At 29.0% G+C, this 72,059-nt stretch overlaps 1 protein-coding gene and 1 long non-coding RNA gene across 2 annotated transcripts; both read right to left on the reverse strand.

Moving 5' to 3' along the window:
- Positions 1-14,674: 14,674 nt before the first annotated feature.
- LOC107438601 (CCR4-NOT transcription complex subunit 9) lies at positions 14,675-36,825 on the reverse strand. The gene is made up of 9 exons (XM_016050919.4): positions 36,549-36,825; positions 35,388-35,506; positions 31,954-32,074; positions 27,038-27,125; positions 23,911-24,017; positions 22,376-22,471; positions 20,548-20,646; positions 18,506-18,597; positions 14,675-16,835 (listed from the first exon to the last, which is right to left on the reverse strand). The coding sequence occupies exons 1-9, from the start codon at positions 36,570-36,572 to the stop codon at positions 16,670-16,672; spliced, it is 912 nt and encodes a 303-aa protein (XP_015906405.1). The 5' UTR covers positions 36,573-36,825; the 3' UTR covers positions 14,675-16,669.
- Positions 36,826-61,804: 24,979 nt separating this feature from the next.
- LOC147802538 (uncharacterized) lies at positions 61,805-65,055 on the reverse strand. Its single transcript, XR_015429847.1, has 3 exons — positions 64,919-65,055; positions 63,868-64,107; positions 61,805-62,243 (listed from the first exon to the last, which is right to left on the reverse strand). It is a non-coding gene; the product is annotated as an uncharacterized LOC147802538 (long non-coding RNA).
- Positions 65,056-72,059: the final 7,004 nt, after the last annotated feature.

Here is a 72,059-nt window from a genome sequence, read left to right on the forward strand (position 1 = left end):
AATTTCCGAATATTAAAACAGTAATTTATTGTCTAATGGAGTCCACTGTTTTTGTGCTAAGCACACAATCTTTAGTTTTTTATCACAGCTTAAAGAAACGATTTTGCTGTTATTTAAGTCCATATTTTATGCACCGTTGGCGTGGAGGATCTAGTATTTCATTTGCTTAAGATATTTGGATAAGACGAAAAAAAAAAAACTTTTAAGCTCATTTAGTTTAATAAAATGAAGAAGAATATTTATTTTTTGGCAGAAAGGAAACCTCAAGACTCATGCATTTTTATTGTTCGTATTGGCTTTGCGCGCACTATTTTTTTGCATGTTTAATTATGCATATAAGACTAGCTGTTGCCCTTGCGAAAGTACTTTGATTTCAGTTTTAATTGTTTTCAAGAGATATCAGCAATATTGTCAAAGTTCTATATGTATTGAATTTTAGTAATAATTTTAATCTGTCCGGCAGCCATTAAATCATTCAAACCACTATAAGTATGAGTTCGGGATATTTCAGCATTGTTAGCAGAAAAAGTAATAAATTACTTTTTCTGCTAACAATGCTGATATCTTAAAGGATAAAAAATAAATCTAAATAATTACTTAATAATTAAATATGCTTAAGGTGTAGGCGTCTTCGTTCAGTTTTGTTGAAACCCCTCTTCTAGTTATCATGATATTCTTTGTGGTCTTTGCTTTCACCGGCGTCACCTTTGGGTTATCACATATTTTGTTTACCTTTACGTGACTGGTTCTTAGTTTATTTACATATACATTCGTTTATTTGAAAATCACCAAATATGAGAAGAGGCCCAGACTATTACCCTAATTTTGTATTTCTATAAAAATACTGAAAATTTTATGAATAAGTCCTTTAAAATCTTCTTACGAAAATAACTTGAAACAGTGCTGTGTGATAACAATAAAAATCAGAAGCAAAACAACCGCTTTCTCAGTGAATATGTGATATCTTTGACATTTACCGAAGATACTAAGGGCTTTGAAACTTGTTCCAAGTGTTCTTCTGAGCAGGCTTACCCTGATCTTATTCTTGCATAGTGGGGACTCTCCAGGCAAAACCTTTTTAGTCATCCAAGGTTGGTTTTGGATTTCTTTAAGGTGTACAAAATCCTGGACTTGTCTTAAACCTAATAGTCTTTAGTTAGTTAGTTAATTAATTTATAATTCTGGCGAAAGAGCCAAAAGTGGCTATACCGCTAATTTGGTATGATTTACTAATTCCTAGATTTTAGAACTAAGTCCTCTGGTTTACACTAATTTAATCGCCTATACTATATGAAATTATAAAATCCCATGTCTTTCAAGTAGAAGAAAATATTATCATGAGGTTTATCACCAATGAGTACATGTAAAATAAGGTACTAGCAGTGATAATAACGTTGCTTTTATATTTAAATTTTTGGCACTGAGTTAGAATGTTTTTCACAGTTAAAAGCTGATTACAACAAAAGCAGTCTAGTAAAGGTTCCCCTGATAGAAAGTGCCTATGCGCAATACGTGTATGATCAATGAGCAAACGATTCAGTATAACTTCATATTTCCTTGGCAAAAATATTCGCGAAAATTGTTCTACATTTTTGGTTTACGGATGTGCAGTTTGTTGTTTGTTTCACCATTCCAGTTTGTTTGCTATCTTGATTGTTAAGTAAGAGTGATTGTGTTTTTGATATGAGAATAAGTTAATGGTCTATTAGCAAGGTTTTGACTGACTTTAGCATACTCGTCAGCACTTTCGTTACCCAGTATACCAGAGTGACCAGGAATATAAGATAACAAAACAGTAAAACCTAAATTGTGCAGAATTTTATAAATATGAATTATATGCTCATATATATGCTCATATGTGCTGCCATAAAGCTTTTAGAGTCTGAAAAGATATACCGTGTGGTGTGATCATGGAATCACCACAATGTTTACTTTTCCTAATACCTACTGGGCTGTCTCCAACAGGAGCGCCCTCTTCGTTGCCTTTGCAGGATCTCTAGGGCTCGACTTCGAGCTCGTCTTTAGAGATTCTCGCAACCGCTAAGGAGGGGACGCTATCTTATGGAGAGAGACCAGTATTCCCCGTGGATCTCTGGAGTGAGTAGCTTCTTTTTTCGATTAGCGTGTTTGATTTTTTCCCCCTGTGTGCTCCAAGTTAATATTAATTCATCATAGTTTTATTCCTTTTTTAACTTCTTCAATTCTACAGATTGCAAATCATCTATTTCATAAATTGCAAATATGCTAACTACATAAAGTTATAGTTTTACTCCCTGGAGCACACAGGGAGGACTCAACAATCCACGTGTTGGATTTCCTCTTTAAATTTGTGAATCAAGAAGAATTGGAAGTGTATGTTATTTGTTAATTAAACAAATAAATAAAAGAATGAGCAACCTTTTTATGAAATCCTGTGAATTTCTGTTCCAAAAGATCCAGTATTACCTGTCTTCAGCGTTTAGAAAGATGATTTACCGAATGTCTATCAGCAGCTCATCAAATGCTAAACTCCAAAAATAGGTAAAGAACCCAGTTAAATTCATCACTACACCACCTGCCCTAATGATCAACATTATCTCTCTTGTTCGAACCCCACAACGCGATATACCATTTTTAATGTGTTTCAGTGAGAATATATTCCAAAGCCAACAAAATTTCATGAGCTTTACATGTAAAAATTGAACCCGTCATATATTTATAAAACCGACCAGGTGACCGAGTGGTTAGCGTATCTGACTGCGGAGCCATTGGCCGCGGGTTCGAATCCTGCCCAGGGCATGGATGATTCTTTCTTTCTCTGTGTTCTATGTCATTTCCTCTTTGTGTGAATGTGACCCGCTCTATAAACGGGTTTGTGGTTGTGTGACGTGGGCGTCGCTGCTGCACCGCCGTGACTTCGCCACAGGTGCCCACTGGGTAACGAGAAAAGAGTAGTAGTTCTGTCATTTCTGTGGCCAATGGGACAAACCCCAAGTGTCCGCCATATATATATTTATATTAAAAAAAAATCGGATAATAAGACCTATCTATTTTTGTTTAATTTTAAAAAAAAATATCTACAGAAAAAGTTGATCGAAGTAACCCGTATTAGACTTTAACTAAGTAAAAGTACTTTATTATTGCCACTACTTTCATATTAGAGGCCAACATTAGAAGTTAGTAAACTTTAGTTTCTTTACAAAGTAGTTAACAATAGTTTTTAAATCACTTTCAATTCTTTCGAATATTTTTTAACCCGTATTTAAGGAAAAGGTTAAAAAAAAATGTTAAAAAAAATCATAAAGTGATGATAAAAACATTCGTATATAGTTAAAGATATTTTATGCTGAATCATTTTTCAATTTTTATGCCATTCAGAACTTACGCGAAAATATATAAACAGAAAAGTTCTCTGATAAAGAAATATTTTCCCGCTGAAATCAACGAAAAAAGAACATTAAAAAAAAAAACATTAGCAGCTGCCGTTGATAGCATTATTATACCTGCGTGAAAAGAACTTTATCATTTTTCTTGGAATAACAATGGAGGAGAATATTTAATAAAAAAAAAAGTACATTATAGTCAACATCTAACCATAAACAAAGGTCTTTATAATGTCTAGACTTTTTTTTAGCCTATCTTTATGAAAAAATATTTTTAAAAATAAATAAAGCAGTATAACTTCCTGACTTCTTAGATAGATCTTGTACTTCTCAGTTAAAATTAGTTCCAATTTCAAGCTCTGAGCTCAAGTTAAAAAAATATATATATTTTGCAATATCCAAAAAGAAAAAAGACACTTTAGCTACCACAATCATATCTTCATAAATTAAAATAAAGAGGAAAAGTTTTGTGAATTTCTTATTTAAGAAGCTTTTCTTAAATAAATAAAAAAATAAATAAAAGTTTCGATAATGGCGAATGGAAAAAGAATACATTATTACATCTTACATTTAACTTTATAAATTCGTCATCATTCAGCTAGCATAATATTGTTATGTATTTAATATTTAAAAGAATGATTGCAACAGTTAGAATTTAATTAAAAATAATAAAAACTTTCAAGTTACGAAATAACTTATGAGTGAAGTTGCTTTCCTAGCAAATCTTCGTTTTAGACAACACAGCTATTCGAAAACTTTAGCGCCATCTATGAAAGAATCAAGAAACAAGATACTCTTCAGATTAGCATCAAATTCTTAGGATTTAATTATATAAAATTACTTTCCTTAATCATTTTTCAGCGAAAAAATTTTTCTAGGAAAAAATTTCTTTTGTAATTTTTTACATTAAATCCTAAGAGAGTTCCCCCCCCCCCTTATTTTTCTTTTAATTTTTCGTAATGGAAATTGGATATTTATAATGTCTTAAATATCCTTTATTTACTTATTTATATATTTTTATATCATTCTTAACATAAATTAAACGCTTATAATGTATAAAATCCATTCTCTCTTGGAAAAAAAATTGATTTTAATTAAAGACCATTTGTGAGATTATAATATTATAAAATGAAACCTCTTGGCCGAATTTACATACAATCATATCTGGCATACGCACAAATATTTCTCATGAATAATTTGATCCGTTACGCATTAATAGTTTTTTTTAATTTTTTAAAAGTCAATGTTAATATGATGTTGTGTAGAATTTTTTAAGAATTTCGCAAATTAAAAAAAAAGCATTTGTATTTGGAAAGAAAAGCAATTACACTTGTTTGGCAAAAAATCAACAATGAAATGTTTTTAAAAATCTGAAAAAAGTGTGAAACAAAATGTTGGTAATTGCAAAAAAAAACTTGAAATAAACATGATAAAAATTTCTAAAGAACTGGCAGTTTACAGCCAAATCAAAAAATTTTATTTTGCAAATGTTTAAAGATTTTTTTGTTATATTATATAGTTCCATACTTTATCATTTTACCATTTCAGAATGAAAAGGAAGAAAAAAACTAAGTTTTGAAAATTTTTCCACAAACTTCTATTAAATTCCTTTTTGATTAAAAAAATTATAACAATAATTGTTATCTTTTAGAGAAATAGTACGATATAATGTTGGGGAACTCAGCTTTACTTTTCACGAATTATGGATTTTAAATTTTAAATGACATAATTTAAATCAATATAGAATTTTTATACGTTACAAAACAAAATATTTTTAACAATTAAACAATGATAAATAATCCTTAAAGTTATATTTTTGATGAAATTATCTTTGGAAAAAAGAGAGTTACAGTTATGTTCAAAACATTTTTAATTTATTAAACAATTAATGAGATGTCGTTCGAAACACAAATAGTAAAATTAACATAAAGCGATCCAAACTTTCGACCACTTTCCTTTCCAACTAGACACCCTATTTTCCGAATTATCCTCGTGATTTCAGAGTGAAGATTTTAGATGCGTCAAAAGAGAAGGGTACGTTTATTCAGAGAAAATATACTTTTGTGTCAGACTTTGTAACTAAAAATTTAATGCACAAACTAAGTAGCATTATATTTACCCCCTTCAGGTCGAGGTTATTCCTTCGAACCTGCCACGTAGATGAGTGGATGTAAATGGTCTTATATCGAAGCACGAAAATTTAAACAATTTTTTTTAAACACGATATCTCGATACAGCAAACAGCCTAAAAATAATTTACTACAATACAGCTTAAATTTTGAAATGTAACATCTTGTATGCACCACAGAATCATCCCAGAAAGTAAACTATAACACAGTTTAAATTTAGAAATCTGACACCTTGCATCACAGAATCACCGAACGCAACGACACAATGACGTGAAAACTATTAGCAAAACTAAATGCCTTTTATTCTATTACATGCACAATGACGTCACTCACGTAATTTTAAAAAGAAAATATATCTGTTGCCATAGCACGAGCGAAACTTAATTCTGTTAATATAATACGTCATGATTTTTATAATAAAAAATTAGCTTGTAAATTTTTTTTTTCTTATTTGATGATAGTTCTCTACAGAATGCTTTTTTACGTCTGATTAAGAACTATAAGAATAAAAAGAGAAACAATATGGAAGTTTTTTATTTCAATATGAGGAATTTTTAAAATCGTTTTTTTATCCTAAGAATTCTTTATTTTACGTTTTTTAGTTCATAATTTTTTGATAAAAATTGTTGTGAAAATAATTGTTTTGAAAAATTAAATGGTATAAAATTATGTGCTAATGTATACTTCTTGCATATTCTAATGTTTGAAGTAATATGATTCAAAAAAGTATGGAATAAAAATTCGGTACTTACGTAATAACGCCACCGCAACTACAGATTTAGCGGTTTTTAAGTGCCACCAATCTACACCAAAATTTTTGCGACAAATTATAAAATAAAACACTTTATTTAAAATCAAAGTAGTTTATCGGATTTCGGTGGACAATGGGCAAAATATTTCGCTCCTGAAAAAATAAAATTGCATCTTGTTCTATTTTTGGCAAATCCCAAAGACGCATTTTCGTAGCACTAAAAAATGGTAACAAAAATCGAAGAACAAATCATTTTGGAATTCTTCTGATTTATAAAGCAGGTAAGTGTTAATTTTTATAAAATAAAAATTTTTACTTTTAAGTAATTTCTTTCTTATTTGATGATAGTTTTCTTTAGAATGGTTTTCTGCGTCCGATTATGAATCAAAAAAAAAAACATGAAAGTTGTTTATTTTAATGTAAGGAATTTTTAGAATTGGATTTTTCTTTTTTGCTTTGTATCGTAAACATTCGTTATTTTACGTTTTTTAATTTCTAAATAATGATTTTTATTAAAACTTGAAATTTTTTGATAAAAATTGTTGTCAAAAAACCTCTTTTACTAAATTAAATTTCATAAAATTATGAGGCTTATGTATACTTTTGTTCACTTCAATGTTTTAAGTAATATGATTCTTAAAACTATGGAATGTAAAGTTTAGATAGGCCTTTCATGTTATATCATTAAATTTAGTAAAACTATTTTTCGGACATTAGGTTCTAACTCTTATTAGAATATACATATTTTTTTCTGTTTATGTGCAAATATTTTTCCGATGTGTTTTGGATGTTCCTTCTCTAAAAAAAAAGAGATACCATTTTGTTTTCGTTTGCATAAGAAAGGATATTAAACATTTTTCTTTTTTAAATTTAATTATCCACGATAAAAAAAGGAACGTTGCAATGCTACACGCTACATTAAAGACGTCTCTAGAGTAAATGAATGACTGTTCATATAGAAATCGCAGGTATTAGTCTCCTACAACAGCGCCCCTTATAGTTCGTTGCGATCGCGAATTACTATTTTAATAAATTCTATAACTATTTCAAAAATTCTATTACCATTTCAAAAATTCTATTACTATTTCAACAAATTCTTTATTAAGAAACTATTTTAACAACTATCTTAATAAATTCTATAACTAATTTAAAAAAATGTTTGAAAATGGTCGTAAGAAAGTGATTTCTGACAGGGCTGTTGCGTCATCAACAATGCTTACTTAGAACAGAATTTATATCATAAATCAAAATATGTAAATAAAAATATTACTTATTTAATATAAAACCAAAAAAAAAAAAAATTTAAAATAAGCATATTTTTATACACTCTCAATGAATTTCCCCAAAATAAGTAATAAAGGAAGGAATTGATAATTTTTAAACAGGTATCATCACCCGTCAATATAACCTATCTCTGAACTCGTTTCAAACAATAGCTCTTTCAATTCTAATCCGGTAAAACGAATCCACAAGGAGCTCTTAATATCAATATTTCCTTTATGAATTAATCTACACCCAACGATTATTTCAAACTTTTCAAAAGTTTTGTCATCTGAAGTATTCTTCATATTTGAAAACAAAGAGACCTCTCGATAAATTATGCCATCCGTAATTAAAATGCACGTGAGTATCAGATTCAACGATGGAATCAAACTGTTTTTCTCTAGAGCGACAGGTATTTGAAGTACTAATACAATTTTTCTTGGATGCGCCATCTCTTGCGAATAATTTGAATCGAAACAAAGATCTGTAAATGTTCATTTGACATTGAGAGAGAGATGAAGTGACAGAATGGAAGTTAAATACGCTTGGTAGTAACTATTCTTAGCGAGTGAAGACACAATTTAGAGGCATAAAATTAATCATTTTAGAATAATATTTGATTTGATGATTGCATTGAAACATTCCAGTGCATTTTGTAAGAATACCTTCGAGTACTGAAGCTAAGTAAAGCTCTATTAACTCCCGATACAAAAGTATACAGCAAAATTTAATTTCAAAATTTATTTTGATATGTTTAACCCTTTCGCTACTAAGGAAAAAAACGTAAGGATAGCTCAATATTTTAATATTTGAAAGTTTAATTTTGCGCCAAATGTGCAATAAAATAATTACAACGGCGAATAAAAAAAGACATCTAAACAGCTTGCAATTCAAGGTTATTGACATTGACACTAAAGATTAGTTAGTTATTTGTTTTCCTGCGCAAGAGCCAAAAAGACTATACAGAGCCGAGCACTTGGTCAAAATAAAACCATAATTTAAATTAAAAAGAAGTATCCAGTGTCTTTAAGAAAGTCCATAAGACGTGTATGTAGAATTGCACCAAGTAAAGTAGATGAAATAGGGTAATCGCAATTAAAAACATCACAAAATGTCACTTTAAAAATGCTAGAAGTACATTTTTTAGCATTAACAAACTTTACTAATGATTAGAACGTATAAGTAACGTAAAGTAATATGTATAATGAAAACTAACATACTTGCAAACTTGAACGACTATACTTACTTCTACAAGTTCGAGCAATTCGGAATATTTAATAATCCTATTTAATCTCTTTTTTAAATTTAAACAATTCTTAACCTTAATCAACGACATTCTGAATATACGATCAACCGAAGCTAAGATTCACAGTCACGTGACAAGCGTTCATCGAAATCGCATCGATAAACTTCGTCGATTACAATATCGAGTTTTCCATACCTATCCATATCGTTTTCACGGAGCTCTATTTTTTATTTTCACTAATATGAGCAAGTATAAAGAAATTTTACTCATTTTAATCTTTCTAACAATTATTTCGAACTTTAGAACTAAAATATATTTAATATGCAGTGTTATAAGAAAAATACTTTTAAAGTTTCATTGACGGAATTCATTCAATAACTTGCTCACAGTATGTATATTCCTCTGCGTTCAAAATATTGATAGGAACGACCACGATATAAATCGATGTTTCTGTGCTACTTGGGGTAGGTGAGAGCTTACTTAGTATTTCATTAATTGTTCGGATAAACAGGGTAACGCTTATTACGATCCCTCGGGGAACACCTTTTCCCTGCTTGAATTCATCTCAGAGTTCTGAAGAGATTCGGAGAAAGTTCTGTCACTTAAAAATTTTTGAATAAAATAAAACATATTGCTTGTTATATTGCGATTAACAAGATCCCGCAGCATTCCATGCTGCCAAGTTCTATCATAAGCTTTTTCCATATCAAAGAAAATAGTAACTAGTTTTTTTGAGAAATGCCTCTATTGTATCAGTCGCAAGCAGTAATATGTTTTCGATTGTTGAGTAATGGAGTTATCGCATTTTTGATATCTGTGTTGGTAAGTAGGTTGTTTGTTATATTGTTTGTTGGCTTAGCCACGTTATCTGCTGTTTCATTAACCAAAATGCCAGCATGGCCTGATACCCAACAGAAAATTATTTCATATTCTTTTAGTTGTAAATTTCTGTATAGATTTAAAATATTACCTATAATGGAATGTTAATTTAGTTCTTTATTTTGTAAGACAACGACGTAACTTCTTGAATCTGAATATATTAACCAGTTTCTTAAACTTTGAGAGGAAATATACTGGAGAGTCAGATGAATTGCATGGTATGGCATTCCGATGCAAATACGAAGCATTTCGAATGTAATTTCTCAGATATTGTGAAGATATGGGTAACAGCAGCACTTGCAACATGGTCATGTCTTTTAAAGCCATCTGTAAAAATGGAATTAAAGTCACTATATTGTTCTCAGTGTGAACTAAAAATCTGTTGGTAAATGTTAGCAGCAATTTGTGCTTTTGTCAAATTGTTAAAAAATATCAATAGTTTGGAGAGAAATGGCGTCCCACGGAGGTCTTAGTTCATATGCAGGTAAAATAAAATCCTCTAGGTTTAGGTCAGATAGAAGCTTTCTTACTCTCAAACCAAAAGTCGGTATTGCAGAGGGTCTGTTGCTAAATAATATTTCATAAAATGAAGTTATAACATTTGAAAACATGGGATGCATATAATGACCTTTGACATGAAAATAGTATTTCAATGTAAACTTATTTAGTCACTCAGAAAGAGTTGGTTCCATGATATAAAACGTTTAGACTTTTTATAAGTGATGTGCGAAATGCTTCAGTTGCTATACGTATGCTGAAATTATGGATATTTTTAAGATATTTAAAAACAGATTTTCTAGCTGATCCGTAGACAATGCAACCATATATCAGTTTTGATCGATCGGTACACCTGTAAATTTTGAGTATAGCATCTGTATCTGCATCCCAAGAAAAGTTTGTCAAAACTTTAAGTCCACTGGTTTTTCGTAGGTGTTTAATACGAGATGCAAAAGTGAGCTTAGAGTCTAAGATCAGACCAAGAATTTTAGTTCCGTTTTCCCGTCTTAAACGAAAGTTTTTGAGATATAGTTCAAGATCGGGATGGAGCTCTCGTCATCGACAGAAGTCTATACTCGTTGCCTTAGTTGTTGAAAAATTAAAACCATTTAACTCAGCCCATTGGGATAATTTATCAACCCCTTCCTTCTCGCTTCCGTGAAAATAACGGGGTGAGGCTTTGCCCTCTATTTCTCGCTCCCGTGATATTGACGGGCTGGAGTGTTTAGTAGTAACGCGCCAATAAGAATAAAACTAATTCATTTCTTTTGCCCGGAAAACATTTTATTTCTCATTTTACACACCAGATGGCAGTACCAGGATATTTTTAAGGTAATTGTAGATAGTTTATTTTAAATTAGATGTCAACACTAATCAAATACGTAATACAAATATAGAAGCCAAAAAATATGATGACCGTTTTCTTCAAAACTAACCGGTTAATAGCGAGCTGCAATTGTCTTTCTATAGTGTGCATACGAGACACTTTACAGGAGACCCGCAGATCATCAACGAATAACCTGCCGTCCACTGCAGTTGGTAATGTAGTAAAAATATCATTTATTTTCATAAGAAATAAGGTTATATTAATGACACTACCTTGAGGAACACCTTCCTCTTGGTTAAAAGTGTGAGATAGTGTTATTCATACTAACGTGAAATGTCCCGTTTAAAGTTTTTAATAAAATAAAACATATTTCCATTAATGTTATAATTTAAAAGACCCCTTAAAATCCCTTATCTCCATGTTCGATCGTATGCTTTCTCGATATATAAAAAAAAAATCGTCACAAGATGTTGCCCTTTTAAAAATACTTCGCGTATATCAGTTTCTAAAAGCATTAGATTGTCAATAGTTGAATTACATTTGCGAAATCCGTTTTGTTTCTTAGATAAAATACGAGATTCCAATAAATATATCAACCTTGAGTTTATTATTCTCTCTAGAAGTTAGCAAAGACAACTGGTAAGCAGAGCCTGACAAAGACAGGGGCGAGCGGGGAAGTCGCCCCGGGCCCAGCATCGGAGGTGGGGCCCAAATCGCATTGAAAGTTTATTTTAAGTTTCCTATATAAATGAACTTTTGTTTAAACAAAATATCAGTACAGTGTAAATCTATCTTCATTAATCTATCGTATGAACACAAAAAAATTATAATTCGTAAATTCATGTCTTTTTAGAGCGGAATTCAGATAAATTTCCGCAAATACGATGGACAAATGTAGCCAATCAAAATTCTGTATTTTTACATATTGCAAAATGCGATGTGTTTAAGAAAATACAGCCTTCTGATTGGCTTAAGTGAGCCATCATAAATACGAAAATTAATCTGAATTCCACCCTAATGTCAGCAAAGATATGAATTTTTCACAGCTGGATGACAAAGTTATCAATCAGAAAACTGCATTTGGCATGACGGACATAGAATTGTCAGAAAAACAATAAAATGGACTGAACGATATTTCGTCTAACCATTGGAGGGAAGAGGACTTCATAGCAATTTTAGGTTCTAGTCAATTTTCTTGTCATGTTAGTATAGTGAGGCGAAAAATTTAAATATCTCCATAAAATTCAATTCTTTATTACTGAAGTAGTGAAGCAGAGGGGGCCCCAATTAGGATAAGTCAGGCCCTGCTGGTAAGAGCAATTGGTCGGTAATTAGGGTGTGTGGCGTTCTTATCTGGTTTAGGAATGGCAAATAGATATAATTTTCTCCATATTGATGGAAATAGTCTATTCAGCCAAGCTCTATTAAATACTTTTAAAATTATTTCCAAATGGGTATCAGAGAGGTGATTAAACATATTATGGTGAATTTTGTCAGGCCCTGGAGAAGGTTATTTATATTTATTAATAGCAGATTTTAATTCAGTTATTGTTAGAGGGGAATTATAATCATTATGAGGTTCAAGAGGTGGTACATTTTTTTCAGTTTGAGTTTTGTATTTTTGGAAGGTTTGAGAGTAATTTTCTGTACTAGTGGCTCGGGAAAAGTTTTCGGCTATACTATTTCTTTAATTTCTGTTATTTTCTTTCCATGAGCAGCCCGGCACGAGAAATAGAATGCCATGGTGAGAAGCCATCGGAGCACCAAGGAAAAGGAGAGGGAGGTGAAATTTAAAAAAAATTTACAGCATGATGAATAATGTGCGAATGTGTTCGTTGCAGGAATGTCTCGGTATTTATACTTGGGCTTATTTTTGCCACCTATTATTTCAGATCTTACGATCTCAGAATTAAAATCGTAGAATCTCAGAATTAAATCTGAGATCACAGAATTATTACGATCTTATTTCAGAAAAAATTTAATTTTTAACCAGAATTTTTATTTTATGAAGAGCCAAAGAAAAAAGTTACAACTCGAACCAAAACACTGACCAACTCAAACGTGTCGATCCAAGAGGTCGACGAACAGGTGCAAAGGCGACTGGCAAGCTAAGAATTTCAACGTGGCTCCTTAAAAAGGGAAAGTGTACAAATTGCAAATCGACGTCACAATTTGTCTCAATGTATATGAAATAATTTGTGATATATGACGGGTGAAGTATTATGTTGTTGTTCATTTACGTCGTACTAGAGCTGCACAATGGACTACTGGCGACGGTCTGGGAAACATCCCTGGAGGATGATCCGAAGACATGCCATCACAATTTTGATCCTCTACAGAGGGGATGGCACCTCCGCTTCGGTAGCCCGACGACCTGCACGCGAAGTCGAGCACTTTACAGTAGCACAGTTTAACGAGGACCAATACCGCACACCCTCGGTCCCTACGCAGGCTGATCCAAGTGGTCACCCACCCGCACACTGACCGTAGCCAGTGATGCCTGACTTCGGTGATCTGCTGGGAACCGTGTCTTAACGATCAGTCCACTGCGGGACGTGAAGTATTATGCTTTGAACGTTGTTTAAAAACATCAACAACATGCAGAGGAACATAAAACCAGACCAGGTCGGTAATTGTGCAGACTGCAACACATTAAAAATCTTCACTTATTTAAATTTAAAAAAATTTCAATCTCCAAGACTATAGATGTAAGACCATCAAAACTCAAGGTTACTCCTATGATGCAGCACTCAGTCCCTAACAGGATGCTAAGCCTGGCTTACAATCCGGTTGAAAGAGAAGGGGGTCAAATCACCTTCCTCTCGCCTAGAGTGAAACACAGGCAGAAGAGCATGCAGCCTGCCAACTCCGAAATAAAATTGCCCTCTTGAGAGCCACATTCTTATAAAAGGGCAAACTTACTATATAATCCCCTTTTCCATTTTACGAGGAGCAGCACACGGCAAACATGCTGGTCATCAACAGTCAACATTGCTAGTCTGTTACTTTTGAGAAAACCAGTGTCAGGATTCTGATTCCTCTCCCACGCATTTGATTGACCCCTGACCGAAGGGTCAAAGGGTGAGGGACACGAGAAGTGTCGTTTCACTCAGAATGGGGGTGGAGTGAGGAGAAGTGAAGGACATTTTTTTGTGAGAAAAAGGATTTTGTAATGTAGATTGAATGTGGAGACGGGAGAGACTGGATGCAGTTAGGGAGTAGGTAGCAATAGAGTACATGTACTTGTTGTACTTATGTACGCGTTGATATTTAATTGTAAATATTTAAATAATCAAGAATCTTAACCTAAAATAATATATATGAAAAAAATTCCATGTCATCATTAAGAGTGATTTAATAACTGAGCGAACCGAGGTAAAAACATCTCACAAAAGAGAGATGTCACAACCAGTTAGTTTAAATGAAGATTTTTAAAAAAACTAACAAATCAGAAAAATTGTAAAAAGTATTAAACCAACAATAATATGAAAATCTGAAATCTGAAAATTATAATTAGTGTTTATAGCAAATAAAATATTGCTCCCCAAGTCAATGTATTTATTTGGTAGAAAGTCAGAAACTAAAAACAGAAGAACCATCGCAAGAGAGAAGCAGAAAAATCCTTCGGTCTAGCTCGGAGACCCTGGGTGTGCCATAGCCATCACAAAAGTGTGCCCTGGGGTGGTCAAATTTTTGAAGGAAAAAAAAATTCACAACACATAGTAAAACAGAAATTTATTTTTTAAATAAAATAACATTTCAGTTTTATACAATTGCAGTTTATTTTAAATAAAATGCAAAGCATATATTTTCTTCTCAAAGAAAATTCATCTAAATGTTCAATTTATTCTTTCCATAATCCTAATACTTTGTCATTAAATGAAGATAAAAGGAAAAGAATTATCATATATTTCAACAATTTCAAAAAACAATACAAATAGAGACACAAACACAATGAACAAATACATTTGCAAATTTCCTGTATTATGCACACATAACTGAAGAATCTTAAATTATCAACAGTACATTCAAAGAAATTCAAAAATATCATAAGTACATGTTGAGCATGCTGTAAAAGAATCACTTAGTTCAAACATTGCATAATATGCAATTTTTGATGCAAAATATTTTCTTGGCACTAATTGTTTTCAAGGACCACGATTTAAATTGGTACCAAATAATAAATCTAACAAAAAAGCAGAACCAAATTTTTTTTTTAAATATATATTTTAAAATATAAGTTAAATAACATTAAATGCTATCAATCAAATGCCTCTGATTTTGAAGAATTATTGTCTCCATACATTAAATAAATTAAAAATTTATACATGCTTTAAAAAAACTGTTATTGGAAAAAAAAATAAAGAAATTAAAAAGTTAGGCAATTTGGAAATTAGATGAAAAAATATTTGTACCAGATTGTAAGATAGTAGCATATACGGAAAAAAATACACAAAGAAACAAAATATAATTTATCAATAAAAAAAAGAAACAAATAAGTTATGTACACTAGAATAGATCACAAATGAGTAGCGAAATCGAGGCATAATTTTCAACAAAAAAAAAATGTGCAAGCCAAATAATAATTAAACATTAATGAAATTTTGTGTAAGATTCTTAGAAAAATTTCACAAGAAAAAATATATATTGATATATATAAATGCAAATATATTACTACAAAACAAAAGTAATAAAAAAGAGAGAAAATGTTTGTCATAAACCAATAAAATTTCAAGTAAAGAAATACTTTTGAAAATTTAAGTAAATATATAAGAAGTTTTATTTTTCTTTCGGAGCAAATTTTACTCTGCAAACTCAGTAAATCAGTTATTTAATTAATTACTGATCATTGCCTAAACATTAACATCTTAAAGTTAAACATACTTTATTTTGTTATACAAATGCATTAATGTTTTATAATGATAGGAAAATTAATTTTGATTAATTTAAGAAAAGAAAAAAAACTTCACTTATATTAAGATACACAAAAATTGCAGTATACACAAAAGGAAATCGGAAGAATAAGAAATATCAGCTAACGGCTTTAAATTATTACATGTTTAATGGCTCATCTATTCCACACGCTATTATAAAATACTTAAACATTAAAAAACAGGAAAAAATTCTCAAAGTCAAAAAAAACATTGATAAAATGTATGCTCACTTGTTTTGAGAAACATGTATACTAATTACAATAAAAAGAAATATTTTATGAGCAAATCTATATCATACAATATCTGCAACATGTTACAAAATATTTTAAAAGATACATGTATTTACAAAAATATTTACATTTTATAAGTTTTTTTAGTCAACAACTCCTTAAAAGTACATAGCTTAACATCCTACATGCCTTTCACCATAAGAAAACATTTAGCATGGTAATGAAAAAGCCATATAGCATAGATTATCTATACACACACTAGCTACAATCACCTTTCTCAAACTGTGATGAAATTCATTTTTATCACAAAAATATTCTTATCACATTTATAAAAAAAAAAGTTATATATTAATAGCGTAGTAATTTTTTTTCCCAAATTTCACCTGAATAAGACTAGCTACTTTGATTATACTATTGAAAAACTGCAAAAATAAATTAATGTTTTATGACCTTATAAATGTTTGTAGAAAGGTTACCAAGTTATTTCAATATTTATTAGAAACAGTAGATTGGTCTGTTTGCTATTTTTAAACAGGATGATGTTAATAAAATTACATATTATAGGCAAGGCGCTCTTCTGTCACTGGTGTAGCAGTTTCAAGATTTTTTAGCAACTGACTTAACCAGTGCTTAGTTGATTTGTCATCTTTAAGGCAAGTAGCAAATGTGTTATCCTTTAAATTGTCAGGTAGGCATTGGCGCAGAGCCTCTCTTGCCCTAAAAAAATTCAAAGCACACATTGAAAATCACAATTTTAAAAAAAAAATAATAAATTAAATTTGAATAAAAGATAAATTTATGGCACACAAAGGCAAATTTTAAGGTAAGTATTAACTTTTGAACGCTTAGTGTAGTATTTTGATGGATTATTCTTAATTTTCTTTTTTGGTCTAAGATCATATTTTCTCTCAGTAATATTAGAAAATGACTTTGCAATTTTATAGTTTACTGCCTTTTTCAATGTGGTTTCATGCCCATTTAGTATTTAACAATTTTGAGAAGAATTGTGATTTAACGGTTTGCTGTTGAAAAAAGAAAAAAAATTTAAAGTGGCATTAAAAAATTTTTTTTTACTTTTTTCAGAGGAGGGGAAAAGAAAAAAGCATCCTTCTTAAAAATAAAATTTCTTTAGTAATGAAAAATAGAACATGAAAGTTATTTTTGTCCCAAAATAAGCAACAACGAAAAAAAACTTAATAAAAAATCTTTTTATCATATTTGATACAATATATTTATTAACTCATTAATACTCAAATCATACTCAAGTAGAGTATAATTTTGAAAACTTTTGAGCACTAATTTCACAAAATTTAAAGATAACATTGATGATTTTAAAGCATGAAATTATTATTTAAAAACCCCAAATTGTACTTATTCTAATTAAACTAACATAATAACAAATCTAAACACAAAATCAAATTTTGATTAATATACCTAGCTGCATCAAACAAATAGATACAAAATTTATGGGGAAAAAAGTGTTCACTCACCCTGAATTAAGATTTTAAAATTCAAAGTTTGTAATTGTTCTGAGTTAGAATATTTACTAAGTATCTGAGTTCTTTTTAAATAAATAAAAAGTATACCACACAATACTTCTTAAAGTTAAAGAAAATTAGGAAAGAAGATAAAATTTTAGGGCATTTCAAGAAGTAGGAATTATAGGACAAGCACTTTTATTTCCAAAATGAAAATAGTATTTCATTTCTTTATCTTAAATATTGTATCAACTTCAGATGATTGGGAAAAAAGTATTAAATTGAAAATAGTACTTATTTATGAAAAAGAAAACTTCAATGGAAAAAATAAAATGAAGAAATAAAGAATAAAATTAAATAGTAAATTAAAACATTATTTTTGATCAAATAATAAAAACTGAAAAAGTTTAAGAAAATAAAAAAATTTCCATTTGAAAAAAAAGTGTGTTTTATTTAAGAGACATTATAATATTTTGTATTTTTTCAGTAACATTTTATTACTGATATCAAATATTGTGATATCAAACAGAAATAACAAAATAAAAATTTCTGTTTCATTTTACAAATTTTAACTTTTTCTAAAACTCGAGGATGGTGTGAAATTTGAACAAAAAACTTTTAGTTTAAATTTTAACCAAAACTTAATTTATGAATTTAAAAATAAATATTATTGAAACTATAGCTACTGAAATATTTGTAGAGTACAATCAATTAGTTAATAAATAATTAAACAAAAAAAAAACACTTTTCTAATTGACAATACAAAATAAGTACTTTTCAGTCACAATGTCATATGAAAAAGTAGACTGTATGCAGTCATTCCAAAAAGTTTTTTTAAAAAATGAAAACAGATTACTGTTCTACACATTAATATTAAAGCACTTTTTAAGATTTGAAAAACTACTGTACCTTGGATTATCCGATAGACGTAAGTAACACCTGATAACATGCTTCAAAAGGCGTGCAGATTGTTCCTTAGATAAAGAGATCACCATCTTACCCTAATATTCCAAAAAGAAAAAATTATAAAACATTAGCACATTTAAAAAAAAACTGAATTGAATAATATTGATAAAATTGAGGGAGAGAAAAAAATACTGATTGAAAATAAAAACAAGAAACCAACATGCATTATCAAACAAAAATTGGCTATAGAATGACTCAACTTAAATAACAACACTTAGAGATGATTACAAAAAAAAAAACACTTTTTTTAATCTTTGCTTACCATTGACCATACATTTTTATGTTAACAAAATCAGTATCATCTATGCACAATTTTGCTTTTCTAAGACAATATAACAATTTTTTTTAAACAAACTGTAGTTGAGTACAATTTTTATTTTACAATGTAGTTTTCAAACTTGCATTGCTAAAAAAATCTATAAGTGCTGTTAAGAGGACTCTATGCCACAGAAAAAAAACCTCATGGTCAGTTCTCTTTCATTTGCTTAAGTAATTTAAAGTATAGAAAAAGTGAATTCAGGTAAGCAAATATCAAAAAGCAAACAAATTGTGGCATAATTACTCAAAATTATCAGAATTACATAGAACAATTTAAAGATATTACATAATCTTGCAAAAATTTACATTTTAATCATTTGAAGAAAAAAATTTCAGCATTTGAAACTTAATGGTTGACTCAAGGTTTGTCTTACTTTTTTCTCGAAACTGTAAATTTTAAACTGCCGATGGAGGTGAAATGGAATTTGCCATGAAAATTTCCTCCCATGGTATAGGGTCCTCTTAAGTTTAAAGACATTAAATTAAAATTTTCAACAAAAAGTAAAACTTAATAAAATCTATCAAATTATCTATTTCATTACGGAAGATTTGACGTTAGAGAATCAATATTGGGAAACTCGTCTACATTATAATTTACATGTTTTCTGTTTCTATAGTTAAAAGTTTCTCTTTCGTTCACTTATGTAACAGAAAGGGAAGGACCTCGTGAAAGAATACTTAAGATCTAACAAACATCATAAAGAAAAAATTTTTAAATGTTTTTAATAATTTTCTTTTTTAGAAGAGATTCCTTTTTAAATGCACTTTAGCACACTATAGGAACTCAAAACAGTTTAAGACAATAAACAAAACAGATATAAACATACCAGCTTACACTAATAAACACATATAATATAAAATAGTCTTTCTTTTTTAATTATAAACTTTAATTTAAAAATCACATGTAGAAAACTTATTCATGCTGTAGATTTTATTATGAAGGAAATAACAAAGTCACAAATTTGATTATTAATTAGATTTAATATTTAATCAGTTCAGTCAGAACTAATCTTAACATTGAACAATGTGGACTGGTGAGGAACTCATAACATAGTGGCAATCTCATAACAATGTGGAACTCATAACATAGTTTCTGTGTGAAATTGCAAATCAACAAAGCATTAATTATGCAAAAGAAATAAATTTCAAAATTTGACCCGATTTGAAAATTTTAAATTTTGCTATCTATGGGATAGTCAAAAATATGCTAAGGTAATATCTGAATAAAGTCCAATAGTAGTGTTTTAAGCAACTCAAAAAACACCAAATGTTAAACTACATTCTGCTTCTTAGCTATACCCAATTAGAAATGACAGGCTTAAAGCAATATAAGGATAGATTTTTCAAGTTTTTTAGAACATTTTTTGGTGAAAAACACCAGGTTTTCCATCCCATCCAAAGAATAAGATGTTGTAATCAGATCTAAAAAGAATAATTGAAGCTTTTAAAGAATCTATTTGGAAATGATATTAAAGAATTCTTTATATAAAAATGATTCTTCTGAAAAAAGTGTGGCCTATCTCTATTTTGCTCTAAACTCTTCAAATATGTTATCCTTTAATTTAATAGCATAGGACAACTGGACTTTAGTCTAAAAATGTTTCCCTGACCAACCAACTTACAGATGCAAAGAACATAAAAATATTAGTTATAGGTAAATCACTTACAAGAATCATGGCCACATGAGAGAACCTTTCATATGTCTGACAAATATAATTTAAGCCAGTCTCATCTAATAAGATCTTTTGTAAGATAAATGTTGCTACCTAAACATAAAATAAACAAATATGCTAAAAAAATGGCCATTATATTACATAAAATAGTACAAATTATAATTACAATAATCAGTTTAGTATAAATATAGTTATATTACAAAACATGAAATCATCATTACTCATCTAACCTCGTAAAACCCAGTGTCTAATATATTGGACATTTGATACAATTTGACCACTTAAACAATCTCTTCAAATTAATTTTACAGTTTGTATGCTTTTGCAAAACACTTGAAAGCTTGAGGGAAAATATAATTAAATTGATCCTTGTGGGTCAGAGCTTTTAATTACAATGAAAAATCATAAGAAAGCTACAAAATTCAATCTAAGTAACCTTTAAGAAAATTTTATAGCATATAAATATCTCATTATTTGAGTCTGGTAGATTTTGTTTTATGACTAAAATGTGAAGAAATACTATAAAAATGTTTAAAAAATTTTTCAAATAATTTTCAAATACCAATACTTTTTTAATATACATCAAAATACAAAATAACTATAAAAAAATTTAATAAAATTTAAATAATTGAGATTCAAACAAAAATATTTTATTGCATTTATGAGTTTACTTTCTTATAAACTACATATTTCTAAATAAAAATCACATTTTTGCCATTATTTAAAGTTAGCATCTCAGAAAATTAATCCTGGCTAAATGGTGTTTTAAGTAAAGCTGGAAGTTAATGATAAGTCAAATATATCATAAGCCTAATAAGAATTTCTTTTTTACTTGTATTGCAATTTTTTTTAACTATTTTTTACATTAATAAATTCAATTATAGCTTTAAACAATTTTAAAGAACAAAATTCTTTTTGAAATTTAAGGAAATCATGTATAACTACGTAGAAATAATTATTTAATGTGAATTAAAAACAACCATTTAACAAGTTTATATAAGTTAGTTGCTTTTGTTTTCAGAAAGAAATGGGATAAAAAAAATTTGTTTATTTTAATTATTACTAGTGCAGCTTAGTTTGGCCATTCAGGTTTAAACTTCCGTAAAAAGAAAGCATGTCATGTTATCTATGCAAGAAATATATAATGTTGCAGAGTAAATGAAACCAATAAAAAGTCTTAAAAAGATGCAAAGGAATATAAATGTATGAAATGAATTTTGAAAATAAAGTATCAGCACGATTTAGAACTAGAAGCTGATTTTTTACAAATAGTTTATTTGGGCCGGGATAGCCTGGTTGGTAGGGCACTGTGCCCATGTCCAAGAGTTCATGGGTTTGATCCCTGGTGGGCCGAAGACTCCCCGTGTAGTAAATGGTGACTGATGCACATTAAATCTGTCGAGTCGCTAAGTCCTCCATGTTCCTATAATAAATCAATACTTTTGGGGGTACTGATTCGTGGCTGTTCAACGATTCTTGTCTTCTGGATTGGTTCAAAATTACAAGGCTACAGAGTTGAACATTAGTAGTCGTAAACCAAAAATTGGTTCGGCTGTTCAATGATGGATATAAAATATAAAAAATATAATAGTTTATTTAAAGAAGGAATGAAGAGGTACTGCTATCTAGGGCAAAAGTGCATTCAGATGCAACTTATCATTGAATGTTTTATTAGGTGTATTAAAAATGCTTTTTCCTTCATAAATATTAAACCTCACCAATTCTGAAGCATCATATTCATTAATCACATTTAAACAATGGAATAAATGTAAAATTACATGATTAAAATAAAATATTAAAGTAGAAATAGAAAAAGACGCACCGTTTTCGATAATTCACTACCAGACTCCATAATTCGCAGACAAAGTGGAATTATTTCAGTACTAAGGAGGAAATTAATAACTTCTTGTTCATCAGTCTAAAATAAAATTTAAAAAAAAGTGAATTATGTAGAATGCAAATAATAAATACCATACTTGATATATAAATTTTTAAGAAAAAATTTGTTTCTAGACTATTTCAAGATTAAACTTACGAGACACACAAATCACAATATAGCCATAAATATAAATATAAAAGTCTTGGGAAATAAAATGATATACAAAAACATAAATTTAATTAACACAAGATATAGCTTTCCAAAACTAATTAGTGAATGACCCCCTAACAAATCATATTGAATAATACAAACTGTCAGTACCTGACCTCTATCTTTTTGAATCCATGAATTTAAAGAGGATTTTAATTAGTTTTTATTAATTTTGAAAAGTTAAATATAAAAATGCTTGATGATAAGGGTATTTCAAAATATTTCTAGAAATATATAATAAAAAAATTAGAAAATAATTTTAAAAAAATGAACTAATGTGATGATAATGGAATGTGGTGGAGTGGATGGAATGGAATGTGATTATAAAAAAAACAGCAACTCATATTTCAAAGGAAATATCTCATGTTAGTTTTAAAGTTATAGCAAATAGTTTTCACAATTAGGTTAAAAATTGCAACATTTACAATACTTGCAATTATGATTAAATATACGATATTGTGACAAAAATGAGCAAAAACTGCCTTTAGACTCTTTTGATAATGATTGGCTACTGGTTTGGGAAACCACTACTTATTATTTCAAGGTACTTCTAATCCGATTTTAGTAGTACCAGACAAATGAACCGCTGTTAATTCAAATTCTGAAACTATGTTTTTATTGATTTGCTCAATAATATGAAAATTTAGCAGTTTCTTGGATAATTAACTGACTTTTAACTATACATAGCAAAATATTATTTTAAGAATTTAGAGTCATCATGCACCTTCGCTTCAAAAACCTTTATAGCACACTCTCGTAATTTCAAAAAGTTACATTTCCTGAACCTAAATTTTGCATTTTTTTATTTAAGGCTTATAGCTTAAGTTAGAAAAATATACAAATGCATGCATCAGACTTAAATAAGTCCCAAAAATATTTTTTGCTACACAATTGACCATGAATTCTAAAAAGCACAACAGTGAAACATTTGTTTCTAATTGTCTTTAACAAAAAAAATGAAATTGGTTTTTCTTGGTTAAAGGGTTAAGAAATAAATTTGATCAAGAAGATTACACAAGAAAAATGGTTATCATACGAACATCTAAAATTAATCAATCTACTTTATCATTATATTTAATAAAATTTTGAAATTTAAAAGTCTGATTAAAAGCTACATAGTTTAAGAGATAAAATTATTATAATTTTAGCGATTTAAATTATTGCGAACAATACATTGACAGCTTTTATCTCAATGACCTTGATAAGGTTAACTACAACTACATTACAATATAAAAACAAATATTTAAGTGTCAGAGTCTAAAACCTACTTTAACTAAGGCTCCAATAACTCCTAAGCTGGTTAATCGTAAGTACTCAAATGGTCTTGTTTTGCTAACGGTATGCAGAAATGGGTACAGGTAAAGAGGTGTATTCGCTGGAAAAAAATTAAAAATAATTAAATATCAAAATATAAAAAAAATTTATTTTAAGCTTAAAAAACTAATACCAAAAAGTACAATCCAGTATAATTTTTATAGCATCATTTAAGAACTTACCCAAGTAGATTAACAATTATTTTACTTACAAATATACCAGACAAATGTATTTCAAGCATCTCTTAAACTGTAGGGAATGAAAAAAAATGCTGTTAATGTATTAATCTTCATTTTTTTTTCAAAATTTCTTGGATATTAAATTTTCCTTAAGTGTGAACAATCAGATTAAAATATAGAAATAATGAGCACATGCTTGCCAAAGGTGAAGAGCAAAATTAAAAGTTTTCAAATTGTTTCAATACTAAATAGGGAACAGTTCACACCTAATAACTATAGGAAAAAATAATATTTACTGAAATAATTATTTTAAATATATATATATATATACTGCCACAGATATAAGCTGAAATTCTAAAATAATTTCTTGCTCAATTCATGGTAAAATTGACACTTGTGGCTTTTAAATGAAAAACTCATTGGATACCTGTTTATAAAAATGCCAAAGAAATCATAAGATTTTTTAAAAAGCTTGCTACTTAAAATAGATTCCTGATGTAAAATGAAATAATAATGAAAAATAAGATAAAATCTGGGGTTTAATGACGAAATTTCTGATGAACTTTTGGGGTTTAATGACGAAAAAAAGCAAACATCTCTGTTACTATTAGTATATCTTGAGTTAAACAAGGTACTTAATTTATTAAAAATTTCATTTAATTTAAAAATGTTTTATTAATCCCATTTGTCTAAATCCTTTAAAAACTGTACATAAATAAGCAATAAAAAATAAAAATGCTACATCCCACATATTCCATAACAAGAGACACAAAACCAGTTGACAAATTAAGATTTGAGAGAAATAAAAAATTTGATGGCGAAAATATTGCTAAGAGAAGATATTGCTATTTATTTCAGTGAATAAATTCCACTTTCTGTTGCTCATGCATTTGTATAGAATGCTCAAATGTTTCTCTATGTTTAGAATCTCTTCATTTTTGTGGTTGTATCTATTTTATACACTGCAATAAAACTGAAAGTATTGTAAAAATTCCCTTCTTTATATTGCCTTCTTCTTATTATTTTATTAAAAAATATTGACAACGTATCTTTGTGCTAAATGAGTGGCAAAGTGCAACAAATTTATTTAAATTATTTTATAATAGAAGCAGGGAAGACATTTACGTGCTATAGCGCGTAAAATACGCAAAAAATTGAAATCGGACGCAAAAAAATGATCGCTACGCGTCCCGCGGGACGCGTAAATTTTTGAAGAAAGTTTATAAATTTCCCGACTTTTTAATCTTTGATATCGAAACATTTTAATAAAATCGAAAAATTGGGACGCAAAAAATAAATCTGTATGCATCCTCGGTATAAAAAAAAAAAAAAAAAACCTGTCTCCAGAGTTAGACCAACACATGTTAGACACACAGGTGGGAAACCAGTTCTATGACTCAAAATGTTGACCATTATAGCACTTAGAGGAGATATTAGGGTAGAGAGAGCTAGTCTATTGTTTGGGCTCTGAAAACTTGTTCCAAGATGGGGGTTTCCATTTTGGCGAAAAATTCATAGCTGGCGGTCGCATCGTACAGGAATATTTTCAAGAGTACTAAAGATTTTTTCTCTCTTTTATTTTATTTTGAATGCTTTCCCAATTTTATTCGTGATTGTAAAAGATAAGCTTTCAAATAAAAATACATTATAGGATGTGTGCTACATTTAGTTATTTACTTTTAATTTCTTAATCTTAAAAAGCTAATAACATATTATTTAAGTATGACTTTGCCAGACAATGAAATAAAAATAATGATTTAAACAATAGTTAAAAAAGGCACTAGCATAAATATTAAAACCCGGAACAAGGCAAAATCAACGGAATTCAAAAAAAAAAAAAAAACCTAATGATAAAATTTATGAATAGAAAGAATTAATTTATTGAGTGCGAAATTTATCGCGAAAAGAAAAAAAATCAAACATAGTGGAATCAGAAAAACAAAACTGTAATCTGCTTCATAAAATAATCCTATGTTTAAATTAATAAACAATTCTCCTCTTATTTTATTTTTTTTTGGTTGATAAAAACAACATTTTTAATTACTGCAGATGTGATTCCACACCAAGAAAAACCGCAACCAATTGATACAGCACTTCCAAAGAATGAGAATTTATTCAAAAGAAAAAGATTTTATTTTTATTAGTTGATGTCAAATAAATATATTTTTCTTTTTCTGTTCACTGATATGCATGCAATGCATTTTCCCCACCCCCCTCGTAAATCAAGCAGAAAACGAAATCAGCATGCCACACCCTTGAGTTTGATTGACGGCCTAAAGGAAAAAATAAAACATTCCTCCCTTCCCTGCTTTCAAGGTCACAGAGGAAATGACGTTTCTCTGGGTAAACGGGGAAAAAAATTTTCCCCTTCCTTACATTTTCCTCTACTCAACTTCAAGGATGAGTCCAAATTCCGCTTTTTTCGTTCTAGTTTAAAATGGTGGGAAAATCGAGCAAAATTTTTCCCGGTTTTCTGGATACCGGATAAATGGTTCTCTACTGTATTTGTTTAAAAATTTATGTAAAGGACCCATTTTTTTTCAAAAGGACCCAGTTTTTTAAAAGTCATGGGTCCCAGGGACCCGGGATTTTGAAAGCCTAGTGTCTTCCCTGAGAAGTCATTTCCTAGTTCATTCTTGTAAATAATAGTTAACAGTATTAATTTTCCTGCACACTTTAACACATAATTTTAGCCAATACTGGTTTAGGGAGCAGCCTGGTTTAACGAGGGACTTTCCATAATCATATGACATAAGTTACATCATACGTTTAAATATATGTAATGTAAAAATTGTTCAAACAATAAATATTTGATAGATGGGATACAAAAAGCAGAGGGATAGCAGTAAAAGGATATATGCATTAAAAATATCCAATTTGAATATAGTGACACAAGAATTACCTTGCAAGAAAGCTGATCGTGTTTCTGGATGAGAGGCAACGCATTGCAAAAGAGCTAAAGCATTACAAACTCTGTTAGATTGATGAGCCTAAAATAACAAGAAAAAAAAACTAATGTATAATAATTATATACAATAAAATTCAAATTTTAAAAGTTAAGTTTTTCTTCTTTCAATATTATTTCTTTTCCAATTTTAATCTTTTTATTACCAAAATAAAATAAAAAATATGTCTGTGAAATTTGATTGTTAATCTTGAGCATGCAATTTTTGAATAAAAAGAATAACTAAGTCTACAGCTACTGTGCTTTGTTTTTAATGAGGGGCTTAAATTTTACATTCAAAGCCTAAATCGTCCTCAGAATGTACTTTTACAGGGGTGATTGTGAGCCCAACGCATAAAACCTAAAATTTCTAGAATAAAATCAGTAATGACGCATTTCAAAAAATTTACGTCTTTATAAATTTAAATCATTGATATTTCCAAAACATGAAATTCTAAATTAATTATATGCAGCATAATTTAAATTAATAATTATGTATAAGTTTACTTTTATCTCTAATCACATTTATTATTCTACCAGAAAAAATATTTACAAATGAAAGAGATGCGAAGTATAAATTATAGTTCTAATATTTTTATATAAAACATACAAGAATTTTTATGCATAAATGTGACCAATGATTTCTTGAAGCTTATGGACCTTGGATTTCTGGAAACTTTTGGATTGCAGTTAGCAAAAAATCGGGAAATTCAGATTTTCAGAAGCACAATCATCTCTGATTTTAGGAAAATTATTGAATTATAAAAACATACGACCTACTTATAACCAGCAACTCTCCAGGGACTGAAACAGTTATATATCTTTGATGAACTTTTTATTTTAGACATAGCTCAAAATGTGTAGTAAAGAAAGTAGACATAGCTTTTCAAGAAAGTGGACTTCAGTTTTTTCTCCAGATTTACATCATAATATAATTGACAATTCTTAATTTGTAAAGTTCATTTAAAACTATTTTAATGAACTAAAAATACATCTGATGACAAAAATGGAAAATTATGATCACATACATAATTACCCGTTTTAGAACATGAAATAGTCTTGTAACATGAAGATTAGTTGTTCCAAAAATTTGAATTTGTATAGTTCATTTAAAATGATTTTAATTAAATAAGCAATTTATTAATCACAGAATAAGACTGACGGGTTGTTTACAAAATAGTTTATTTTAAATATTTAGTTACATTTGAAATTACTAAAACAATTTTACTTCTAAACACTATTCTCATTTAAAAAATGTTAATCAAATTACAATTTTAATAACAGTAAGAAATTATTCCAATTGAGAGTTCATAAAAAAAACAATATTTTGAAATAACTAACAGTCATATCTTGAAAACTATCAATAATTAAAAAATAAATGTTATATAAATTTTATTTAATATATTTCCCTTAATTTGTTATTTTTATGGTTTCATTTTTTAACAAGAAATCAGTTAATTTGCAGTTTATGTTACTGTGCAAAGTTCAGCTTTCTTTCCAAAACTATTGTGACAAGTCTGTTATTAGTTAATATTTATTATTAACTAGTTAATATTTATTATTAACTTAAGTTATTAGTTATTCAAATACGCTGTAAGAACTTTGATTTATGATTTAAAAAAACTTTATAAGTGTTGAATCAAAATTAAATTAATATTAAAACTATATTATGACAATATTTTAGAAGCTCTAACTACCTAAACCAATTTGTTATTATAATACATAGCTTTGAATGCATGGCATCCAATTTGAAACAAATGCATAATTGAAATTTAAAGACTAGATAAAATAGAGAATTCAAAAAATACTTTAACTATTAAAACAAAGTTAGAATTAGCAATCCAAAATTTTAATTTAAAATTATGATTTCTTTTTTTTTTTCTCTTGATTTTTAAAATGACAAAATAAATGTAACAGATTTTGTTTAGTCATTCATCAAAAAATAAATAAATATTTAAGCTATATATTTTTATATTAAAATATTCATTTTTAATTCTATATCAATATAAATAAGTTAAGCTAAAAAGAAAAGATTTAAATCTATGTACTCATTGGAATTTTTTTCACAAAATTTCTTTATAGAAAATATGATAATGTCAAAGATACTGTAAGCATATTATGAGAAAAAAAATACTCATTGATAAAAGAAACAGCACAATTCAAATTCTGAGTTATTTAATTTAATAGAATGACACTATATCAGGAAAAAAATATCTGAATTCATCAGCATTTTTTTTTTCTTCTATTTTTGGCATATTAGGGTAATTTCTTCTTAATATAACCTCAAGCTTTAGAAATATGCATTTTCCACCAATGAAATATAATGTAGATTTTAATTCCATACTTTTTCAATCAAAAGGTAGAATTTTAATTAACATTTGTAATTTTTGTGAAAAAAATTCATGTTTATTAATTACTTTCTACAACTATGCAAGTCAATATTAAGACAGCATTAAATGTTTACTTTAATCTGTACTTTCAATTTCAACAATCAAAAGATTTTTAAAAATGAAATTTCAAATGTGTTGGAATTCAACCCACACCAAGAAAGAAAGTAATTTTGTTAACTAAAATTAATTATGCAGCAATTTATTTAAAATAAATTTTAAAACTAAGAAAAGAAAATAAAAGTATCAATAATTTAAAACACTGTTTTTCAACTTTTAAAATCAATATATATATACATAAAAAATCAGTTGATTTAAATTAATGACTTTTTTAAAAAATCATTTTATTTAATTCACGATTTAAATCGTGATTTAGATCAAACAGATTTAAATCAACAAACCCTGGTTTCAAGTTATTCAGTTTTATTTTATACATTCAGTTTTAACTCAATTGACTGAACCAGAGTGGGCGGTTCGTCCAGAAGAAACCTATTTCTTCCAGGAAACTGGAAGAAACTTGTTAAAATGGAAGAAACTAAAAATGACCAAAACACTTGTTTAGCAATATGTATTTATAAGAATAGCTTCAATTTAAACAATCTCAGTGAGAGTTCACTACTGTTATTTTAATTTCTAAAGAAATTTTTCTTTTCAATCATAGTGTTTCAGTTTTCACTTATACAAAAACAGCACATTAAATAGCATGGATATTATTACTATTATTCAAAGAAGATTGTAATTATAAACTGTTTAAAAAATTGTTTTTATAATAGATATTTCTTTTTGAAAAAGAGTTTTTTCATTTTCTTCTATTTGGGTTTTCTTCTATTTGGGTACCTTACTCATAACAAAATTCTAAAGTTAATTACACTTTTCAAACAATTGTTCCTATCAGAAAATATTTATATTTAGATACCCTCTTTCGTTTAGATACCCTCTTGAAGAAAAGTTTTTTCAATTTCCTCCATTTGGGTTGAAAGAAACCTATTTCTTTCAAGTTAGTTTTACTCCACAGTGAATGAAACTTGCTATCCCTTGACTGATCTTTAAAAAATGGCTCTTAATAAAAACAAATTCCTTTAATCTCTGTGATTTGGAATAACGTGTAAAAAATACGCAATTTGCATCAGTCTATATATAGCTTTCAAAATGTTTTTTAAATATTTTCAGCATTTTTTAGCACATTAAAAAAGATAGAAGTGGCACTCATTTTTTTCCTTCAAAAAATTGCACTCTTCCCCAAAAATATTAGCAGCACCTGATTTATAACAAAATTCCAAGGTTAATTACACTTTTCAAACAATTGTTCCTATCATAAAAATTTAAATCTAGATATCCTCTTTCGTTAATTGTGTATTTCCATATGCATAGTTTGTGCTAAAAAAAGGGTTTGTATACTATAATAGTTCATTATACAGATTATCATTATTCTAACAATCAAGCTACATTGTACTTTACAGTAGTATCACTCACTTAAACACAGTTTTACCAAAATGTCAAAAAAAATTAAAATTTAAGAGAACATATAAGGTAAAATAAACAGTCTAAAAATATATTAAATTTAAAAAATAAATAAATATAACTCAGTAGAGTTATTAAGTTTGATTAACAATCATAATTTTATAACAAAAATGCATACATAAGTAAAGGCATCTTAAAACCTCCAATACAAATTTATCTTTTGGCTACTGCGAGAAATTAATTTTGTGAAATTGAAAATAATGTATTTATAAGAGACAAAGAATAGGTCTATACTATTATAAGTACCATACAGATACACAATACATAGAAATACAGATACACAGTCAAATCATGTAGTTGACGTGGTTGTATCGACTATAAAGAAGAGACGAGCAAGACTAAACAAGTACTAATACTAGGTAATTTTGATTTTATTGTATTGCAATTAAGAAATAAGGTCCATAAGGTTAATTTCGGTCCATAAGGTTAATTTCAGTCCATAAGGTTAATTTTATGTATTTGTCATAAATGGAGCCACATTTGTCATAAATAACAATTTCAGCTGAGATAAATAAAGCGTAATTTTAGATTAATTTTTAAAAAAATTTATTATAATAATAAATAGAGTAAATAAAAATTAAAAATCACACCTATAAGATATAAAATTTTTCTCAATTGAATAAAGAGGAAAAACTATTTTAACAAAAAAACTGAGCATAAAATATATTATGTCTCTCAGTCGTGTATGCATAAATATGGCAAAAAGATATACTTTTGTGAAAATTTGACTACTGAAGTGATTTTTCATGTGCAAACATGCAGAAAAAATATAAACAAACAAATATAACTGCCAAATCTAGTTTTTATTATTTCATTTATAGCAGTAATACTTGACTAATTTGTACAAATAACTTACAAGAAACCAAAATTTCTCATGATTATTTATATTATAAGAATAAAATAATTATCCCATTAAGATATTGTTAACTTCAACTGCGCTTATCAATAAAACAAAATATTACTAACTGTTAAAGAAGGAGGATTTATAGCTGGGTAGATGTTTATAATCTCTTGTAACAGAGCAGTAATTGTACCAAAAGAATGCCATAACATGGGAGCTAATTCAGGAACAGCTTCTCTCTTTTTGCTAAAAAAAAAATTTTTCATTAAAATTTTAAAAAATAATTAATAAGTGACAAAAAATTATAAATGAAGTCAGACATTGATAACTCAATCTTGTTTTAATTAATATGAGTATTTGGCTCAGTTATTGAATTCAGGCTTAAAAAATAATTTGTTAGCTTCTGAACTTCCTAGTGCAGAAATGTGACTATTGTTTATTTGTGTCTATTGTAATAAGGGTACATATCGGTTAGCCTAGCTTAAGTACATTCAACTATTTTTTTTTCTTTTTTATTCATTTATTCTTATTTATTTTATTCATTTATTCTTATTTATTCATTATTTATTTATTATATTTCATTCATTATGGACATTAAAAAAAATTAAATATGATTTAAAAAAATTTAAAAAAACAATTGAATTTACTTGCATTTGGCTAACCGAAAAACATTGTAATAAGCATAAAAACATAATTTTTAATTCAGGTAATATCTTTCGTTAGCACGTCTTACTTAACGATCAATAAAAACTTAACTTTTAAAGTTCACTAAAACTTTTGAAATAAACAGGCTTTAACAATTTATGCTTGTTCAATAGTTTAAATATCCTAAATAAATTAATTTTTATACTCCTTACATTCAGCTCAACAATATAAATTATATTCTCACGCAAGTTTTAGAAGGGGGGGGGGGGACAGAAGTTCAATTTTTCATAATTTTCGCCGTGTATCTTTTTGTTCTCTACCTTAAATCAGAACAACAGAGAACTCATCATTTGAAAATGGTTGCCCATCGATTTCCTTCTAAACCCTACCCAACCATCCAATTATTAAATGTGGTATTTACCTTACATTTACAGCTACTTACAAAGATTTTCAAAGGAGTGGAATTCCTTGGTTTACTGTATTGTTACTGTTCTTTTTTTATAAATATATATCTACAACACATTTAGACTCTGATTTTTTAATAAGTGAGACATAACTGATCGAGACTTAAGTTTTGATCAAATATCCATCTTCAGCTTCATATTTACATACTTTATTTGAAGCCTCTGTTACAAATTTGACACGCCTTTCCACAGCTTTGGAGAAACAGGGAAACTTTGGTATTTCTCTCATGCATTCAGTTTCAGAATTGATGAGTAATTGAATATCATCTTCACATAAGTCTTGCCACATTGGAAGAGAATATGCCACACAAGAATTTTAATTAATGATTTCAAAGTAATCTGAAGATTGAAGTTTATTTTTTGGTAGTTAAAAAGTTTTAAGTCTTTTTCCTTGGGATGGTTTATATAGCTTTTAAGATGCTTCTTATAAACAACAAAAGGTCAACAACAGTTAACGATCTGAATTTGAATAAAAAGGCAGAATCATGATTTGCCAAGTTTTCTGGACAATGTTGCAAGATAATTGCATTTAATATGTTCAATAGATATTCTTAATTGACAGGTTATGTGTTGAATTCTAAAGTAGTTTATTCTAACCCAATGCAGCTGGACTTAAGTGAAAATGATTTTAAATCACACATCAATTCTGATACAATGTGAAATATCATAGTTTCCTTGTCACCCGCATGCTGTGAAAAAGTGTATCAAACTTGTGACGAAGGATTGGATTAAAATCTATGGATATGAAGCTAAAAACTGATATATCCGAACAACATTAAAAATCAAAATCAGTTTTGCCCCATTTTTCCAAAAAATTAAACATTATATGAATAGTGGATACTGAAAAGGAACCTTAACAATACAGCAAGCCAAAAAATTCTGTCCTATTGAAAATCTTAGTTAATAGTTGTAAATATATGAATGACACACAGAATAATTAGATGATTGGATAGGAAAGGTGTGGTTTGGGGAAACTTGTTGTGTAATCACTTTTATGTATCAAATTGTTAGTTTGGTTTCAAAAAAATGCACGGAAAATTTCACATTGAGAATTACTAAAAATTGATAAACTTGTGTTGTTTCTAAAAGATTGCACGAGAGTAAACATTTAAATTATTGATCAAAATATAATTTATTTAGGTTATAAAAACCATCAAACAAGCATAAAAAATTAAGCGTGCTCATTTCTAAAGTTTTGGTTAAATTTTTTAGAAATTTTAAAACAGACATGATTTTTTTTCAAGTTAATTATTTTAAGCATGATGTGTGAATAGTAGATATTAACAGATTTTATGCTGTTTTTATATTTATTACAATAGGCAACTTTTCATCACATAATTGATCAAAAACTATAAATAAAAATATTTTTTATTTCAATCCACTCTATATAACACTCACTTTCATCAGGGGAATTTATTTCATTGCAATTCAAAAAGAGCATTTTCTTAAGAAAAGCAGCCAATTTTTAGTCAGTTCACTTACAACTGACATTAAAAACAAAAAAAAAATGATATACAGGGCATAAAGTAAGAAAATGTTGTCGCTGGTCCATAGAACTAAAAACTAAAAGAATACTAGTCTTTATACATTTTCACTACTCTGTTTAATGTTAATGTATCTTGGATATCTTTAATAGAAAAAGTTAAAGAGAATTTTAATGAAAAATAATTATGCAAAGTAAATGTACTCTTCACAAATATATTGAAATATATTATTTTGTCACAAATACACAAATAGTTTGTCTAAAGTAAAAACTGACCTAGCCATTCGTCTAGACCTGTGGCAGTGACTATGACTATGGTCACAAGGTATAACTATTAGGTGGGGGTGGAGTAACTGTTTAGGACAGGTTTTGGCTTGGGTCGGCGAGAGAAAGGGAATTGTTTTCTTCAGTCTATTGTGTTAGCCTTAAAGTGAAGAGAAGTTATATTTCCTGAAATGTGCCAATCTTGTTTCCGTAGCAGGAAATAGCCTCAGACTTTGTGGAAGGGAGTTCTTACCGTAGACAGACTATACCAGCATGAAAGAAGAAATCATAACACCAAAACATACCATGCTTTAACATCAATTGCTAGGCTGAGAGACCGCTAATAATTATTTTACAGCGGTCAAATTTTAGTGGTCCTGGACAAACAGATCACAATTAATTTTGCGCCTTGATATAGATTATAAAAATTAGATTGGAAAATGGATCAAACAAGTTTTATTGATGTATTAACATGAAAATTTAAAAAACTTATTTCTAGATAAATGCTGTATCAATAAAATTCAATTTTCAAATCAGTAATAAAAAATTTTTAAACTTGCATATTTTTGCTATATCAAGTCTTATATTATAACAGGTTCCCTTTAAAGTTTGAATTGAAAAAGAATAGATATTATAATATCAAAAATTTTGAAATAAACTCTAAATAAAAATGTGTAAAATATCACAAAACAAAAATACACACCTGAGTTCAAGAAGAGCATTTTCTCTAGTTTCTGGTCTAGCAAGCTCACTTATCCATTGATATACTTTATCTTGATCTGTTTGAGTCAAATTAGCCAACTGAGGGGCATTCATTAGTCTCTACACATAAAGTATATAAAGTAATTAATGTTCAACTTATTTAGCTACAACAGGCAACAAAAAAAATACTGCAACAGGAAAATTTATAATATATTTTCAGACCAATATCAATTTGAAAGCAACAAAAATGCTATTTTCTATAATCAAAATTTAAATAAATACACTGATTTATTTTTGTATTTAATCTATAACTATTTGTATCTTAATTTCATAATTATTCAAGATGTACCTAAATCATTTCTGCAAGAAACACCAACTAACAGTTAGCCAAACTTTGAAACCAACAATTAGTTTCATGGGGATTCAAACTTAAGCAATGACTTTGAAACAATAAGTTACATATTTTTAACTAATTTCCTTTTTGTTTGGAAACTTTACTTTTGAACACAATTTTAAAATAGCACGTAACTTTACAATATAGTTAAATTTGTGTTTACTTTTAAGAATAGTATTCTGTATGGAGATATTTCTGTATTGTTCAAGATATTTTTCAATTCTTTTTTTAAAAAAACATCTAGAATTCAATGTTTTCAATGAGGTTTCCGTATCCTGATCTGTGGCAGAATATAAGACAAATCTTGGCAACTTCCGGGCAGAGGCCCAGGAGAAACTTAAAAAAATATCACAGAAAGGGACCAACTCGAAATCTATAACTCGTAGCTACCTCCGAGCAAACATCTACAAGTTAGTTTTTTTTTTTAAATTTGCAAGTTTAAAATCTATTTGGCATCTTGGCAATTGTAGTAGGCGCGACAGATCATGATACAGAAATATCCCCACATCTGCCACATTTCACAATATTAGGTACTTCCCTACTAATGTATACATATTTTTCTTGCTTAACAATTCTTCAAAAATATTATGAGGTCACATCCATCGATGTTTATTTTAATATTTAAAAAAAATAGCTGAAACAAACACATAAAAATAAGGTAATTAGTGGGAAATGTTAATTACTAATCAGTCTGTTTCAAAATGTTATCATTACTTATACAGAGTACTATACCATTGTAGTGCTATTTTTTTAAAAAAAGAACCTTACTTGTTGACTGACAAGGGTATTCATTATTATTTATTTATTCGTACGTGACAATAACTCAATTTAAAATATAGAACACAAAAAAGTCATCAGATTCAACCAAGGATGAAAACTCAGAATAAACTTCAAAACTATTTGAAATTCAAACAAAACTATTAAGAATTCAACTGGTTTTAAAAATGTTCCCTTTTATTCTTCAACAAAAATAAAATATTATAATCAATTAAACGTAACTCGAGCTTGACGTTGGCGATTATGAAGATCAGTTTCAAAGCATTATTTATTTTTAGAAACTGCACATAGCTTGCATAGTAGAAATTTCATTGAAGGAACGTTAGAACACGCCATCTAGGAATAGTTTTGATTCCATGTTAAAAATATGTGTCATTCTCACTGAGTGTAAATTTTTCGTATCGGTAAAATCACTTGCGAACGGAAATCCCATTTGCAAGTTTTTCACAGTAAAATATTTTCCAACAATCCATGCTCAGTTTTCATTAGCACTAGTCCCACAAAGGTCTGATCGTAAAAACACGGTTAACGCGACTTGAACAATTTTGTCTCTAAATATATGAACTGTATCAAGAACACCTGCAACCAATCAATGCCAGTAATAAAACTGAAATCTAATCAAAACAGACCAAGAACAGTTTCATAGTGGAATAATGAACTAACTGAATTAAGAAAGCTACTTAATTCAAAAAGAAGATTATATCAAAGAAGATTATATCAAAGAAGATTATATCAAAGAACTAACAATACGACTTTAAAAGAGATTTTAGGAAAATTGATTATTTCAACTGTGTTTTAGTAAGTACAGTCTGCGAAGGTAACATGTTAGTCTTGGAGGGATTGTTGCACAGATATTTTTTCACAACCTAAGACTATTTTGTACAAGATTGCTTCTGGCAAGCGTAAAAATCAAACGACATTAACAACAATACAAACCACAACTGTTGACTATACCTCGGACTTCTCCTACCATGCTCTGGTCAACTCTTACCATGCTGATTTAAGAACATTAATATTAATAAATATCCCCATGAACACTCAAGATGATTTGGATTTTTCTGAGGAATATTTAAAATTTGCTATTGAACGTATGAACCCGATACCCGAAGAAAACTCCAAGGGAAGACGGGAGATTTCTTAGCAAAATTATTTTTGAAGTTTTTAAGCAGTATCCTAAATTTATTTCAGTAAATACTTTTGATTCTTAAACTGTCTACAAAAAACCTTAAAAATTTCACTGTGCTTACGTAAATTAGTAACACTCTGTCTAGTTGTATAGTTACCTGAATTTCTCTCAAGTAATCTTTTTTCAACACGAGTTTCTTTTTCGGTTGGTCGATAATTTTTTAATACACTGAATACTAAGCATTACGTTATTTTTCTTTTAATAAAGGATATTCATTTCTTTTAGTCGCTTTTGCTTAATTTTTAACAAGATATTTTAGACAATATTAGGCAAAATTGAAATTTTAAGTCGATTTTATTCTCTGCGAATTAAGAATCCTACATCGCAACTCGCATAAATGCAATTAACAAAGCCCCAACTGCTGTTAACATTACATTGACTTTTGATTTAATTCATTACTTCATACGATTTTTAATTTTACTATACATTACTATAGTTTATCAATGGTAAGAACTCCTCATCCCTGCCACAAAGTCTGAGACCGTGTCCTGTTATGGAAACAAGAATAGTGCATTTCAGGGATGGTAGCTTATCTTCACTCTAAGGCTGGTAGATGGAAGAAAAAAGATTCTTCCCTTTCTCTCTTCGACCCGACCCCACACCCCTACTTGAAAAAGTTATACCTCGTTACCATAGTCAGAGCCACAGGCGAATTCTAGACGAATGGCTGAGGGAGTTCTTACTTTAGATAAACTATACCCGACTATACGAATCATGATGCATAGCAATTGGTGCAAACTGAAATTTTCATAGAGCACCCCAAATTAATCTGATTAAAATCGCTATCTGTTTTTACATGATATAAAAAACGCGAATCGCGATCCTTATTCACGCCGTTTAAAAAATTCACATTGTGATTCGTATTTACGTGATTTAGAAAAACTTGCATCCCAATTGCATTCAAACGACTTAAATATCACAAAAGGCAATTCGCATTTAAGCGAATTAAAAATCCTTCACTAGGATTCATATTCAAGTTATTTAAAAAAAAAAAAATCGCACACACATACATAGCGATATATTTCATAGTACTGACAATATTTAATCAATTAATAAGACTAAAAGAGTAGGTTTTGTCTCTAGGTTAATTATAACTTCACGCACAGTTGTAACATTTAAATTCAACGATCATACAGACAGTTACGAAAAATAAGGAAAAAAAATTTTTTTTACTATTTTTGTAAGAATATCATTGTTCAATAATGACCCCTTCACAATTATCCTAAAAGCACACTAATGACGCAAGTCTGAATTAAAAATTATGAAAAGTGGATATTTTATGAAATAATATGGCTTGTAAACTTGATTTTTTTTATTTAAGTTGTTCTTGAAATTTCTTTAAAAAGAAGTATATTAATGAAATTAGTATTATGAATTGTTATTAGAGTCAACCGGCCACTAACTTAATATTTCAATTTTCAGGTTTAGTTGCTCTATATCAGTAAAAAAGTTTCAGAAAGGCATAAAAACAATATTTATAGCACTAAAACGAAAATTTAAAATGTGTCAATTACCTTAAATCTCTCACCTGTGGCTCTAAGATCAAAAGAATAGTTTCTGATTGATTCCTGAAAAAGCCTGCCTTCAAAGCACAATAATATAGATTCTTCTGCTGAAGCCATATATCTAAGTACCCTCTCAGAAAATACTAATCAATAATTATTGCAAAAGGGGGAAGACCTTTTATTAGTCTTATTTTTAATAGACCCTATTAAAAACAATTTTCATCATATTATCAAATAAAAAAATTGAAAATATATAAAAAAAATTAATCATTTTTAATCTTCTAACATTATTTTTATACAGAATTTTTGGATGGAGCAAACATTTGAATTATTGAAAATTTTGCAGTTTCTGAATCACTCTTTCATTAGAGTAAAAAACCTTTTAATCCATTTTTCCACCTTTGTTTTTGCAAACGCATAGTAAAAATATTGTTTATTAAACATAAGCCAAATTTAAATTTTTTAATACTCCTAAAATAGCTTTTGATAGGAGACAATTATTATCTTTAAATGCAAGGACCATTGAACCGGAGGAATAGGGGTGGGGGATTAAGCCCCCTCACATTTCATAAATGAAGAGACACAGCCCCTTCTAAAATTACAATTTTTCACTCAATATTTACCTAATTAAATTTACAATAAAAAATGCCTCAATTTCAAGCGAGCTTTAACGTTTCTTAAGTGAAAACTATTACCAAAGCATCCCCAACTCACCTCCCCCAAAGGAAATATACATAAACATTGCTGACCTATGGGGAAAATGAGGTTTCAAATGACACACCAAACAGATACATGGGGGCCACTAAAACAATTTCAAGATTGAACTTATTTTTTGATTAATTAACACGGTCTAGCATTGTTTACCAGAATCTCCATAAATTTACAGCTGACAGCAAAATGCACCTTTCCATGAGAGTGGCTTGTGTATTAAATCAATAATTTTTTTTTCAAAAAAAAAAAAAAAAAAAAAAAAAAAAAAAAAGAATAATAAATAAATAAACAACATTCATTTTCTATTTTATTACTTTATTTTTTACAGCAAACAAAACAAAAATAAATTGCAGCTAACCGTGTTTATCTTTTCACACTAATCACCAAGTTAAAATCACTGATATAAACCACGAACTTTTTCTGAAAGCCACTCAATACTCTATTTTTCCTTTCGCCATTATATTTTTTCCCTAACTCTATGAATTTCTTTTCTTTTTTTAAAAATAATGATCCTAATTTAACTTAAGACTAGCATTTCAAAACATCATGGAAAAGTACAAACTAAATCAAATTTATATTGAAAAATAGTACAAATTTTGTTTACACAAGCAAATGTTAAAGTTCAATCCTATTCTTTCACTGCAATGCGAAATTATTTGATCATTTACAATTAATAGCATTTTCATTAAAATGTATTTAATTTTTGTAAATTTCAAAAGAAAATCTTACATTTTTAAAGAAGTAAAAAATATTAATTGAAAAAAGAATTCTGGGAAAGAAATATTAATTAATGGGATTTAGTCCACTGGTTTTTTTTCTCAAGACTGATTTCAGTCCTCAGGACTGAAGAGTGGCACTCATGGAACAGAATAAAAAGTATACCATTAAATGAGAGATAAATTGCTGGCGAGAAATTTCTACTATTAAAACAATTCAATTCTAAAGAGAGAGAGAAGGGGGAAGGAGAGAACCCCATCATCCTCTTGAGATACTTCCGCAGTCACCATCTACATATTTATACAAATTTTTAAAAAAGCTAGCACACTGTTAAACAGTTTGCAAACCTACTGACTCAGGTTTGCGAACTGAGTCAGTATTCTTCCTCGCTGCTTTGCAGCTTAATAGAATAAAGTGGCCACAAAAAATTATCGCCACCACCTCTTTTTGCCATTTGACACCCCATACTATTTAGTTCCTGAAATGTAACTGCATAATGCACATAAAAACACTTTTAATAACTTCTGTTTATTTTTTAATTACACGCTTGACAAGTTGTATGGTAATGAATTTCCTATTAGAAATCTTTAAATAGGCTAAATTTAAGCCCAATGAAATTCAAACTTAACCTTTTTTCAATCTATTTAAATGAAAGGATTTTATTATCGTCTGATATGCTTCAATGATTTTTCTGCCACTTTTTATTGACAGCGTGTTTCAACATCTTTTCAGATGTGGTTAACTTTGTTTTTTAATCTTGACATAAAGTAGAATTAATTATTGATGAAAAGAAATTCCTCAAAAGTGTAGGCTGTTTGATTTTGTTTCTTCGCCAAAAGATGAAAGGAGAATAAAAATGTAGGTGCAGTATTTCATTTCTGGCACACCCTTCCCAGATGACTATAGAGCAGGAAAGGTAATGACAAAAATAATAAATGAACCCTAAAAGAAATATTTCCAAATAAAGTTTATCAATGAAATTTTTTAAAAAATGGGCAATGATTGAAGGATAAAACTTATTTGAACAACTACAAATTAAGAAAGGTAAATAGATTGCAGAAGATGTAAAGAAAGAAAAAATGATTAATGAAAGAATGCAGAGATAAATAAAGCTGAGAACAGCAGTTGCAGAAATTCTAACCTTAATATTTTATTTTTAATGTGCTTAATTTTTCATAATTAGTTTATATTTCATTCTGATACACAAATTTAGAATTGATTACGAGAAAAACAAGCCTATGATATATTCCTTTATTTATTACATTATTTTTCCTTAAAATATGATATAATAATATATAACGTAATATTTTTTATAATATCTTATAATATTAGTAACATATTTTTAAACTAAGAAAAATGTATATTTTTTATAACAATTTAGAAGCAAAATCATTATTTAAGTATTTTAATTTTTAAAAAAATGGCCACCAATAAATTTACCTCTAGTGGGCAGTGAACACCAGATAAATTTCCCAGTCTAGTCGTTTATGACTCAGCACTATAAAATATAAACTAGGAGGATAAAAAATAAAATAGCAAAAAAGCATATAATATACGAATCATGAAACAAAGAAAAAAAAACATATATCATTATTACAAAACTTTGACTCACAAATATTTCTAAATTATTCAAAAAAAATTTAAATAAATGAATATATCATAAAGCAATGCACAAAGCTGATACAATTTAAATCATTATTTTTTCAACACAAATGTATAATGCTTGTTACCTGGGGCATGCTTGAGCGGAGGAGAATTAAGTGATTGTCCAGGTCTGCCCAATATTCGTTTAATCCATAAGTCTATTCAAGTTTGCTACTTAATAATTGGTAGGATTTGAGATATTTTATGTTTTTGAATTTTTATACAGGTGAGTAGAAAGTAAGAAAATTTAGTTAGCAGTTTGTATTACTAGTTTGTACACATTTTTACAAGTGCAAAAGGTTAAAGTTAATTTAAACAAGAAATTTCAATACACAGATGTAATGTAACAATTTAGACCAAACATGGTAATTCGAAATCAAAAAACTAAAATAGCATTCTGTACATGTAATGCTGTCTAAAGGGACCATTGATGATTATTTTATGGTTGTCTCAGATCGTTAATTTCAGTCCATGCACATTATCAAAATTATAGTTGCAATTTAATAACTTATTTATAGGCGTAATAATGTTTATTAATGTTACATATTCTTTAGTTTATAATAATTTCCTTAATTATTTGTAACAGGGTTTGTTGATTTAAATCAAATGATTTTTTTTAAAAAAATCATTGATTTAAATCAACTTATTTTTATATATTGTATATATTTTAAGAGTTAAAAAACAATATTTTAAATTATTGATACTTTTATTATTTTCTTTTTTTAGTTTTAAAATTTATTTTAAATAAATTGCTGCATTATTTAATTTTAGCTAACAAAATTACTTTCTTTCTTGGTCTGTGTTACTTCCAACACATTTGAAATTACATTTTTTAAAATCTTTTAATTCTAGAGATTGAAAGTGCAGATAAAAGTAAACATTTAATGCTGTCCTAATATAGACTTGCATAGCTCTAGAAAGTAATTAATAATCATGAATTTTTTTCGAAAAATAATGTTAATTAAAATTCTACCTTTTGAATGAAAAAGCGTAGAATTAAAATCTACATTACATTTTATAGGTGGAAAATGTATATATCTGAAGCTTAAGGTTATATTAAAAAGAAATTACCCTAATATGCCAAAAATAGAAGAAAAAAATGGGCTGATGAATTCAGATGTTTTTTTTCCTGATATAGTGCCATTCTTCCCTTTCAAACAAAGTCTATTTGAAGCTGTAGGAATATTAACTGGTATTTTTTTCTCATAATATGTTTACAGTATCTTTGACATTATCTGATTTTCTATTAAGAAATTTTGTGGAAAAATATTCCAATGAGCACATAGATTTAAAAAAAAAATGTTTTTAGCTTAACTTATACTTTTAGCTTTGATATAGAATTAAAAATGAATATTTTAATATAAAAATATATAGATTAAATATTTATTTATTTTTTGATGAATGACTACATTTATAAACACAATCTGTTACATTTATTTTGTCATTTTAAAAATCAAGAGGGGAAAAAAAACACATTTTTACATTAAAATTATGGTTTGCCAATTGAAACTTTGTTTTAATAGTTAAAGTTACAGGGGTCTGTCCAAGCCGAATTTACTACCTTCACAAATTCAACTTTAGGAAAACGGTAGAATAATTTTACAAAATACTTTTTTCTTAACATTTTAATTTTGTGTCTCGTAAGAAATGATAAATCCATATTTTTACCATATTTGTGTTGATTTTTTAATATAATTTTTAATTTTCACAAATCATGTCTAAATTTTCGCAAAATAGGTACCAAAAAAATCTAGACAGACCCCTGAAGTATTCTTTAAATTCTCTATTTCATCTAGTCTATTTCAATCTTGCATTTGTTTATAAATGGTTGCTATGCATTCAAAGCTATGTATTATAATAAAAAAAATTTTCAGTAAGTTAAAGCTTCTAAAATATTGTTATAATATAATTTTAATATTAATTTAATTTTGATTAACCATTTATAAAGTTTTTTTAATCATAAATTAAAATTCTTAGTGTATTTAAAAAAAAATCAAAAAAAAATTGATTTAAATAAAAAAAATCCAATTTAAATAAAAAAAATCACGAACCCTGATTTGTAATTTATATCACTTTCAAAACTTCTTTGCAAGAAATTTGAAAATGCAGTTAATAAGCCACTGAGATCCTATGCATATCCCTGTTTGTAAGCTAATGATGAAATCCTTAATAAGAAGATGGAAGCTTTATCTTGCTCTCTGACTTCCTGTATGTAAAAATGTCCAATAATTTTTTTTCTTCTAATGGCTGGCAGCTGGCACTGAACTACTATGTTTTTTGCTTTGGAAGTGTTGCTCATTTATTATTATCCGGTGAGCACCTGCCAACCTAAGTCACGGAGGTGAGTAACATTACCCACAAATCACTGCCCATTCATAGAGAGGGTCATATTCACACAACAGAGAGAGAGGTGCAACCATTGGATTCATCAGGCATCCTAGGTGGCTATTTTCAACAATAAATTTAAGCATTTATGAACGTTAAGAAATATCATACAATTTAGAAAGACCATGAATATGGTATAAGTTTGTTTCTTTTTTTGCTATGAGCATTCATTTTTAAAATTTATTTAATGTGGACAAGAGCATCATCAGCTCAATATTAAACAAGGAAAAAATTTAATTTACTAAATGAAGTTCCGATTTTGCTGAATCCATATATCTCTAAACGAAATTAATATTAAACTGTTTAGTTTCTCATGTAATGTGGAAAAATTGGAAAGCGTCCCTTTCTTCCAGTATATCCCTGAAAAGTTGGGGGAACATTTTAGACCGGGGCATTTCAGACAGACCCCGTGAAAAGGCTGTGACAGAATTTAGACTTGAGGTGGGTCATGACTGTCTTGCGCACCACCTCCACTGCATTGGTATTTTTACAAGCCCGAATCGCCCACTCTGTAGGAAATTCGAAGTAATGGATAGGAAGCACTTGATGGGATGTTCGGCTGTACACGGAGACTCCGAAGTGGATATTGGAGGGCTAGGCATCTGCTAATGAGTCATTGACTTTCTCCCCTTATCTATCTGATTTGCATATATTCTACTTGTTAAGAGTTTGTCAATTTCTGACATTGGAAATAAATTTTTAAAAAATTTAAAAAAAGTTTCTCATGTCACCACTTTAAATAAATTTTATTTTTTATTGCTATTTTATATTTGCTAGACACTTATCTTTGGCACCTGTGAAAGAAATCTTTAATAAGAGTAGTTTAATTGACTTAATAAAAATGTTTGACTACATTTAAAACTATCACTATTGGCCGAATGTCAGAATACATTTCTAAAAATTATTCAATAGTAAAAATTGGGAAAGGGTAACAGTAACACCTAGAGATCACAAATATGAAATCTTAATATTATATTAAATATATTGTCAATACAAACCATTGTTGGCAAGATTTTGCCGCAGGTGGAAAAAACCATGGTAAATACCGGTAAAAACCGTCCTGGCAAAAACAGGTTTTTGCCAAGCAAATTGGCAAAAACCTATATTTTCCAAGATGAGAGGACAAAAACACATTTTTGATACAAAATTGAAATATATACTATGAATATAAATAATTACAAAAAATTAACGAAATTATTATTCCATAATTAAATGATAATGTAATAATATATCATTTTAGTAGTTTAAAACATTATTGATTGGAAAATTTGTGATTATTCTCTTTTTTCCAGTGAAATGAACTTATTTTAAATTAATATAACTATAATTTAAAGCATAAAATATCTATCAACATGTGTAGTTAATTATTGTACAAATAATAATTTTTTATAATAAATAATAATATTATACAAATAATAATATTTACTTATTTGCAAAAAAACATTTATTTTAGGATTCTAAAATGAAAAGAGATCAAAAACTTTCAATCTTTTAAAAATTATTACCCTTATATTAATTATTAATATGTTAAAAATAATTTCTTCATGTAATGCATCAAAATTATTATTCCTTATGATTGATTTAAATTTGTTTCAAGTATTTTGTAATAATATTTAATCAGCAATTTAGATAATTTGGTTTTTGCCACTGTCCCGGCAAAAACCCCTTTTTGCCGGCAAAAACTCCAACCCTGATATAAACAATGAAAGAAGTAAAAAACACATAACATGTAATATTGTTCAATTTAAATAATTTCATTTTTCTCCCAATAAAAAGGTTAATAGAGAAACTTTTCACCTGCCTAAAATATCATTTTACAGAAATGCAAATTGTTAAATTTATATAATTATCTGTTTTTACTTTGTTAAATTGTAATTTAATAGATAATTGACTGTTACCGTTGGTAGAATCAATATAATTTTTAAATATAAATGCATATGAGAATTCAGTTAATACACATTATACAGTATAATAAAATGTTTTACTCCTTTTTACATCTTAATGTATAAAATACAAAATATTATTTTCATATATGTTCTCAATTTAAACAAAACAATTTGAAACTAAAATATAAAGTACAAGTAACTATCATTAAAATCATCTTATAATCAGTAGAAGCAAATAATTCTACCACAAGTCTCTGCATCACAATTGGATTTAATATAGGCTAAAGCTATTTAGAATAAACATTTGAAAGTCACCTGTATCTCTGAAATAGTCTTGTTACACGCAAAAAGTTTAATGCTGCTGTATTCTGCACTTTTACAAACTTTATATTTTTTGATGTAAAAACATTATTTTCATTACTAAATGCCTTTTTTGCAACTTGGAGACTTTTATACATTGTTGGATCTACAGTTTTTTCTGCCATATTTTCTTCAGGCACTTTGAGCAAATTTATTTTGTTATCTGTGTTTTGAATTTGGGACTGCCCAAGTTCCATTTTGCTATCAGCATTGTGTTTTGTTTCAAAAGTAGTTTTAATTTTTTCACGCCTTCTAGATTGAGTAGAAGTAAAAACATTATTTTCATTACTAAATGCCTTTTTAGCAACTTGGAGACTTTTATATATTGCTTGATCTACAGTTTTTTCTGCCACATTTTTTTCAGGCACTTTGAGCAAAGTTATTTTGTTATCTGTGTTTTGAATTTGGGACAGTTCAAGTTCCATTTTGCCATCAGCATTCTGTTTTGTTTCAAAAGTAGTTTTAATTCTTTCACACCTTCTAGAGTGAGTTTTTAGCATTTCATTTGATTTAAAACATGTATTGCAATCTTCACACATATAAGGTTTCTCTCCAGTGTGCTCTCTCATATGATACTTTAAGTTAGACATTGTTTTATACTTTTTGTCACACATAGTACAAGCAAATTTTTTCACTCCACTGTGGGCATCCATATGTGCAACAAATGCAGCTCTGTTAAGAAAAGATCGAGGACAAATTTCACACTGAAATGACCTGCATTCTTTGTGAACTGCAGTTTTGTGCAACTTGACAGAATATTTAGTAGTAAATCTTTTTTTACAAATATCACAAGGAAAAAGCTCTCTTCTACTAGAGTGGATTGCACGTTTATGCCTAGATATGTATTCTTTTCTTTTAAAATGTAATTGACATATGTCACATTCATACCAGTTCTTAGAATGAACAATAGAATGGCTTTCCAGACGTCTTGCTGATTTAAATTCCTTGTTACACACTGTACAGATATGCACACCACCATCCTCAAGATATCTAGATTTATATTTTTCAATTAAATATTCAAATTGTTTGAATTCTTCAAATGTCTTATGATGTGCTAGATAAGTTTGACTGCTATAATGATATTCCAGTCCACTTTTTTGGCGAAAACTTTTATTACACATTTCACACTTATAAGGTTTTTCCTCCGTGTGAGTAATCATATGAAGTTTAAGATTAGTAAACATTTTAAATCGCATTTGGCAAAACTCACACTGAAAATTTTTTTCAAGTGTTAAATATTTACGATGTGACCGTAACCTAGCTTTAGATGAGAATTTCATGTTGCAATGATCACAAGAAATAGGTTTTTCATTGGAATGTACACTTCCATGTCTACGCAGATCACTTGATCTTTTAAACCATTTCTGGCATATTCCACAAACGTGGCCCTTAAACGATCTTTCAGCATTTGGAGGACACGGATTTTGAGGCTCTACTATTTTCTTTGCTTCCATCCGTAATGTTTTAAAGCTAATTTTCAATTTAATAACGTTGAAATAAATAAAACTAGAACTGATATATAAAGCATTTAGTTTGCCCGTTGTTTACAGCCTATTTCTGTCCCGTCCTAGAATGGTTGAATGAAAACAATGGCTTAACTTGACTGTAACCGTTGGTGCAACATTTAAGTTACGGATCCAGTTCAGCCTCGTCCTCACCTCCGATTGCAGTCGAGAGGAAAAAAATCTGATTGGTAAGTTCTACACCATAGAATATATCACCAATCAGGTTATCATATTTCTTTGAAATAGATCAATGGCCCATGATTGAGTGGGAATAGCCTTTAAATGAGATTTAGACAGTATTCCAAAGAGCCAATCACATTGCATGCGAAAAGTTCTTGTGTATACTAATTCGAAATTGCGAGCAAGAACATGATTTGTGTAATAAATTTCCCCACTAAACTCTAACTCCTTCGTAGCTCTAAATTCGCATAAAGTGTAAATGATCCCGTACACACTTGCTCCATGTCTAGAACCTTCCTCTCTCTCACTTTTTGATTAATTTAAAATTTACACAACCGGCTTTCTCCATCTGGGGAGAAGTGTTGCCCTTGCCCCTTCCTCTTTTCAGTTGTATAGGAATGTACTACGATATTTTTCCTTTTCCTTATATTTTTCATATTTAATTGTAAAAAATTCTTTTTTTTAAATTTCCACGATTCTTTCTTTTAGAACAATGTTCAATGTAGAGTTTCCAATTTTTCGTATTTATTAAACACTGTTTACTAGTTTCATTTTTACTCATCATTTAGAAAGAAAAGCATAAAAACAATACTCAAAGTACAAAATGTGTCAACTACCTTAAATCTCATACTTGTGGCTCTAAGGCCAAAAGAATAGTTTCGATCCCTGAAAAAACCTGCCGTCAAAGCACAATAACGTATGTCTAAGCCCTCTCTAAGGGAATACTAATCAATAGTTAATTCAATAGGGGAAGAACCTGATATTTATTTTGTTTTAGTAGACCCCTGGGGAACAATTTACATATTTTTTTTACAAGAAATCAGATAAAAAATTGAAAATATACAAAATAATACTCCAATCATTCCTATAAACTATATTCCTGTGACATTTTTATGCAGAATTTTTTCACAGAGCAAAACATTTTCAATATTGAAAATTTAACAAGTTGAAATTTTTTATGTTAGTTTTCCAGACTCAATAGTGATGCACTTTTTTACAACAGTCTAATGTCAGTTCAAATTATTTTTTCTTTAAATCTTTGCTAATCTAACCACTAAAAAAATGTGCAGTTTTTGAATAACTCTTTCATTTCAGTTAAAAAGCTTAATAAGTATTTTTTTATTTTTGCAAATGTATGGTAAAAGTATTGCTTATTACATATTAGCCGATTCTTTGCCTCAGAAGTATTGTTCATTTACAAAACCTGGTAGACACCTGTCACGGAGGCGAGTAACATAACTCATGCCGCAGATTCATAGAGTGGGTCACATTCACTCAACAGAGTAGAAACAGAGAAAGAGAGACATTCAACCATTGAATTTGCAGTTATCTACTCTGGCTAGCTCTTTTCAATAATAAATTTCAGCATTTATGAACAGTAAGGAAACTTGAACAAGTTAGAAATACAATAAATATCATACTGTTTTTTTCCCTCCATAAATATTTAAAAGAAAAACCAATAAATACAGTCAACCCCGCTTAAAGGAATAGTTCGGTTTCAGACAAATCTATGTAATTAAGCGGGTTATTCGATTGAAAGGGGAGTGCTATATTCAATCTTAAATTCTAAATTTTTACTTTTTAATGCGTAGTCCGAGCCGGATTATACCTTTCGTAGGCCCTAGGCATAGCCGTTTTTGGGCCCTCCCCTCCTTCCCTCTTTTAAAAATATATGCTAAAATTTTTTTGCATATTTTTTTTTTTACATTTTTATTAATATGGATTTTAATTTACAAATTAGTTTATCGAACTTTAACTGCAATACCGACATACTGCCGATATTGCAGTTGATATCGATAATACCATTATGATTAGTTAAATTTGGTGAAAATTTACTCATCCGATTTAGAGGAAAACTTTGCAGATGAATTTTTACTATTTTCAAATTTGTATGAACATAAATCTGCACAAGAAATGTTGAAGGCTCAAATTAAAGATAAACTTGTGAATACTTTTCCTAACGTTCACATTGCATTAAGAATATATTTGTCGATTCTTGGATTAAATGCAGAAGGAGAAAGATCTTTCTCCAGATTAAAATTGATAAAAAATTATTTGCGTTCAACAATGAATCAAGATTGTTTGGCATCGCTCGCACTTATGTCTATTGAATACGACATTTTGCGTAGTTTGGAATTCGACAGCATAATACAAGATTTCGTTGAATCCAAAAATCGCAAAAAAGTAATATATTAGATCATAAGATTCTGCAAAATAATTTATTACAGAAAAATATTATATTTTTATTTGTATCTTCATAATTTTGTGCAATATACACTTGTTGCTAAATTATTCTTAAAGCTAAATTATTTTTGTCAACAAATTTTTTTCTCCCAAGTTTTTCGTAGGCCCTAGGCACGTGCCTATAAGTTAATCCGGCCCTGTGCGTAGTGTAGCGTTTTGATTAAATAAACTCAGTTTTATGATCAATAAATAATTATAATTAAAACTTTCTGCCTTAGTATCATAAATAAATATCATTTAAAGTTACATAAAAATAAATCAATGTTAATGAATCATGTTGGAACTAAAATATTATTTGATCCCATCCGAAAAATTCTATAGTTGAAGACTGTTCTTTGTACCCGTTTAATTCGTCAATTTATCAAAATTAGATTTTCCCTTTTAGTTTCTACTAAAATTTTCATGACTTGCGCACATTCCTTTCAAACACATTCAGAATTTTTTATTTTTTTTAAATCTTCGAAACTAGAGAAATTCCTAATTAATGCGCTACTTCATTTGGAATTTTTTAATTCTAAGATTCATTGTTTTTTTTTCAATTAATTTAAATCATTCTTTTAGCTCTCAAATTGCAACCAACTCAAAATTATTCACAGGATTAAGCAATTATTCTACTTAAGAAAAAACATTCTTTACACTAGTGTATTAGGTTTTTAAAACTTAATAATGTATCAAGAGGGGACCACAAGTCTTGACCTAAAAACAAATCACTCTATCCCTTTTTCACATACTAAATGATGTCTGAGTGAAGTAAGTCAAAGAGGGGTAAAACACCCTTCGTTTACTCCAATGTATAACTGGTAGCAAAGATTTGATTAATTTTTCAACTTCATCCCAAACACCTACTAATGAATACGAAGTCCCTATTGAAATTACCATCTTGTATCCTTATCATAAAAAGAGAAATTGTAATTTAGCTGGTGAAACATTTCTAAAAAAAAAAATTTTTTTTTCATTTCAGTATTTCCTTACGCAATTAAGCGGGGCAAAAAACAACAAATGGGGAAATTTAACATTAGTTTAATATAAAATGATTTGGTTCCATTAAATTTTATTCGATTATCCGAGGGGCGATTAAGTGGGGACGACTGTATTAGTCTTTCAGTGAACTGACCGTAAAGACAGAGAACTCCGAAGTTCAGCATAACTGGCTGCGGTCAGCAAGCGGGTGGGCGACCAATTTGATCAGCCCGTGTAGGAAGCGAGGGTGGGCAGTATTGGTCTTTGTTAAACTGTTTTACCGTAAAGTGTTTGACTTTATATGCTGGTCGTCGGGCTACCAAAGCAGAGAAGCCATCCCCTCGGCAAATGATCAAAATTGCTATGGCGTGTGTTCGGATCATCCTCAGGGATGTTTCCCAGACTGTTGCCTATAGCCTATTGTGCAGCTCTAAGGCGACATATATAAAGTACCTACCTACCTATAAATATTAATTTTAAAAACTGATAAGATATGGGCAAGCATTATGAGCTTATATTAAACTGGGAAAAATTCAAGTTACTAAATGAAGTTCTGATTTTACTGAATCATAACTAGGACTGGGCGATATTAGAAATTATATATCGTGATGCATCGTCAGTTTTACATCGCGATATAGCGATGTATCGCGATATAGTATTTTTTAATTTCATTTACTTGTAAGGCACAGAAAGTCAGATTTCTATCAAAACTTCATACTCAGATTGATTTAAATCAATTTATAAATTTGAAGATATATATGTTTTGCTTAAGAAAGATATTAAATAAATTAACTACAATGTTCAAATCTTACTTAAAATATTTATTGAAATGTTTATTTAGAAATTCATAATACGCGTAAAACAAAGTGTTAAGAATTTCTTTAAAGCGTTTTTTACAAATTAATATTTTCTTGTACTATTATGCATAAATAATTGCATAATTATTAAGTTTGATCGTGATGTTCAATTTCTAAATGAAACGTTAAAAATGATTTGTATGTTTAAAGCAAAGTGCTAAATAAATTTTAGAAAATAAAACGCTTTTAAAACACTATTTTTTATTATTATCATTTCAGTTATTATAGTTCATTTACGTCACACTAGATCCGAAGACATGCCATCACAATTTTGATCCTCTGCAGATGGGATGGCACCCCCGCTTCGGTAGCTCGACGACCTACATGCGAAGTCGAGCACTTTACGGTAGAACAGTTTAACGAGGACCAATACCGCACACCCTCGATCCCTACGCAGACTGATCCAAGTGGTCACTCACCCGCACAATGACCGCAGCTAGTGATGCTTGACTTCGGTGATCTGCAGGGAACCGTGTCTTAACGATCAGTCCACTGCTGGACCTTATCATTTCAGATAAATAATTAAATTAAATAATGACCGAATTATGAACGAAAAACAAAGTAAGATTTAATTTCTTAAAACTAAAAAAATTGTGATATTCAATAATATATTTAGCTAATTAACAAATAATATGAAAAGAATATTTTTTTTAAAAAATTATTATACTCTCTAATAAAACGAAGTGCTAAATGATTTAAAAAAATGAATAAAATACGCAAACCTGTCAAATTTTTTTTGTAAAAGCAAAGTTGATTGACTTATGTCCAAATCCAAATAACAAAAATAAATTTTGTTTTAACTTTATTTCTAAAAATAAAAACAAGATTTATAAATTTAAAATCAGTAATAAAAACTCATTAAATTATTAGAAGTTTCATCCAAAAAGTTTTTAATAAATTAAAAGAAAGTAAAAAAATAACCTAACAAATTCAATTCTTTATGGGCGCCTAAATTAAATTGCCGATAATTTTCACACTTAAAATAAAAAGTTTTTTTTAAAAAAAAACTCTTCTTTATTTATTATTTTCTATAATAGATTGCCTTCAGAACAAGGTAACATTGGCGATCACGAAGTTAGTCCCACTGAAAATAATCTACAAGAAAAGTCGCTACAAAGAAAATAAAAGCTAAGAGGTGCGAAAAGGAACATGCGATATAACGATATATGTTCTCAAAACTCTGATTCTACAGCTCACCCATCAAGGCCATTTCAACATAACGAAACGAACATCATCTTCCACAGCGCGAGTCGAAATCGGAACGTAAGAGAAGAGTCTTATATCGCTATATCGTTTTCTTCTTTCCTTGCGTGTCTTATATCGCTATATCGTATTGCGCTCGCTGTCTTTACTTGACGGCTTAAATCAGATTTCTGATGCATCGCCTTGAATGAAAGCCGCTGTATCGTCTTGCCGATATATGCGTTAAATCGATATGTCTCGATACTTGATACCCAGTCCTAATCATGACATCTCTGCTGTTTGTCTCTCCTGTAACCACTTTAAATAAATTTTACGTTATATTTACTATTTTAAATTTGATAAGTATTCATCTTTGGCAGCTGTAAAAGATTTTTTATTTGAGAAAAGTTTATAGACTTAAAGAAAAATTTTAAAACTTCCTGTAGATAAAGTGTCTTAATTTACCAAATGTCACAATAAATTTCTTTAATTTACTGAATAGTAAAAATAAGTAAGGATTAACAGTGACCAACTATCTCAGAGATGCTGATCATGGATTCATAATATAATATACAATGATTACTAATACAAACAATTTATAATGAAACACATAACAAGCAATATGTTCAATTAAATTAATTTAACTTTTTACCAGATAAAAAGGTTAATAGATTAATTTAATAAAATGGTAGTTCATAATTAAATCAACAGTTATCATTGGTATTAATATTAATTAAAATAATTATTTAAAGTTATAGGTACGAGAATGGTGGTAATTTTGCGTTATGTACTAGACAATAAGATGTTTTAGTTTTTTCACACCTCAATGTTTTATAGGTAATAAAAATTTTACTTTCATGTATGCTTACAATTTATACTAATTGTTTTTCAGTAAATTATCACAGATTAAATCTGTTTTTTTTTAAAAAAATCTGGTTAGCATAAGTAGCTACAAATAAAATTAAAATATAAAGTTATAGTAATGATCGTAACAATTGTCTTATTGTCAGTAGAACAACAATAGTTTCCCCATAAGCCACTACATCACAATTGGATATAATATACACTAAAGCTATTTGGAATAAACATTTGAAAGACACCTGTATCTCTGAAATAATCTTGTTAATCTCAATATGTCCAGTTCTGCTGTATTCTGAACTTTTATAAACTTTATATTTTGAGATGAAAAAACTTTATCCCTTTTACTAAATGCTTTCTTTGTAGCTTCGAGACTTTTATATGTTGCTTGATCCACAGTTTCTTCAGCTATATTTTTTTCAGGCACTTTGACCATTTTTATTTGGCAATCTGTGTTTTGATTTTGGGACAATTCAAGTTCCATTTTGCAATCTGTATTGTGTTCTGTTCCTAAAATAGCTTTAATTTTTTCACACTTTTTAGAGTGACTTTTTAGCATTTCCCCTGATTTAAAACGTGCATTACAACCTTCACACATATAAGGTTTTTCTCCCGTGTGCTCTCTCATATGATACTTCAAACCATTCAATGTTCTATATTTTTTGTCACACATAATACAAGCAAAATTTTTCACTCCACTGTGGACACCCATATGAGATACAAGATCGTTTTTCCTAAGAAAAGATCGGGGACAAACTTCACATTGAAATGACCTGAATTTTTCATGGAGAGCAGCTTTATGTAACTTGACAGAATATTTGGTAGTAAAATTTTTTTTGCAAATATCACAAGGAAAAAGCTCCTTTCTAGTAGTAGAGTGGACTGTGCGTTTATGCTTAGATATGTATTCTTTTCTTTTAGAACGTATTCCACATATGTCGCATTCAAACCACTTCTGAGCATGAACAACAGAGTGGCGTTCGAGGCATTTTGTTGATTTAAATTCCTTTTTACAGACTGCACAAATATGCACAGCACCATCATCAACATTTCTAGATTTATATTTCTCGATTAAATATTCAAATTGTTTAAATTCTTCAAATTTTCTATGATGAGCTAGATATGATTGACTGCTATAATGATATTCAAGCCCACCCTTACGACGAAAATTCTTATTACACATTTCACACTTATAAGGTCTCTCTTCAGTGTGAATAATCATATGAAGTTTAAGAATAGAAAACATTTTAAAGCTCATTGGGCAAAACTCACATTGAAAAGCCTTTTCTAGGGAGAAATATTTACGATGTGAGTATAATCTATCTTTAGATGCAAATTTCATGTTGCAATGATCACAAGAAATAGGTTTTTCATTGGAATGTACACTTCCATGTCTATGCAGATCACTTGATCTTTTAAACCATTTCTGGCATATTCCACAAACGTGGCCCTTAAACGGTCTTTCCGCATTTGGAGAACACGGATTTTGAGGCTCCACTATTTTCTTTGCTTCCATCCGTAATGTTTTAAAGCTAATTTTCAATTTAATAACGTTGAAATAAATAAAACAACAACTGATATATAAAGCATTTAGTTTGCCCGTTGTTTACAACCTATTTCTGTCCCGTCTTAGAATGGTTAAATGAAAACAGCGGCTAAACTTGATTGTAACCGTTTTGCGCAACACTTAAGTTACGGATCCAGTTCAGCCTTGTCCTCACCTCCGCTAATTTTTAGCAACAAGTAAAAGCGTCAAACGAAGTGTCTTGTTATTAGTGCCGTAGATATAAGGAACCCGTAAGAGGAAGTGAAGGTCCTATCTTCTCGATGGCAACGAAAAACCGGTTTTCAGGGTTACCTTATTTTTGTGGTTTATCTTATTATTGGCGTTTTAAAAAAATTTACTACCTTTTTTCTTTTCGTTGAGTGTTTAGTTGTACTAGCTCTGATTTCGAATATAACAATATAATAAAATATAAAAAATGGACAATAAATTGTATTTTTACTTTTAGAGTTAATAAAACTTTTAACTCGATTTAGAAATATGTATTAACTTAGTTAATTACTTATTAATAATTAATTTGATAATTTAATTTTACAATGCTAAACTACTAACAGAGCCTTTAGTAGAGTGTACTTTAATGCAGAGCTGCCATCTAGTGATGGAATTAGTAAATCCCTACAGCAATGAAATGAAAATAGAAAGGAGTGTACAAAAAAAAAAATTAATTTTGGGAGGGATGAATTTTTTTTTATTTCCTTGAAAAATAAGTCGTTTAAGAATTTTTTACATTTTAAAAGAAGAATTTACTGACATTGTCAAAAAGTGTCGAAACAATTGCTATTATATTCGAACCAGCAAATCATTCCAGAATAGAAAAGAGTATTGAAGAAAATGAAACTTTTACAATTTAAATAATGTTTTTTCTTCCTTTCATAAAACTTGAAACAAAAATAATTTTTTTAAAATAGTTTAATTTGTATAAAAAAATTCCTTGATGTTATGTTGACATTTTGCTTTACACTTACCTTTAAAAGTATTTAATTACGAATTGAATTGTAGTTTATGTTGATTTAGTTGATTTTACTGTGCTTGAACACTATTTCGAGAGCACAAAGCTTGACATCAAAGATTTTCTTTTCCATCCACGCTGAAAATGCCCTAAACCTTCTTCGAAGAAGCATTATTTACATGCATTAACACATTGGTCACATATACATGAGTTGGTTTTCAGATATTTAAATTTAAACAAAACGGGGAGGGAAAAACATTTTTCTAATTCTTATACTATTGAACTATTGTTTTAAAAATTATCTTGTGTGTGTTAATGTTAGCCTTTTCTGAAAAAAAATGGTTCTTCGAAAATTCGTTGTTTTGACGCTTCAGCTTTTTAACTTCTTCTGAAGAAGGAAAATAAATTATATTTAAAATTATACTTAAAAGAAACTATAGACAATGGCTGCAAATAAATTTCATGCATATTAAAATTTAAGCGAGAACGAAACATTATCTGTGAAAACCAGCGAATCCCAGTTGGGGTAAATAACGAAGCATACTTGATTTTCTGGTGAAACAGAAAAAAATTGAAAGGAGATTGGTAGAACTATATCTAAGAATCATTAGGCAATCAAATTGGTTTTGCCGTTTTTTCATCTTTTCTTCTTTAGGGACTCGATAGTTTCCAACTATCTTTTTGTTACTTCCTCGCTTCTCCGCATATTAGCCTGCGACCAATAATCAAAGAATATTATAGACAGTGTCCCCCCCCCCAAGTTCTTGGGCGCATTCATCCCCCCCCCCTAAAATAATTTGCTAACTTCCCCCTTCCATGTTAGCTTGTTCGAAATAGTGCTACGTTGCTTTTTTTATTTATGTACTTAAAAAGAAAAAAATTCTCTCGTCTAAATTCCCCCCCCAAACTATTCATTTTATTTAGTGTAAAAATTCCCCTCCCCCAAGCTTTAAGTGGGCGCATCATGCGCTCACCTTCCCCCCTGATTATAGAACCCCTCTATATTCTTTGCTATAGTTATCGGTCTCCGATAATTATAGGTTAGCCTATAATTATTCTTAATAAAATAACCTATAATTATAGATTAACCAATAATTATAGGTTATTTTATTGAGAATTTAATCTAAATAGTACGCAATTAATTGCGTACTATTTAGATTAAATTCTTAATAAATATTTAAACAATTAATATTAAGAACGAGGAAACGGAACACTCTGTTCATATATTTTAAAAATGCTTGTGGCACATGAAGTCGCAATCTGATTAAAAACTTCATGTTCTGGTGTCGCAAATAAATGTCTCAGTCAGAATTTTATCAAAATCTTAGGAATCACTGTTGAGGATAATCACAGCTTAAATGGATTCATAATTAATTAGAAAAATAGTAATAATCCAATTAGTCAAACAAATAAATCTAGTAACCCAAATAATATCCTTACTTCCCCATTTAGTCTATGGCATACTAACTACTTTGATGACATACATGCTATCCGTGACTGAAATTAAATTATCAGATTTTAATAATGCTCTTTTTTTTATTGTTTTCTTTTTTTTCGTATATATATATATATATCAGCATAATTGTTACCGTGGATGACTGAAATCAAGGGAATGTCGATTTTCACCGGTGAATGCCATCAATCGCATAGTCGCTTTGGTGAATGTCCGAAATATTTGTTTTATCCGATTAGATATTACTTTATTCGTTGATATTATTTTATTTATTCGCTATTTTAATATCGTGGGATAGATTGGGTGAAACATCAGTGTTCGGAGAACCGATTCAATGCTTATTGGGCAGTGGCACTTGACCTTAAAAAAACATCGATGTAGGACATACCGGGCAATGGCACTGAACCTTTAAAATACATTGATATGGGGCAAATGTATATCGAGTAGTTGCACATAACTAGAGCTAGTATATAATTCGGACATTTACCAAAGCGATTATGTTATTGTCAACATTCACCGGTGGAAGTTAACAACCACCAATTTCTTTCATTCACGGTAATATAAATAAATTCTGTCTCGTAGTATTCAAATTATCTACGAAACTGGCAGGATGTTTTGGAATTCGAAATTTATTTTCTGATTTCTTTGGATCATTAATTCCCAGGAAAGGGACCTAAGGAAGCACGTGCCATAACCCAAAAATTTTTCAAAATTTTCCGATTTTTTTTAAAATTCTTTCTTTAAATCCATATAATGATATTTTTATGAATTAAAAATTTATATAATTCATATGTAATTTAGCAAAATAAAAGATTAAATTTAATAATACTACAAAATTTATGCATCATTCTCAATTGTTGTATTTATTTAGTTTATAATTGGAGTTAGTTGCTATTTACGAAAGATAAATTTTCTTTTAATTACCTTCATTTTCCACTGATACAGAGAAATAATTTTTAAAGACACCTTTGTTGAAATTAAAAGTTCAATACTGATTTTTTTTTTTTTTTTTACAATTTTAAATAACTTACAGCATTATCGAATTCAAAATTTACATTCTGATTTGTTTCAAGGATTAATTTCTTGATAAAACTTGATAGACTATGATGAATGTTCTTAGAATTTTTAACTAATAATTTCCACTTCAGACGATGTATCCTTCTTTTACTACTAATTAATGTAAAATATGGCGTACGATTTTTTTTTTTTTTAATTTCAGCAAATGCTGGTGTTGAAAACTATTTTATTTCATTATCAAATAGCTTTTAAAAATTTCGTTTCGACTTTATAAGGCCGGATTGCGTCAAATGCATAACAATAGTAAGTGGCAGATTATGCAATTTTATTCTTTTAGCTTTTAAGGTCATTCCATATCTAATAATTACACGGTTAAATAATAAATGTATGTGATGAAATGTCTTTATTTTCTTAAAACTGTTCGGAAATAATTTATGAATGAAAAAAACAAACAAACTGTATTTAGCTTTTTTACATTGTGATTGTTCTCGGCAAAGAGATTATTTATCTAAAATTAGCTAGTTTCTAAAAAAAAAATGCCTCTTTGAAAAATTGTTCCCGCTGCATTTAATATTATATTTTTTAACCATTGTTGAAATAAAGTTAATATGAAACAAAATATCTTTTTTATATTTACTCACTGGTTAATTTTATACGTCGCGTGAAATTTTTTGACATATTTGCATCGAATGTATTCCAAAATACTTTATTAGACCATAAAATAATTTGGAGAAGCAGCGGATTTCGAGAGGATCAAATTGCAAAATGCTTCAAAATACAAAGGATGATAGAAAAATGCGATCCATAATTATTTTCTTAGTTTTTATTGATATCTTAAATCTAATAATTACAAATATACATTATGATGTGAATCTTCTACACGCATCAGGTGAGAACGGAATAGTAACATTTTTAGAAAATTTATTTGTTTCACAAATTTGGGGAAGAATATTTAACAAAATTTTCAAACTCTTTGTATTCGTACTTAATTATTAGATCTAAAGTTTTTATATATATGCTATCATATATTTTGATAAGCTCATATATAAGAAGCTCCGTTACCACAGTTTTTAATATACTTTTTGAGGATGCGCAAAATTAAATGAAAACACATACATGTGTAGCTAAGTAAAGTTCAACGAAACTAACGCAGAAAGGTTATGAAAATCTGAAAAATCATTCATTCGTAATTTTAAAACAATAAAACTTGGTAGGTTGCTAAAGAAAACCGGGAGGATGTGAAAGGCAAATGTTTGAAATATATCAGGTTTAAATTTAATCCTGCTTTCCTCAATGATGATTCATTCAAGAAGCTTATGTTCTTCCTTGTTTGAAAATTAATCTGCGACCGCTAATGTTAATTCTGTCTTTATTTTTGAAAACAATTCTAAAATTATAAATTAAAAACAAGATTTAAAGACCCCCTTTTACACTCAAATGGTTATAAAAATCAGCTGTATATATGTAAATGGTCTGAACTTGTAAAGGTTTCCTAAATTTATTTTAGAACGTCATAATTAATTAATTTTAATAAATTAAAGAAAAATTGCATACAAAGTACTTAAAATATTTCATTTCTTTCTAGGCTATTTTAAAAAATTCCACATCCATTATCTCACAAGAGAAAAAATAATTTTATTGAAATGTACCTTAAAAAAAAGTAAATCCTTTATTTTCTGAGTATATTATGCTTATTTTTAATATGTATTTTGTATTCTTCTGAAAAGTGTTCAAGATGCTAATTTCTCAGAAGCATTGAAATTGTTCCAAGTAGAGTTATTGCTGAGCAATTGTTCCATTTTAATGGATCTGATTGCATTTTGTATAGAATTTCTCAAACTATTTCATTACCTGAAGATCAAACGTTTAAAAAATGCACTAATATTAAGGAAGATAGGACAGAAAGTTTATCTGAAAAATTGCAATAAAATTTAAAAGTGTAGAATTTTAAGTTGGTAGATATCGCAAATTGATATTTACACACTGTTTTCAAATTTCAAAAGTGATAACTCAAAACATATCTCAACAGATTTTTTTAATTAAATATTTTAAGCATTATTTACAACAAAAAAAACAACAACAAATATCTTTACTAATTTTATTTATTTATTGTACAAAGATACTGTAATCAACATCTTGTAGGTGCATTGGGTATGAATTTTTACTTCAATAAAATTTTTTTAAGTACGAAGCTATAATAAATGAAAGAAGTCAAAATTACTACTGGTTATGTGAACAATTTAAAACTTTACTTAATAAAATAGTTGCACAGTTTCTCATTTTTCTGAAATTTCAGCAGACAGACATCACAACTTAAATACACTTCACCTAAATGCATATTCTTAAATAAATGTATTAATAACCATACAAACAATAGTTTTAGATACAAATAACAAATATAAATAAGAATTTTGCACATAAGGATTCTTTCCTTGATAGAACGGTTTTAAAAATTATTACTTAGTGGTAGCTTCTTCAAACATTACATTCAAATAGTACCAGGATTGGTAAGCTCTTGTCAGGCTAGAAAAAACTGATTATGTAAATCTACCCAATCCAAGAAACTGTCATTTACAATAAACATCTAATTTAAAAATGGAAGTTTAACATAATTCACCCAATAATTCTATACGAAAATCTATTTTATTAATTTTTAACGTTATATTATACATGCTTAAAGAATCTAGTTTAGAAGAGAAAATTATTAAATTTTGTCTGGGTTTCAAAAGAAAAAAAAAAAAAATATATATATATATTTTTTTTTCACAAATAATGTGCAATTGAAAATAAAACAAAAATTCAGAATAATATTTGCCATTCATTTAAAGCCTACAAATAATTTTAGTTAGGTGTTCACAACTCCAAAATATTATTTATAGGATTAATAGTAACTTTTTCAAAGTTTATTAAAACAATATCTTAAAAACACATTTAAAGCATGTGTCTTTGCATTTTATAGAATTTTGTGTCATACAGAACATAGGACACATGTTTAAACTTACCAACTAAGCATGACAGTAATATTAATCTGAGAAAGACAAGCCATAAAATGCATAATATAATTTTAAGATTCAAATAGTTAGACACATAAATATGTGCTTAAGCATTACAGAAAAAAACTTTTTTTTAAACTTTCAAGAACATATAACAACTAATATAACACAATAAATTTATCAACTTTAGTTTGCTTAACCAAGTAGAGTAGACTTAAAAATAGAAAGATATTAAAAGTTAATGCGGTTTATAGAATTTCATTGCATAGATTTTCTTCTTTAAATAAATTTCCAGCATACAAAAAAAAAAGTTTCATGTACATAAGTATAAACCTTAATAACTATATTTCAAATTGTCGAAACTCTCCTCTGAAAAATTGTGTTGGAACGACAGGGATGGGAAAAAATCCAGTAGATTTTACGAAACAATATACATTTTATGATAATTGTCACAGAATGTACTACATATTTTACACAAAAGGAATTTTAGAGATTTTTCTAGTTATCAAAATAGAAAAAGTGCAAGTTTTACCAGTTAAAATTGACAATATACTTGAAATTCTATGTGATATGTTTACTCATTTTACAACAATACATGGAATGTGCATTAAAAGAGTTAAAGAACTTAAATTATCATCAATAACTTGATCATTTAATCATGTACAATTTTAAAAACAATACTTAAATTTTTATAAATTAGAAACAATAACTTTAACATTACTCCCAAACAGCAGATTAAATTTTGTATAAATACGAGAATCAGAACTTTGGATTACATTTCATGATATGATTATATGCACACAACTAAATGGAGAATAATGAAAACTCCAAATGTTTATTTACATATCCATATAAAGGCCAAATTATAAATAATCGGCAATATAAATATTATAATATATGAATTACAGAAAACTTTCATATCTTTAAAGATCAAAATTAAACTAAAAATATTTTGATAAAACTGCAATGTTTTACCCAAAAATGGGAACTTACCAGTTTCGGGAGTCTGTAAAAATGTCACTTAACTTTTATTGATGTCATATCAATGCAATACTAATTGCAGTAAGAGGTACATAATATAGCTACTGTAGTAATAAGTTTTTTAGAACATTCTTAAACTTATAAGTACTTGAAAATGTTAATGAATGACTTACCCTAGAAAGTAATTAATATCTAGCCAAGTTTGCAGGTGAGCTTTAGCTGTTATACTGAACTTGGAAAAAACAATAAAAAGAAAACCATTTTAAAAACATCTATATAGAAAGGTTAATAAACTTTCTAAATAGGCAGTTCTCTAGCTATTGTTTCACCAAGTTTATCTTCTCCACGATCAGCCAACTGTATGTGGTACACAGACATGCTTCCAGTCATTCCTATATATGAATCATGAACCACTAGAGAGAAAAAAGTAACATCAACAATACTTGTATTAAAAAATTACAACGTCAAAAGAGATAAATTTCTCACAGTGACAAAAAATCACAATATGTTGTTACTCTTTCTTAGAGTTAACTTATTTATTTTAAATACATTAATCTCATCTATCAATTTTGAATGCAAGGCATACAATTCCTATGATAGTTACTAGGAAATTTAGAAATATATAAAGATGAATTGTAGATCTAAAATACTCTTAACTTTAATCACCACTTTTTCTTAATATAGCTAAATACAACCTTCATATATTAATACTCCATATTATAAACTATTCGTAACGTAAAATTTAGTATCGTTCCTAAATTCTAATGACAAACAGCACAAAACACAAGCATTTATCTCTAAATAAGTTCATTTACTATTGTGCATAAATAACAGACTATATAATTTCCTAAAATTTATGCAAGCTAATTTTCGCTATATTATCGCAGATTTTACTAAAACATTTTTAATGATCAAAACATTCGGTAGAATAAAAATTCCAATATGAAAACATTTTTAGGTTATCAGAAATTTCCCTCTGTAAAAATTATTTTACAAATTTTTTAAACAATAACCACTCAATCAATTAATGCTAAGCACATAAAAATAATTTTCTAAAAGAGTGGAGTTATAAATGCATTATAAAATTCATTCTCATTGGAAAATAACACGAGAATGGTGTTTACGCTTTATAGAACGTAATATATAAACATTTATGCAATGTTTTCACATTTAATTAGCTAAAAATAAATCCAAAAAATTAATATATTAATAATTTTTACTTACCACAACAGATTAGATATCGATCCCATGCAGTAAAATTTCAACACGTGAAATTAACAAGCCATCACAACAAAGCACACGAACACTGGCGATGTGGCGATTTAACAGATAGAAAAAGTCGCCACGATGATTGAAAAAAGTAACCCATCTTTCGTTGCCACCGGAAAGATAGGACCTTCACTTCCTCTTACGGGTTCCTTATATCTATGAAACTCGCCTTGTAGTGAGTCGCTACTCACCAGGTTGGAATTGTATTAGTCTAGTTCCTTTGGAAATAATTTATATTGTTGTTTTACCGAAGTTTATGAATTTAGTAAGCATATTTAAAACTCAGTTTATTAATTAAACTAAAAGGTAAATGTTATTCCTAGAAAGTGGAAGTAGTTGTGCTTTTTTCATATTATACCCAATTCTTCACCATAGAATCTATATCACCAATCAGGTTCTCACATTTCATTGAAGTAGATCAATGACGCATGATTAAGTGGGAATAGCCCTTAAATGAGATTTAGACAGTATTCCAAAGGGCCAATCACATTGCATGCGAAAAGTTTTTGTATATGCGTCGGAGTTGCGAGCAAGAACATGATTTTAAATTAAATTTACCCACTAAAATCTGACCCCTTCGCAGCTCATAAGCACAAAGTATAAATGATCCCGTACACACCTGCTCCATGTCTAGAACCTTCCTCTTTCTCACTTTTTGATTAATTTAAAATTTACACAACCCGTCTTCTCCATCTGGGGAGAAGTGTTGCCCTTGCCCCTTCCTCTTTTCAGTTGTATAGGAATGTACTACGATATTTTTCCTTTTCCCAATATTTTTCAAATTTAATTGTAAAAAATGTTTTTTTTTTTTTTAAATTTCCATGATTCTTTCTTTAAGAACAATGTTCAATACAGAGTTTCAATTTTTTGTATTAATTAAACACTGTTTACTAGTTTAATTATTACTCATCATTTAGGACGGGGAAGAAAGAAAAGCATAAAAACAATACTCAAAGTACAAAAATGAAAATTCAAAATGTGTCAACTACCTTAAATCTCATACTTGTGGCTCTAAGGCCAAAAGAATAGTTTCGATCCCTGAAAAAACCTGCTGTCAAAGCACAATATATTAGATTCTCATGCCGAAGACGTATGTCTAAGCCCTCTCTTAGGGAATACTAATCAATAGTTAATTCAGTAGAGGAAGAACCTGGTATTTATTTTGTTTTAGTAGACCCCTGGGAAACAATTTACATATTTTTTACAAGAAATCAGATGAAAAAAATTTAAAATATACACAATAATACTCCAATCATTTCTATAAACTATAATCCTGTGACATTTTTATGCAGAATTCTTTCACAGAGCAAAACATTTTCATTATTGAAAATTTAACAAGTTCAAATTTTTTATGTTAGTTTTCCAGACTCATTAGTGATGCACTTTTTTTACAGCAGTCTAATATCAGTACAATTTTTTTTTTTTTAAATCTTTGCTAATCTAACCAATAAAAAAATGTGCAGTTCTTGAATAACTCATTCATTTTAGTTAAAAAGCTTACTAAGTATTTTTTTATTTTTGCAAATGTATGGTAAAAGTATTGCTTATTACACATTTGCCGAATTTATATTTTTTAATATTAATAAAATAGCATTCACATAAGACAATTATCTCTACATGATTATACAGATTATCAAAAATGCTAGCACATTGTTAAACAGCTCACAAAACCTGAGTCAGCACTATGAAATATGAAGAAGGACAAAAAATAAAATAGCTAAAAAAGTATAAAAAATACAAATTATGGAACACAGAAAAAAAATTGTATATCAATTTTTTAAAACTTAAATATACAAATATTTCTAAATTATTCAAAAAAATTTGATAAATCAATAAATGATCATTTAGAAATTATAAAATAATAAATTTTTCAACACAAATCTATGTTGCTTGTTACCAGGAGCATGGTTGCACGAAGGGAAGATTATTTGATCAACCAGGGCTGTCAAAAATCTTTTTAATCCACAAGTCTATTCACTAAACTGCTAAATCTTAAAATTAGAAAAATTTGTGATATTTAATGTTTTAAGATTTTTTTTATAGTTAGAAATTAAGAAAATTTAGTCAGTGATCTATATTACTAGTCAGTACACATTTTGTGGTGTGTGTACTTAGGTGTATTCATTTTTTTTAATAGTTAATAAAGTGAATTTAAACAAGAAATTACAATACACAGATGTAATGTCACAACTGTGATCAAGCATACCAATTCAAAACCAAAAAATAAAGCAGCATACTTTGCTTTCTAAAGGGACGACTGATGATTATTTAATGGGGGTCCCGATTTAATGTTAATATTGAGCTCTGCTTTTATACTATCACAATTATACTTGCAATATATTTGTAGGCGTAACAATGCTTATTATTGTTACAAATAATTTAATTTATCATCGATAATTTTTATTACTTTCAAAACTTCTGCACAAAAAATTTGAAAATGCAATGAATAGGTAACTAAGATCCTATGCATGTTCTTGTCTGTAAACAAATGCTGAAACCCTTAAAAAGAGTTTGTCTAAAGTAAGAACTCCCCTAGTCATTCATCCAAACCCGTGGCGGTAACTATGGTAACAAGATATAACTATTTCAAGTAGAGGTGTAGAATTCTATTTGAGACAAGTTTTGGCTCCGGTCGGCGAGAGAGAGGGAATATTTTTTCCCAGTCTATTGCGTTAACCCTAGAGTGAAGAGAAGCTACTCTCCCTGAAATGCACTATTCTTGTTTTCATAGCAGTAGACGGCCTTAGACTCAGTGGTGGGGGAAGTTTTTACCATAGACAAACTATAGCTTTATCTTTCTAAGGGACTTCTTTTTGTTATAAAAGACTGCAATATAAGATTAAACTTCTTTCTTTCAAATAATTTTTTCTTAATAGTGAGCACTAAACAACTATGTTCTTTGCCTCAAAAGCATTGTTCATTTACAAAACCTGGTAGACTCATGCCGAAGATTCATGGAGTGGGTCACATTCACTCAACAGAGTAGAAACAGAGAAAGAGAGACATACAACCATTGAATTTGCAGTTAGCTAATCTGGCCAGCTCTTTTCAATAATAAATTTTAGCATTTATGAACATTAAGGAAACTTGAACAAGTTAGAAATACAATAGATATTATACTGCTTTTTTCCTCAATAAATATTTAAAAGAAAAATCTATAAATATTAGTCTTTCAGTGAACTGACCGTACAGACAGAGAACACCCAGAAGAACACTGAAGTTCAGCATAACTGGTTGCGGTTAGCAAGTGGGTGGGTGACCACTTTGATCAGCCTGTTTAGGGAGCGAGAGTGGGTGATATCGGTCCTTGTTAAACTGCTTTACCGTTAAGTGTTCGACTTTGTATGCAAGTCGTCAGGCTAGCAAAGCGGAGGAGCCATCCCCTCGGCAGATGATCAAAATTGCTATGGCGTGTCTTCGGATCATCCTCAGGGATGTTTCCCAGACTGTTGCCAATAGTCCATCGTGCAGCTCTAAGGCAACATATATAAAGTACCTACCTACCTATAAATAATAATTTTAAAAACTGATAAGATATGGGCAAGCATTATGATCTTATATTAAACTGGGAAAAATTCAAGTTACTAAATGAAGTTCTGATTTTACTGAATTCTTCCTTCCTTGCGTGTCTTATATCGCTATATCGTATTGCGCTCGCTGTCTTTACTTGACGGCTTAAATCAGATTTCTGATGCATCGCCTTGAATGAAAGCCGCTGTATCGTCTTGCCGATATATGCGTTAAATCGATATGTCTCGATACATCGATACCCAGTCCTAATCATAACATCTCTGCTGTTTGTCTCTTCTGTAACCACTTTAAATAAATTTTACGTTATATTTACTATTTTAAATTTGATAAGTATTCATCTTTGGCAGCTGTAAAAGATTTTTTATTAGAGAAAAGTTTATCGACTTAAAGAAATATTTTTTTAACTTTCTGTACATAAAGTGTCTCAATTTACCAAATGTCACAATAAATTACTTGAAATTATTGAATAGTAAAAGTAAGTTAGGATTCACAGTGACCAATTATCTCAGAGACGCTGATCATGGAATCATAATATAATACATAATGATTACTGATACAAACAATTTATAATGAAACACATAACAAGCAATATGTTCAATTAAATTAATTTAACTTTTTACCAGATAAAAAGGTTAATAGATTAATTTGATAATATGGTAGTTCATAATTAAATCAACAGTTATCATTGGTATTAATATTAATAAAAAAAATTATTTAAAGGTTATAGATACGAGAATGATGGTAATTTTGCGTTATGCACTAGACAATAAGATGTTTTAGTCTTTTCACACCTCAGTGTTTGATAGATAATAAAAATTTTACTTTCATGTATGCTTACAATTTATACTAATTGTTTTTCAGTAAATTACCACAGATTAAATCTGTTTTTTTTTTTTTAAATCTGGTAAGCATAAGTAGCTACAAATAAAATTAAAATATAAAGTTATAGTAATGATCATAACAATTGTCTTATTGTCAGTAGAACAACAATAGTTTCCCCATGAGCCACTACATCACAATTGGATATAATAAACACTAAAGTTACTTGGAATAAACATTTGAAAGACACCTGTATCTCTGAAATAATCTTGTTAATCTCAATATGTCCAGTTCTGCTGTATTCTGAACTTTTATAAACTTTATATTTTGAGATGAAAAAACTTTATCCCTTTTACTAAGTGCATTTTTTGGTGCTTCGAGACTTTTATATGTTGCTTGATCCACAGTTTCTTCGGCTATATTTTTTTCAGGCACTTTGACTATTTTTATTTTGCAATCTGTGTTTTGATTTTGGGACAATTCAAGTCCCATTTTGCTATCTGTATTGTGTTCTGTAAGTAAAATAGCTTTAATTTTTTCACACCTTTTAGAGTGACGTTTTAGCATTTCCCCTGATTTAAAACGTGTATTACAACCTTCACACATATAAGGTTTTTCCCCCGTGTGCCCTCTTATGTGATACTTTAAGTTAGACAATGTTGCATACTTTTTGTCACACATAGTACAAGCAAATTTTTTCAATCCACTGTGGACAGCCATATGTGCAACTAATGTAGATTTGTTAAGAAAAGATCGAGGACAAATGTCACATTGAAATGACCTGTATTCTTCGTGGATAGCAGCTTTATGTATCTTGACAGAATATTTGGTAGAAAATTTTTTCTTGCAAATATCACAAGGAAAAAGCTCTTTACTAGTAGAGTGGACTGTGCGTTTATGCTTAGATATGTATTCTTTTCTTTTAGAATGTATTCCACATATGTCACATTCAAACCACTTCTGAGCATGAACAACAGAATGGCGTTCGAGGCATCTTGCTGACTTAAATTCCTTTTTACAGACTGTACAAATATGCACAGCACCATCATCACCATTTCTAGATTTATATTTCTCGATTAAATATTCAAATTGTTTAAATTCATCAAATTTTTTATGGTGAGCTAGATATGATTGACAGCTATAATGATATTCAAGCCCACCCTTACGACGAAAATTCTTATTACACATTTCACACTTATAAGGTCTCTCGTCAGTGTGAGTAATCATATGAAGTTTAAGATTAGAAAACATTTTAAAGCTCATTGGGCAAAACTCACATTGAAAAACCTTTTCTAGGGAGGAATATTTACGATGTTTGTATAATCTATCTTTAGATGCAAATTTCATGTTGCAATGATCACAAGAAATAGGTTTTTCATTGGAATGTACACTTCCATGTTTACGCAGATCACTTGATCTTTGAAACCATTTCTGGCATATTCCACAAACGTGGCCTTTAAACGGTATTTCCGCATTTGGAGGACACGGATTTTGAGGCTCCACTATTTTCTTTGCTTCCATCCGTAATGTTTTAAAGCTAATTTTTAATTTAATAACATTAAAATATGTAAAACAAGAGCCGTTGTTTACAACCTATTTCTGTCCCGTCCTAGAATGGTTGAATGAAAACAACGGCTTAACTTGTTGTAACCGTTGGCGCAATACTTTAATTTACTGATCCGGTTCAGCCTTGTCCTCACCTCCGATTGCAGTCAAGAGGAAAAAAAACCTGATTGGTAAGTTCTTCACCATAAAATATATATCACCAATCAGGTTTTCACATTTCGTTGAAATAGATCAATGGCGCATGATTAAGCGGGAATAGTCCTTAAATGAGATTTGGGCAATATTCAAAAGGGCCAATCACATTGCATGCGAAAAGTTTTTGTGTATACTAATTCGAAATTGCGAGCAAGAACATGATTTGCGTAATAAATTTACCCACTAAATGATCCCGTACACACTTGCTTCATGTCCAGAACCTTCCTCTTTCTCACTTTTTTTTTAAATTTAAAATTTACACAACCGGTCTTTTCCATCTGGGGAGAGTCCCGCAATGGACTGATCGTTAAGACACGGTTCCCAGCAGATCACCGAAGTCAAGCATCACTGGCTACGGTCAGTGTGCGGGTGGGTGACCACTTGGATCAGTCTGCGTAGGGACCGAGGGTGTGCGGTATTGGTCCTCGTTAAACTGTGCTACCGTAAAGTGCTCGACTTCGCACGCAGGTCGTCGGGCTACCGAAGCGGGGGTGCCATCCCCTCCGCAGAGGATCAAAATTGTGATGGCATGTCTTCGGATCATCCTCCGGGATGTTACCCAGACCGTCGCCAATAGCCCATTGTGCAGCTCTAGTGCGACGTAAATTAACAACAATAACAACAACAACCATCTGGGGAGAAGTGTTGACATTGCTCCTTCCTCTTTTCAGTTGTATAGGAATGAACTACGATATTTTTCCTTTTAATATTTTTCATATTTAATTGTAAAAAATGCTTTTTCATTTAAAGAATTTCCATGATTCTTTCTTTTAGAACAATATTCAATGCAGTTTTCAGTTCCGTATAGTTTCCTAACTTAAGAGATTTTACTCTATTTGAAAATCAAAAAAAAAAAACTAAAGGTACTTTCTTCTCCTATGATAATGGTGAAAGCCTGCGAAGTGTTGCCATAGGTAGAAGGTTCTGCTCTACGCCATCTATAGCCCATTTCAATCGCCAATTATGTTAATGCAGTTTTGAGTTC

This window comes from Parasteatoda tepidariorum, chromosome 10, assembly GCF_982258835.1.
Source record: "Parasteatoda tepidariorum strain Cologne lab strain chromosome 10, Ptep-v5.0, whole genome shotgun sequence".
In the NCBI taxonomy this organism is placed as follows: Eukaryota; Metazoa; Arthropoda; class Arachnida; order Araneae; family Theridiidae; genus Parasteatoda; species Parasteatoda tepidariorum.

Bases quoted from the DNA above. Each gene is read 5' to 3' on its own strand.
- LOC107438601 (XM_016050919.4), bottom strand. From the start codon at position 36,572: ATGAATACCCTTGTCAGTCAACAA. The intron at 22,472-23,910 runs GTAGGTTTTAGA...ATTTTATTTTAG, and splicing joins TTATTGGAGCCTTAGTTAAA to ACTGATGAACAAGAAGTTAT. The intron at 16,836-18,505 runs GTACAGTAGTTT...GAATTTTTTTAG, and splicing joins CGTCTATCGGATAATCCAAG to GGCAAGAGAGGCTCTGCGCC.